This window comes from Mustela lutreola, chromosome 3 (genome assembly GCF_030435805.1).
Source record: "Mustela lutreola isolate mMusLut2 chromosome 3, mMusLut2.pri, whole genome shotgun sequence".
NCBI classification, from domain to species: Eukaryota; Metazoa; Chordata; class Mammalia; order Carnivora; family Mustelidae; genus Mustela; species Mustela lutreola.
In genome coordinates, this window is record NC_081292.1 from 153,505,426 (window position 1) to 153,577,514 (window position 72,089).

The window sequence follows — 72,089 nt, forward strand, 5'->3', positions numbered from 1 at the left end:
CAGGCGTCCCTGTAAGGTTGTTTTTGAATGATGCTCAGAGACTCCCCAGGTTCCACAGAGAAGCTTCCGGGTCAGGAGTACTGCTGGCCAGTAGTCAGAGCCAGGAGGACTGTCTCTCTCTGACACTTACTAGAGCAGCTTCAGCCGTCTCTGTTTGAACTTTTAGGACTGTGTGTAAGATTCAGTTCAAAATAAAGGATTTCCTAATGAAAAAATATTAGAGGAAAAGAGCTCCATTTTCTCTGTAGTCTTGGTTATTTTGATTACTGCATTCTCAATGTTCCTTTCCCTTTATTGATTCTTGGGATTTCACAAATCTTGGCTGAAAATATCTCAGCTGATCTACGGGAAAAGTTCCTGCTCACATGGATATCACTCCCAGAGGTGGCCATGGGAGTGATGGAGAAAACCAGAGGGAGAGACTTCCAAGGCAGAGGTAAAACCTGAGGGTGGGGGCAGAAATCAGGTCACCCAGCTCCTTTTCCCCGCCCTTTTGCTTGTCCCAATTTCTTATCCAAGTGCTAAAGAGAGTGTTTTATAAAGATACTTTTCTTTTTTTTCTTTTCTTTTAAGTGCATTCTCTTCTTCAGATACTTGGTAACAGTACTGGGTGCTCAGTGGGTGCTAAATTAATACTTCTCAAATTGAATTAAGGCCTTTGGTGCTGTTAACGAAAAGAGATGCTGGAAGGTGAGGGGAGAATACAAAAAAGGAAAGATCATAGAAGATGAACTTGTCTTTCTTTCCAGATGATTTCAAGGTACCAAGGTCAGAAATGAAAACCTACCCTCCCCCATCTCGCTCCACAAGGCATTGGACTTATTAAGAGTGATACTTTCAGGAATCGTAGCACAAAATCTGACAGTGTCTCAACAATCCAGTGCAGCCCACATATGATGCTAAACTGGGTCCCAGAATTCTGATTTTTGGCTTATTTTCAAGGAGTCAATGGGTATATGTGATTTCATTTCAGACTCTTTGTCTCCCAGACTGTTCTAGAAAACAGACTTCGGGCTATAATGTTATTTTATTTTTATGTTTTAGGAAAATGTCTTTTGCCTTTTCTCAGTAAATTAAAAATAAAAAAAAAAAAAAAAAAAGAAAGAAAGAAAGAAAAGAAAAGAAAAAGGAAAGGCATTTTGCAGCCAGATCAGGAACTGTGGTGGCGGCAGCCGCCGCCGCCACCATTGCCCCCGCTGCCGCCATGCTTCATAAAACTATCCCAAATGGGATGAGCACATTTAGCAGCATGATCAATCCACTGCTGCCGTATCGCTTCTATTTATAATCTTGGCAGAGCTACAAATTTCAAGGATTTTCGGAGACAGAGGAACTCAGTTACATGAAGTGATTTTAACTCTCATCTTTTCAGAGCTTGAATTCAAGGGAGTGGGATCTTCCAGCCTTTAAAGGAATTGATGTTCCTACAGAAGTCTACTAGCTTCCTGCTCACAGGAGAGGACTTTTAATACGCGCAAGGAAAAGGCCCAGAAGGGTCTTTTTTCTATGGCACCTTTTTTTTTCTTTTAAAGGAGTTTATAAGATAGAAATCTATTTCATGTATTTTTGTATGTTTATCCACAGATAATAGCCTTAAATCACCTAAGGGTTTACACACACATCTCTCTGCCTCGCCTCAAATTATTCATTTCCAATACTGGCCTCTCTGTTAATTAAATGGTATGTCTATGGGGGCATTTCCACTTGAATGATAATTAATGTGTTTTTTCCCAATCCAGCTGCCCATGAACTCTTGGTAGATAAATTGTTTTGCAGCACATATTTGCGGCTGGGCTTGGATAATGATTTCCTGCTCAACTAGACAAAAAAAAAAAAAAGTAAACATCACCCAAAGCACAACATCTCTTCTTTAGGTTTTTACAATTTGGTAGTGTGGGGAGAGGAAGAAAGATACTCCCTAATTTGCAAATAAGATGACCAAAGTAACAAAGTAACCAGGGTGGAAGCCACACTGACCTTTCGGTTAATTTTCATAATTATTTGATATCCTTGCCTGTGTCCCTGGTGGTTTTATGAGGCATATGGTTTCTGAGACATGTATAAATTAAGGCAAAGTTATTTAAATATTTTTGTTTCTGGATTTTTGAGATATGTTGATAAGAGATATGATATGTTGAGATATATTTTGAGATATATAGATATGTTAAAATGTGACAAATTTGCTTTTTAATTCACAAAATCTTCTTTTTCATTTGATACGCTATCATGATTTTCTGTGGGGGTCTGACTATATTGTTGTGGTTCCAGACATCGGCTCTAAAATGAGAGCTGCTTTTGAATCCTGATCTCACCATTTGGCAACTCTGAGACCGTAGGCAAGTTCTTAACCTCTTTACATCTGACTTTACTCATCCATGAAGTAGCAATAATACTAATTAATATCTCCCATATAGGGCTATTGTGTGGATTAATAGCATTTTTTTATGTAAAACAAAATAAAATGGTGCCTGGCATATACTAATCATGGTATTAACTATCAATCAATATTTAAAAAATATTTTAACATTAAAGTAGATTTACAGGAAAAATTGTAAAAATTTGTCTAGTTTTATACCACAGTCTTAATTAATTGACAAAAGTCTCTGAAAGTGCAATTTTAGCTCCAGGATATTAAAACCTCAGCAGATGGGTAGTGTGGGCATGAAATTTATAGTTTTAATGAATGTGAACCTCAAAGGAGCAGGTATAGATCAGAATCTGAAGACAGGGGAGAATTGTCCCCCCAGATAGGTGAATCTCTAAAGGTGAACAACACTCTCACAGGAAAGGGACAGGGAGGAAGTCCTTGGGCTGGGACTCCTAGCTAAGTATCTCGCTTACATAAACCCTGTTATTGCATTTGCTTAGTGCAGAGTTGGCCTCCCATACTCTGAGAGAAAGGATATAAAAGATCGTATAGTCGGGTGCCTGGGTGGTTCATTTGGTTATGTATCCGCCTCTTGGTTCCAGCCAAGGTCGTGATCTCAGGGCCCTGAGATCGAGCCCTGTGTTGTGCTCCACACTCAGTGGGGAGTCTGCTTGTCTTTCTGCTCCTCCCCCATTTGCTCTCTCCTTCTCTCTGCCCTTGAAATAAATAAGTAAAATCTTCAAAAAAATCATATAGTTAGGAAAAAAGGAAATAAAAAAAACTTTGGCTTTACAATGCCTCCTTCTAATTCAGAATGAAAAGATTAGGGAAAGTGGCATATCAGAACTGGGTCACTCCACCAGCTGATGCCAATTACATTTAAAGAGTTCTAATCTGACTTGGTTCTTGATAATAGGATCTGAGTGGGGAGTTTCCAAGCCAAAATGTTAACACAGTTGCATAGTAAATATCTAGAATGGGAGTCAATGTCGCCGCATTCAGGCAAATCTTTCTGATGAAGGTTTTAGAGAGAAGCAGGTCAACTGGCATTTCCTTTGGAAAAAATGGTCTTCAGAGCTTTGCAAACACTGTAAGACGGTCACCTTTTTCAATGCTCCCAAATTTGTCTGGAGGAATTAGGAACCTATTGGTGACCTAGCTAATGTTTATGAAATACTTCTGAGTTCTGGGCACTGAGTTAAGCACCTTGTATGTTACTTTGTGTAATCCTCTTTGCAATTTTGATCGTTTCCCATACTTTCACAGCCAAGGAAGCTGAGTTTCAGACATATAGCCAGTAGATAGTAAAATTGGGATTAAACCTAGGCAGTGTGGCTTTAGTATACATGCTGTTAGTCTTTTGTTTTGTTCTGATGCTGTTAGTTGTAAGCCCTAGATTCCCTTCTGTGATCCCACATAAAGTGTTTAAAACAAAAGAATTGGTAAGTATCAATATAGCTTCATTATATCAATTCTAATATCTAAAAAAAAAAGTTGTCCTATGGGATTTCCTTACATATTAACAAAGTACTGACAAATAGACCAAAATGTCAAATAGCAAATACTACAATGTTGGAAAATAATGGTGTCCTTACACAGTTACTGAGATCACTTTTTTTTTTTTTTCCTGTTGAAGATGTGAACAAATCCCATAGGTAAAGCTAGTCCCTAAATGGAGGCATTTCATTGCTATGAAGGCACAATAGTAGCACCTGGAGAACTATCACAGCGAAACCACTGCCGATGCTGGGCATTGCACTGACCTGCTATTTGAAACGGTGAGTTTCACACTCTGCCTAATAATTAAAGCAATTTATCTTCAGGTGGATCTAGGCCATTTTGTTATTTCAACATGAAACTCTTGGGGAATGAAGATGACCGTAGAGAATCTCTGTTGTGCAAATACTAATGTGAAAAGTAAGTAGATAATTCTTTGAGATGCCATCAGCTGTGTGGTCATCTGAACTTTGGTTGCTGAATTGGTGTCACTACCTATAGCTAAAAAAGACTTCCACAAAAACTAGCAGTAAAGTCACTGAAGCTTTACCACCATCTTGCAGGACCTAAAATGTAAATGACCTGACAATGTCTGTACAAGTCCTTTTCTGGTCCTAAAGGCCAAATTAAGAAACAAATATGACAAAATAGTGCCCACAAAGGCCAACGGATTCAGATATTATATGGCATGACATTTCAGTATGGGTTTGTTCTGTTCAGTTCAATACCCACTAGACAGTAGTGTGTCACTACTGAACAACTGAAGTGCGGCTACTCTGAATTGAGATGTGCTGTGGGTGTAAAATAAGAATTAGATTTAAAGATTTACTATGGAAAAAGAATGTAAACCATCTCGAAAATTCTAAATATTTCTTATGTTACAATATTTTTAATAAATTGGCTTAAGTAAAATATATTATTAATATTAATTTCAACTATTTTTTGGTTACTTTTTAAAACGTGGCTACCATAAGAATACATACATGCTTTACATTGTATGTCTCTCAGGCTGTTCTGGTAGGTACTGCCCCCTAAAGGCAGCTGAGAAATGAGACTGCTTTGTTCTTCATCATGGACAATGAGGGACTGTCTAGGAGCCAAATGGAGTATTTTGATCTCTAGTGATTTTTTGTTTGTTTGTTTCCAAGTTCACTAGTTTCTGTTCTTTATTTCAACCTTTCTTCTATTTTCTTTGGGTATTCTTCCCCACCCCCCTGACCCCGCCAGTCTTCAATGGAGTCTGTAGCTCATTTATTTTTAGTCTTTCTTGTTTCTCAGTAAATTAACTTAAGACTTAAGGATTACTTTAAAACATCCCCAAATTTTGGCATGTAACGCTTATATTGCTGTATAGTTAAAATATATTTTTTTATAATATCCTCATACAGTTCCCTCTTTGACTACTAGGTTATTTTTATGATACAGATATGTGATATAGATTCTTTGACATTTCTTGAAATTTCCTTTGTGACTTGCTATGTAGTCAGTTTTTCTGACAGTTCCATTTGTACTTGAAAAGAATGTGTATTTTATATTTTTTATTCATTATGTGCAGGCTTCTACATACAGTGAGTCTTCTAGGTTAGCTCTTTGTGTTGTTCAAATCTATATTATAATTATAATTATAATTATAAATCCTTAAATAGCAAGGATTATAAAATTATCATTATAAATCCTTAATACTTTTTCTGTCTGCCTTGTGTATTGGTTTCCGAGAGAGCTATATGAAATTTCCCACTATGATTATAGATTTGTCAATTCCCCCTTATAATTCTGTCATTACTTTATGTGTTTTGAGGCTATACTGTTAGGTACATAAAAGTTCATGGCTAGTTTCTTGTTGATTTGTTCTTTTTATCATATGTATCTCTGTTCTTATCAATACCTCTTGGCTTAAAATTCTATGTTGTTTGTTTGGAATATAGTAACACCTACCATCTCTTGATCAGTATTTGCTTGGCTCATATTTGTCCATCTCCGTCTGTATCATTATGTTTTCTGTGTATCTCTCCAAATAAAAAAATAGCTGAATGTTAATTTTTTTAATAAAATTCAACTTGAGGTGATTTTATTATTATTATTTTTTTTTACTTAAAATGATTACTAACACATTAATGCCTATTTGTGCTTTCTGTTTTTATGTTTGTTTGTTTGATTGGTTATTTTTCTTTTTTCTAGTTTTTTAAAAATTAAATTGACCAAGTTTTATTCTCTTTACAGCCTTTCAACTCATTTGGTAATTATACATTTGATTTTTATTCCTTTTACCGGTTTTCCTTCTGACTTAGCAAATTGTGAAGTTAACCAAATCCCCTATCTCCCTCCTGAACAATATAAGAACTGAGAATGATTATTCCTTCCTCTATCTAAATTATCATGTACTATTCTAGTTTCTTCTTTCATCTAAGCCACCAAATTATTTTATGTTATCATTATTTTTTATCCAAAGTTCATTTAGATCTACCAACATGCTTACCAGCTTCTTTATCTCATTATTTCTAGCATCCACTCTTTTCTTCCAGATTTACCATTATTCTTGTTGAATAATGTTATTTAGTAATTTTTTCAGTAAACTGCTATGAGAGCAAACCCTTTCAATCTCTGTATTTACCTTCCCTTGACATAGTTTAACTGGTGGATAGTAATTCCGCTTTACCACTTTGAAAATTCTGGCAACTTTTGTTACCAATGGATGAGACATTTTTCTGTCCGTCCACTTTGTCTCTCTTCATACATGGAATGACATTTTGAACTCCTCTGTTTGTCATGGCTCCAAAGTCACTATTAAGTTCTATAACCATTAAGGGTATAAACTAGGAGCTGTTTTGGTTAAGCTTCTATGCACTTCTCTGATTTTGATTCCATTTTTCACACTCAGGGATTTCACCCTCTGCATTTAAAATTTGCCTCTGTATTCAAATTTTGTTTCTATAGAGTTTAATTTTTTCATGAAGGAGAGTCATTCTCTGTCAATTCAGTCTGCCATATTGACTTGACATTCTCAGTGGTCTCATTACTGCTACACTCCACAGTCCCTGGAGGTGCCAATCTGACAGGATGGCCTTGACTCCAATGTCTGCAAGTTAGAGTCATGGAGAATTTATGATAAAGGTTGAAGACTCAGGGCATGTTTATTTGCTGAGAACACTCATGACACCCCCACGTTCCACTCTCACCTCTTCTCCTGGTCCCTGAACATTGGCAGTCTGCTCTCCTAGGCAGAATTCCTTGCATATGCCCTCTACCTGGCATCCCCATTATGGGCTCTACAGCTGGTCCCTAGGATATGCCTCTTCGACTATACATTGGAGAGAAGTGCACTTACATCCCACCTGCAGCCTTCTCTGTGCTGCCATGGGTTACTTGACATTTATCAGGTGAGCCTGATTCTAGTTGACCAAGTCACGTTCAGGGACATACCTCTCTGAGATGTCCGGCTGAAGCCTTCCCTCTCCCTGGCTCTTAGCCCTGGAGAGAAGTGTCTGCAACCTTCTGCTGGGGAAGGGAAGGAGGAAGGGGACACAGGGCTCAGCTTGTGCCAGAGAAAACTTCTTCACAAAATTCCCTCTCTCAACTCTTTGCCCTTTCATAATGCCTTTCCTATAGATCAGTAATTGAAACTTCCCTTAGTACCAACTTTAACATTTTTTCATGACTTCATTTATTTATTCTCACTTCTCTTTACTCATACTAACCCAATGTTTTGGTATTTTATATCTGAACTCAAGTATATATCAGATTCTGGTGCCTATTTACTCTAGTAACAGTAACTAATGAGTTATTAAGGATTTCTAAAATGTTTTATCATTTTTTTTCTCGAGATTTTCCTTTAGTCTTCATTATTATGGGATATTTTTTCTCTTCTAAATAGTGGTCTGTGATCTGTGGTCCCCTATGTTAAATGCAGTAAATAAAAAGTTTGAGTGAAGAGACTTCTGGGAATGGAAATTAATCCAATAGTCATTAAAAGTTTTAATCTTAATTTTGATAGGTTATCTTTCACGTATTAGGCATCACATAAATATTTTGAATAAATGAGTGACAGTGAAGCAATGAAAAATCTGTAACACCTGTTCTTGAATTAGAGAAATGCCAGAAAGAACTGAAGGAATTACTATTTCTCAAATTTCAAAGAAGAACCAAAACTTTTTGGTGTGCCTTTTCTGAGTTCCAGACACATTCCCTGTGGTGTACTTAAAACATTTTACCTAGAGTTGCCGTGTTCTGTGTCTGCCATTATTCTTCCTGAATTTGTGATATTATCTTACTTTAAAATCCGTTCAAGGATGCTTGCAGGTTCGTTGATAACCTGGGACTGGTAGTGGGACTGGATGAAGTTAAAGGTCTTTTCCAATCTAGAGATCCTGTGATTTCTTTCACAATTCTGGCATGGTCTCTTCTCTTCACACTAGTTGTCCAGCAGAAGTGAGTTATGCAGGGCAGAGCTTGGGAGCCTGTGGAACAATTACTTTTCCAAATGTCTTCATTGGCAATAGTATGCTGCCATATGGCTAAGTATAGCATGCAGGTGTCACAGATGAAAACTTCCAGAAGCTTTCATGGCCTCCCAAAGCCAAATAAGTTGCTTTGGGAACACGATGTACTTTATAAGGAAAGTTAGATTTTTGTCCACATGTGTCTTAAGGAGAATGAATTATTTAGAATGAAATGGGATACATCTACATAAAGGAACATTTTGTGTTTTCTTAGTGTTAAGCACAGGGGTATATTGAACAAAGTATCAAAGGTAGGCTTTTACTTTTTAAAAACTATTCTCCCTGAAAGTTCACGTTTTTTTTGTTTTGTTTTGTTTTGTTTTGTTTTTTAAAGATTTTATTTATTTATTTGACAGACAGAGATCACAAGTAGGCAGAGAGGCAGGCAGAGAGTGAGAGAGAGGAGGAAGCAGGCTCCCCGCGGAGCAGAGAGCCCGACGCAGGGCTCGATCCCAGGACCCTGGGACCATGACCTGAGCCAAAGGCAGAGGCTTTAACCCACTGAGCCACCCAGGCGCCCCAAAGTTCACGTTTTTGACCCAAGTTTGCCACAGCTTTCCATCCGTCTGCTATGGAGAAAACATATAACAGTAATAGGACTTTTGAGTTCTATTTGTTATATTATCAATGACTGTGTAACAACACACTTGAGTTCTACGTTATTCTTTTTTCTGTGTAAGGAGGAGGATCTTCCTGTTCCAAACAGCCCTAGATTCTAGAAGGACGACATGTATAAGAATACTAAGAGGTATTAATTTCTCTCTTAGCTTCTATACATATTTAAATTCCTATGATTGAATTCAGTAAACAGGAAATGGGAACATATACACCCACATTCTAAATGACTGAGAAAGAAGTTGATAAACAACCAGATTTAACAAGCATTTTAATTAGGGGAAGAGACTGGACCAAAAAAGGGAAAAGAACATCACTAATGCTGAACTTCAAGGAACTCTATTAGCACCCATATTGTTCTCCAGTTAATACAGGGATAACATCGTACGTTCTACAGAATAACTGTCATCTATGATTCCAGTTATTGAAACATTCTAAAAATACCATTCTGAATCCTTCAAAGCAGAAATCCTCAATGCCAGATAACTTGCTGTGCTAACTTCCGCAGATCCATACGTATGTGGGTACGTATGTGCATGTAAATGTCGACGGTGGTGTCACCTCTGGAGTTTTGTGACTGCCAGGAATCACCAGTGAGTTGTATACACGCACATTTGATGGTAACTAGTAGAAATAGGATGGCTTGAAGGAAAAACTATTAAAAAAAAGGAAGTCTCCTGGAATGAATTATGCTGCGTAGTCCTGCAGAGGCAATGGAATAGATTGTGGCTTCGGAGAACAATACAACAGGAAAATTACAAGGAAATCTGACCAAGAATGTTTTAGTGACCCACGGCATAGAACAGCTCACTATAGGCAGACAGGCCAAGTGGTCTCTTCAACTTATGGTTCACATTTTCATAAGAAAGAACCAGCTAGCTAGTTCAAAAAGGGTGGCAATAATTGCTTTCTCTGTCAGTGGGAAAATAGGGAAAATGAAAAACAGGATCACTTAAGCAAAGAGAACTTATTTTGTGCATTCTGAAGCAGTCTCTCAGTTTGAAGTCGAAACCAAACATCATGTTTCCTTCGGAAGCAACAAATTTTTTCTTCATAATGGAGCGTTATCTCCTGTAAAGAAAAATAAAGCAATGCTATTTATGTGTTTAGTGTTTTTAAAAAAATAAAGACTAGCAGTCGCCAGAATGATGGGACAATGGATAAAGAGCAGACCCAAAGATTTTCTTCCCTCCTCCAAACCTCCATCCTGTGAGGTTCCCTAGAGAGGAGAATGCAGAAGTGGATCAGAGCAGGGAGGCTCGAGCTCTGGAAAGTTATCTCCCACTCGTTTGGAGTTTGAATTCCGCGAGGTTAACTTGCAGACCCACTCTGGCCCTCTGGCTATTTCTGGAAAGAACCAGGGAGCCTCTTTAAGTCATGTGACTTGGCTGTTAAAGATCTTGACAAGAAATCTTTCCTTGACTTAGTGACAGGTTAAAGAAGCAAGGAATGAATGATCTAACGGAGCATGAACATTTCTGCCTGCCCCACGTCCCTTTCTTGAGAGGTGCTGTGCTTGGAATCTCAGGTGCATTTTTGGGTCAAGCCCCGGTGTTCACCTGCACCCCCCTCTGTGGAAGGACACAGCCTAGTCTCTTCCCAGCTCTGCCTGTTCTTTCCAAAAGGAGCCACCATGGAGTGCCTGATTCAGCCAACCTTTCCCTTGTACAAATGTACAAATCTGTTGGGAGTAAGGCATTCTAGGCAGGCAGTGGACAAGAAAAATCACTGTGGTGCTTGCTTCTCTGCACGAGACTAAACTCTTCAACTGGCAGAAGGAGAAGCACAGCTCTCTGCCCAAAGGGCTTCGCTCAGTTTGATGGTCCAATACATGGTTGAAAAATAAGATCATCTTGAAGGCTTAAAACTGCAGTCAAGTTTGTGATTTAAATATTAACGATGTTACCTCATCTCCATCTAAATAGAGTGACTGTCATTGGGGTATTGTTAGATGTCTTCATAAATACAGGGTTTAAGTAAGTATCTATCCTGGATGAGGAAGGAAATGGGGTGGGTTTCATTTCCCAGGGGGAAGACAGGGATGCAGTATGGGGTATTATGAACAGCAGTAGCTTTGAAGATTAAGTGGTTTGGTTTTGAGGAAGGACCCAGCCACATCTGGGCTCTTTGGCTTTGGCCAAGTTACTTTCTGTGTAAACTTTTTGAACTTCCATCCTTTCCTCTGTAAAATGGAGCTAATAATGTCAATGCCATTGAGTTGTTGTCAGATTTGAGTAAATAAATCAAGTAGAACAGGGCCTGGTACGTAGTTAACCGATCGGGGAAATGGTGACTCTATTTATAGCATTAAGATGGAAGACATAAAAGCATTAAAATAGAAGGATGTAAATATCAACAGGTGTTATCAGGGCTAGGAGATTAGGGAAGGTTTCTATTTTCTCCCTCATTCTTTATTAAAAAACAAGAAAGAGGAATGAAATTTATGACACTGACTTTCTTTCTTTTTAAAGATTTTATTTATTTATTTGTCAGAGAGAGAGCAAGAGAGCGAGCACAAGCAGGGGAAGCTGCAGGCAGAGGGAAAAGCAGGTTTCCTGCTGAGCAGAGAGCCTGATGTGGGACTCCATCCCACGACCCTGGGATCATGACCCAAGCCGAAAGCAGACGCTAAACCAACTGAGCCACCCTAGCGTCCCAGATTCAGATTTTCTGTATATACCATGTCTGTATTTATATCTGTCCCTCCATCTCTCTACCTATGTATACATATAGAGATTTGCATGCATGTAGTATTTTGGGCTGAAATGAAGGCTTGCTTTGGAGAACCAGCTAAGACGCCAACTACACTCCCGTGTAGGGTGAGGACTCTGGTACCGGCTTCCTTTATAAAATGCTGTGATAGGAGGGCACGATTATGAAAGTCTCTATGCCCTGAAGTGATGCGATTCCGTGCTGATCCCCAGGAGCAAACAACGCGTTTTGTAGTATAGTGTGTATAGTTTGACTTGGGTTCCTCATGGAGAACATTATTCTTTGCAGACTTCCTGTCCCAGGTCTAAGGGGAAAAAGAAGAGTAAGGTCGTAAGTGTTAATCTGAAGTTTGTGATTCTCACCGTCGTTCAGAATCACACAGCTGTATCCAGATGCTTTTGGCCAATGAGTCTCTACGTCGACATCTACCTGGTTAAGATTGGTTCTGCCTATTCTGTTAAGAGGGTGCCTGCTCTGTTTGCTCTGTTTCACTAAACTAATAAATCATGACTGCTTTTCTTAGCCATTTAAAAGTCATTTCCTCTCATGTTCCCTGGGCACCAGAGGCAGTCTTGTACATAAAGACTGGTGTGTGTGTGTGTGTGTGTGTGTATGTTTTGATTGCTGCCTTCAAAAATAGTATATGATAGCAAACAAATGCTTAGAGATTTTAAAGCCAAAATTTATCAACAACCCAAACTCTAGCAGTGTATTCATCAAAAAGCAAAGATGTATGACTTGTATTACTTAACCTTTCCAAGCCACCTGCTTCTTATTATATTTTATATTTCATATTCAACTTCTTATTTGAAATTCAAGCAACTTATTATAATCATGTGCATGCTTTCTGAGTTAAAGTGGAACATTCTAAAATCCAGTGTTTCATGTATAAAAATTGCTCTTACAATAATTCATCTGTTCTACAAATATTTACTGAGTACCAAGTGCGACACAGATTTCTAGATATTGGGGCTATATCAGTGAGCAGAGGAGAGGAGCGTGTCTGCCTTCATAGAGCTTAGACTTCTCGTGTGTCTGGGGTGAGGAGGAAGAGAGACAGACAGCAAACACTAATATTGTGGATTGGACTGTAATGAGTGGTATGGAGAAATAGCAAAGCAGGAAGATGGCAAGTTCCAAGAGTGTGTGTTTGTTGTAGGGAAGAGGGGAGGGGTTCAGATTTAAATAAGGGTATGGAGAAAGACTCTGCTGTCAGGGTAATTTTGGAACAAAGATCTGCAGGAGGTGAGGGAGAGGGCAGGGGTTGGGGGACTGGGGAGGTGGGTAACTCATGGGAAAGTCTCCTACTGAGAAGGGACGGTCAAGTACAAAGACCCCAAGGCGGGAGCTGTCTGACCTGTTTGAGGAACAGGTCCATGGGATGGGAATGGAGCAAGGGAAGTAAGAGATACAAGTAGGAGAGAAAACGTGGCCAGATCACAAATACAGAAATATTTCAAAGAAAGAGAAATAATCAATTAGTATACACATTAGGCACAGAGGCAACATCCATGACCAGAACAGATGACAGATTCCTGCTCCCAGAGTTGATATTCTAAAGAGGGGAGACTGTAAAAAGAAAAAAAAAAAAAAGAAAAGAAACTAAACCAAACCAAACCAAACCCCACAGAAAGTAATGAGCTAGTATGCCAGTAGGGATAAATGCAATAGGCAAAAAAAGAGCGGGAACGCTGGAGCAGGTTGTGTGGGCGCTGAGTGGTTCTCTGTTACCTATGATGAGCTTGACTGTAAACTTCTCAAGATTGGTGCCCAGCTTTTTCTTTCGTTTATGGATTATTCCGTTCTCAACACGAGATGAGTCAACTAATATGAAATAATTGAAAACGATCCTGCTAAATAGTCTTTCAACAAATATGTTTTGGTTATGTGTTGTGTATCAAGGACTGTAATGGTTGAAATCTGACAGTAATAGCTTCCTAGACGTAGTTTGAGCCCCATGGGAGAGAGGAGGTTCTAATCTGAAGCTGGGTAAACTGTCTTCATAGTCCACAAAAGGCCATGATACCTTGGGTGCTCCTTAGGGTGAGGCCTTTCATAGATTGTGGGATGGAGGTGAGACATTCTTCTGGGTTCTATTTTTCTTCTTTCTTTCTTTCTTTTTTTATTTATGAGGCCAGCAAGTCTGACTCCAACTCAATAACTCACTTTAGATAAACTTGTCCTCAGCTTTGTTTGGAAGATGTTACTCTTGGTCATTCTTTACTGTCCATTACTTCAGATGACTAGTGATATGGTTCAACAATTGAACCAAAGATATATTCAGTCACTAGCAGCAATGACGTATTTTTCTGCATTAATGTCTGTCCTTGGCAAAGGATGCTTCTGCTGCTCCCTTTGCCGCCTTGCTGTCAGTTTGATAAATGGACAGGCTTCCTTCCCAGCAGGGCTGGTGTGGCTCTGGGTTGCAACACTGCCCACTTCGGCGGTCTGCAGGCCATTGCTCCGTCCTCCTGTGAGCTCACAGAGCCCATTCTGAGCGCACCGGGGCATCCCCAAAGATGCTCAGCTCAGGCTGACAGCATCACACCAGTACCAGGAGAAAATAAAGTTTTGTTCTATCTGTTAAACATCTCTGCCAGGCTCTACAGAGACATACTGTGAGAAGGAGAAAAAGAAAGTTAATTCTGTCTGTTGCACAAAGTCAGTTTGAAAATTTACTGCCAGAGCCTTGCAACAGATCTATTTGTATGTTTTCGCTTTTCTTTCAAGCACTGTTTCTAACTCAATGAGGATTCATGCGTTGGATGTTGAAAAGGGGAAAAAAAAGTGAAATAAGGTATTAATGAGCACTGTTTGTAATGGTGAAGAGAGTGAAAGAAGATGAAAGGAAGGGTAGCCAGAGGAAACCAGGCCATCCAAGCCCTTTGTTCAGAATCGATAGCATCAGCTTTGGGGAGCAGACTAAGTGTGGATGGACGGTGCTGTACCATGTGCTTCTGTTATGTACCTGCTCCTTTGTCCTCTACTTATGTATGTGTATGGACCACGTCTTTCACAGTTCTGTTCACCCTCCTACTCCCATCCCAATGAGGCTCCTGAGAAAGAAAACGAGGACATTCATCACCTTTTACAGAAGGGGAAACTGAGGTGCACAGCGATCTAGTTCGAGTCTGGTTCACAGAGCTGTCTGTGGTAGCAGGCATTTGTTCTAGAGTCTTACTATTTAAACAAATAGGTCAAAGGTCGATAAAAAAAAACCAAGAAATTGAGGGCTTTTGCATTGTAAAAAAACTACAATTTCTCCATGAAAATCAGGCAAGTCGAAAAAAACTAGGCAGATACATCTTACGCTAGGTGAATGAAGCACAGATTTTTTTCTGACATTATTCATTTTTCAGCTATGTCATCCGTTATCATGTGTGTCAAAATGCCAACAAGAAATAGAAGGGAAGAGAACTAATTGTTTTTCAATGCCTACCACATCCCTGGCACTGTGGTTCGCACATTGAATATGTAATCTTGTGTTTTTCATATTAGACTTCTATTTTAAGAACTTTTCTTAACTAGTAAAAGTTAAAGAACATTGTCATTATAGCTAGCCTTACCTATACATTTTACTTGTTTCAATGTTTACTACCACTTTTTATATACCGTGTATTCCATTTCCTTGTTTTGTTCTTTTTTGCAGTTTCCTCTGGCTAGAGATTTTCTTGAGGGATGCTTCTGGATGGTGTGTGCTGTTGTGGGACTTTTGGAAATCCTTACCTATCTGAAAATGTCTATCTCTTGCTGCCACATCAGGGTAGATTGGCTAAAGGATAATGGAGTCACATTCTTTTCGGGTAAGTCCTTTGCAAATGTTACTGTTTTCTAGCTTTTGGTGTAACAGATGAGATATTTCTGATTTCTGGCCTGATTTCTTTTCCCCTTTCCAGGTGAACTGTTATTATTATTACAGTTATTTTCTGCTTGGAAGCTTGAAGGATTTTATCTTTATCCTTGGGACTCAGAAATTTTGCCGGGATATATTTAAGTACTTGTACTTTTTCCCAGTAGTCTGCCCTAGCTGTAGGCTCTTTCATTAGATATTCACAGTAATACTTTTAGAGATGTCTTAGCTTGGGTTCTTCTAAAAAGCAGAGCCTGGGACATAGACTCGGTGTAGTTTATTTTGGGAAAATTATCACAGAGAACTAGACGAGGCTACTTGGAAGATTAAAGTGGGGAAGGAAGGAAATCCAGTCTCCAGGTACCTTACTGAGTTGGTTACCAACATGGGCAACTAGGGCTTAAACCACCTCGGGGCCATTTGAAGAAGTACATAGGCTGTACCTCAGAATGATCCACTTAACAGTAGGAGGGGAAAAGCATTTATCCACCAGTTTCCATGCCTCTGTCGGTCAAAGGTTGCTCCAGGAGGTGTTAACTTCCTTAGATTTCTGAGTTTGCACATTTATCCCCAGGGATTGGATCTCTTAGTTGTTTCACCTTTGTTGGGCTGTGCTTGCTGAAATTGCGTGGAAGCATGGAGAGAAGCCCTGGTGAATTGTGTGGGTTTAGAGATTTATTCCTTCAAACCACCATTGCGTAGCAAATAGCTTAATTTCTGAGCGGTCATCAGGGTCAGTATGTCAACCTCCCTTCTTTGTTGATCCATTAGTTTGAAAAGCCCTAAATGACAAAATAGTATTCATAGCTATATTTTTTTATTCTTAGATATTTATTTATTTATTTATTTATTAGAGAGAAAGAGAGAGAGAGAATGAGTGAGGGGAGGGGCAAAGGGAAAGGAGAGAGTGAATCCAAAGGAGACTCTGTGCTGAAGACAGAGCTCAACATGGGGCTCAATGTGGGGCTTGATCTCCTGACCCTGAGATCATGCCTTGGGCCAGAATCAACAGTCATATGCTTTAACTGACTGAGTCTCAGTAATCATAGCTTTAAATTTAGTAGAAGTCCTTCTGTCTTTCTGTGTTCTCTGGTGGAAGCCTCCTCCCCTACCCTCCATCTTCACTCCCAGTACCAGGACTCAAAACTTTTAATTCTGCAGAGCTTAAGGTTACAGGGATGGGAAGCAAATATTCTGAGAGTGTGTCTCCAGGAGTGATGATGGGAAGAGCTAATTCTACTTCTACCCCTTGGTTTTTGGACTTAGGTATTCTAGATACACTTCACCATATACTGGCTAGAGGTTCTCTACATATACAGAGTCCTAGAGGACAGGACTCAACCTAATGTGGTCCCCAAGGAAGCTCCTTAGCTGAGCCTAAAATAGAAGATTCCATCATTCTGTGGGGCTGACTTCTTCACAGTGATGTGGTATGTGGTGGGATCTGAGGATTCTCTAGTCACGCACTCATTTCACTTACCTTCATTGTAAAATATGTCCCTTGATCTGAGTTGATTTTATTGGGATTCTAAGATGGTAAATCATATACTCCCCAAGCCTCAGATGATGCTAGCTGAGGCAGCTTGGATAGAAAAGGCAAAGTCATAATGAAAGTCAGTGTAAATTCTGGCAAGGATATATTGCTGCCTTTCTAGGGTGTCACTAACTTGTCAAGAAGAGATTGGCCTTCTTGAGGGATGTTTCTATATTGAGGCACCATATTGTGTCTCTGCTGCTGGCAGCTTAGAAATTCAGCAGGAGCAATAGCTAGATCAGCCTGAGTGAGAGAGAGCCTGTGCTGTCGGGTCTATGCATAGCCTCCATTCCTGTCACCAAGGCTGTTTCATTCATGAGACTACTGTGCAAGCACTTGGGTTACTGGTTAGAGGCTGACTGATAAGTCACTGGACAAGTTAACCTCTTCTTCTAATTGCCCAGTGCCTCTCTGAATGCTTTAGAAGGCTCTCCAGTAGGCATTAATTTAAGGCACCAATATCCCTACACGCTTTGGGCCCTCTGCCAAAGATTTATTCACAAACCTGTTCCTCAAACTTCCTTATCTGTTTTTAAGTCTTTAATTGTGCTCCTTTCAAAAATCCTGACCAATCAGCAAAGCTCTCTGTAAGCCCAAAAGTTTGTGTATATCTGTGCTTTAGGCAGTTTCCGCCCTGTGGACGAGTTGTATAGCCAATTGTGTGGCCCGGAGTTATGCAACTGGGCAAATTTCTCTTTTCTGGTGCCCTTCAGGGTCACCTTTGAGTGGGACTGAATTGTGGTGGCAGTCTATCTTCATTTATCATAAATATACTGGGCTAATCCTTCTGTGAACCAGGCTCAAATATTTTCTCCTCTATGAGTTAGTCATAGGGAAGTCTCCAAGACAGTATGGGTGCAACAGAGGAAAGTCACATGACTGTTGAGGCCACATGCTCATGTAAGTTACTTGTGCTCTCTGGACCTACTCAACACAATCCCAAATGTACTATTTACATCATACAGTGACTGTATCTTTTCCTGGATGACCAGATGACTGTGGATCTCATAATCTCATTCCCCATTCCAGCTCCAGCTGCATAGTCACACTTGATGTTCTAGCTTCTACTAGGGCCCCAAAGCATGCGAGGTGAAGTTTCTCTGCCTTTGAATTTTTGATCTGGCTCCAGAGGCCAGGAGTCTCATATTGAGGTTTAACAGAGATTCTGCATAGCATTCTAACCCACAAAGTATACCTCTAGCACCATCCATCAACTAGGTCATCCTGCCTGAACATCAAAGCAACTTGTACTTCAGTCTGGACCTGCAACAGGATTCTCTCTCGCTCTGGGAAGCATATATCGCACAGCTTTCCAAGGCACCACTAAATAGTCCACAGTGTATTTCCATGTGTGGTATGTGTTGACACCAGAAGCCTCTCTCCTAGTCGTAGGAGGGGCAAGTGCAACAATTTGTCATTTATGTTGAACTCGACTGCCTACACATGTTCTGCTTCTTGGGATCATCAAAAACGTCACTCACGTGGTAGGTCCTTGAAACTTTGAAGGTTTTATCATCTAAACTATGGCATGTATGTGTCTGACCATGGGACCCTAAATACTTACCTCTTCCAGCTCACCAGGTCCAATCACCATGACACCACCAGTGCTGTCGATCAGAAACCATGCTGATTCTGTGGAATATCAAGGCCATTAAGATCTTTGTAGACTATATTATGACAGAGAACTGGAGATTTAACCTAGTCCTAAGGTAAGACAGTTAATGCATACTACTGTCTTTTTGACATGACCAGAAAGTGCATTTGATCTTTATTATTTATGGGGATTGAGAAAAATACATTTGTCTGCTCAAAAGCTTTGTATTACATGCCAGAAATTGTGATAATCAGTTGTAGTCAGGTATCATATCTGCGATAGCAGTTGTGATTGAGGCTACCACTTGGTTTTATTTTGATCCACTGTCATTCACCATGATCCCTCTAGCTTTTTGCAGAGGCCAAACAGGTGAATCGAAGGGTGATACCCCTTCATCCTTCAAATCTTTGACGGTGATGCTAGTTTCTGCAGTTCCTCTTGTGATAAAGCACCACAGTTTTAAAGATTTGCCCTTACCCCTTTCCATTGGCCAAGGAACCAATCTTGATTGCACTAAGGTAATGGGTAAAAACTGCACATATGGTCTGTGGACCCATGGGGCCACTAGGAGATGGATGTGGGCCAGGATTCCATTCATTGTCTGGCTTATATAAGCCTTTCTCTAATGGAGGATCACAATGGCACTTCAGATGCCTTGCTGTCAGAGTCAGCTCAGCCCTGGTGCCCAGGAGCTCTTGAATGGTCTGGGCACTCTTTCCCCAGTACATACTGATTCTGATAACTGGTTTCAGATCCTTTGAGGAATGTTTAGGGGATATTTATTATATATATTTGCAATGGTGATGCAGGGCACTTCCTCAAAAGGACCCAGCCTCTTCATTGGTCAATGGGTTCTGGCTCTGAGACCGGGTTCTGAATCTGAGAATTGACTTAGATCTAGAAAATGAGTGAGTGCTCATGATTTTCCATTGTGGTGGCTGACACCAGTTTTTTGCTTGCTAGATCTCAACTTCTGGTTATACAACTTAGACAAAATTCAAATTGGTTGCTCTTCTATCTCATTCCCAGGATCAATTAATAATTGTCACACATCCCTGTGGATCAAGGCACTCTGTCACTCTGGCCATCCAACCCATTTCAATAATTATATCCACTCTCTCTGTAAAGACAAAATAATCTCAGCTATTTTAGAATCCTATCCATTCTGGTAATACAAGAGAGCCCATTTCTAATGTAGTACCTCCCAGTGTCAACAGCATGACAACCAAGCTTCTCTACAATTCTGGTGCTTTCCTTCACCATACATTCTTTGTTGGCCAGGTGGAGTAGTGTCCTCTGGACCTTCTCAGGGAGCATGGCCAGGTGGTGGTTTCTTTGATTTAACATTAATCCACCACAATGTTCCCTGAGCCTTTCAACCTCTTCCCCAGTTCTCTGTTAAGGCAGTTCTACACCTGCTTTACTTTTGTAAGATCCAAACTTCAAGAAACAATCCCAGTAGTGTATTAGGGCCCACTTTTTTCTTGCTAAGACATTGAACCCCATATCACAGAAGAGTGTCCCATTGTCAATAAACTTTCCCCTCTCCAGCCTTAGATTCTAACCTCATATGTGAGCACTCTCAAAATCTACTCCCACACTGGTTCCCCTAGTTTCTGCCTTGCAATTTTTTTTTATAGTTAAGATTTTACTTATTTATTTGAGAGAGAGAGAGAGAGAGAGAGAGAGATTGAGATTGAGAGTACAGTTTGGGGGAGGGGCACAGGAAGAAGCAGACTCCCTGCTGAGCAGGGAGCCTGATGTGGGGCATGATCCCAGGACCCTGAGATCATGACCTGAGCCAACAGCCAATGCTTAAATGACTGAGCCACCCAGGCACCCAATCTTGCAATTCTTTAGCTGTGCTGTTTTCTCTCGGAGAAGGGAGTATATAATATCCTGTGTTGGTGTTATGACCTAAATGTTCCTATCGGTATACATTTCTATCATTATAGCCCTTACTCCATAGGGTAGGAACCAATGCATGGTTCTGCTGGCTGTTTAGTACATAGCCCTTATACAGCAGAGAAATAACCTTCTGATGAGTCCAGTCTAGAGCACTGAAGGGGATGGTTCTGAATGTGAGAAGAGGAGCATATCTTATGAGGTGTTTTCCACAGATAAGGCTTTTGTAGTGTCTCCTCCTCAGGGTTTCTCAACAGCAACACTCTTACCCTGTGCCTTGTAAGATGTGAACAGCCTGGCCTCTTATCTGCTAGATGCCAACAGCACTTCCCGCCCTCAGTTATGACAACCAAATCTCCATAGTGAGAACTGCTGCTCGGGTGATGGGATCCAGACTCCCTTAGGTGATGGCAGGATTCTTCAGGACGCTGCTAAGGTGAAGTGTCATCGGGCTATTCCTGTGCCCATTTGGTAGCTGCAGCAGTGGCTGCAGGGGAAAAAAAAAGTAAGCTAAGGAGATGTGAGCCGGGGCACAACATGTGTGTGACACAGAGGTAGGCAATATGCACTCATTGCACAGAAGGGAACACTGAGCCTCAGGGAGGTCAAACGACTTAAGTTGATGCATTTAAGCAAGTACACTGGGCATAAAGATGAATAAGATGCCAATACCTTCCCTCAAGAAATCTTGATGTTATATAATGCTATATGATAAATTACTGCACATACATGTTGATGAAGTCACACAACCAGCGAGTGACAAAGCAAAAAATGGAATGAGGTTTATTGGACTTCCAAACGTATATTCATCTGAACACACAGATGTGTCTCAAGATTTTATTCTATTTAGTGCATGCTAGAGCTTTTGCTAAATTATTTGCATACCTGGTCTCATTTAACATTCCTAGAAATCTGATGAAGTGTAGGCAGTCTCATCCCAGTTTTTCAGGTGATGAAACAACCTTTTTTTATACACCTCCATACGACCTAGACATATTATGCTCCAAGAGACACTGCTTTGTGGAGGAGGGTGGCCTCACACTGAAAAATGGCCTGGATGGGCCTGGAGCTGCAGGGATGAGACAGTGCAGTACACGGCTGCCTACCACGTGGCTGCCAACCGCGGAGCCCAGGGACCCTTCCCTTTCGCTCCATTTTCATTCTCCACAGTGATTCTGATTAAGACATGGGCTGCTACCAACTAGCTCAACTCTTTTTAACAGGGGCTTGTGGAACTGTGGAAATGATCTAAAAATATATAATGAATGTGAGAGAAATAATGTTGTTACAAGGGAATTGATAACTGAGGATAATGGGAAGGGGAAGAAATAGCAAGTTAGAGCTAATTACCAGGGAAGCCCCCTGACACTGAGAATGGTGAGCCAGGATAATGGTCTCCTGAGGGGAGTGGCAGAATCACCATCAGCTAGTGCATTTAAAAATAGGCAACAGAGCACTGGAAACAGGGCTAGTGGGAATAATCTTGCATTAGGCAGGAAAGGAGGTAATTGACTAAGTGACCTAATATTAAGAGCTTTCTTGCTCCTGAATTTCTAGAATTCTAAAAAAAATAAAACCTTATAGGCTATATACAGAAATACGGGTACCTAATGACTGGAGTTGCCTAAATATAGCCCCAAATTATTCATAAACGGAAAATGAGAACAGCCCATGCCCCAGAAGGAGCATAATATGAGGGTCAGAGGAAATGCCGGAGATGGACAGTGGAAGGGGAAGCTCTGTCATGAGTCAGATTTCTCTGATGCAGGCAGGTGGGGCTGTGTCCAAGAGCACTTGAGCTGTACAAGGGCTGTTAATGAATCACCTAGTACTCTCTTTCTTTTCTCCTTCAGTCCTCCTCTTCCACGTATAAGGCAGAGTTTGCAAGGACCGCCTTTTGTGGACTCCTACATCATCCTTACCTTCCGAGTCAGTGCTCTCCCTTCTTTAAACAAGCAAGTGGCGTGATCTTACAGCACTGCTTCCCAGCTTGGTTCACAGCCACAGGAGACCTGTGGAAAACTGCTGATTGCAGGAACTGCCCCCGGCAGTCCCATATAGCACCTGGATATCTGGGATGGAGCCCATGAATCTGCATTTTTAAGAAATTCCTTGAGTAAGTCTGATGCACACCACTAAGTTGGAGCAATTGCCTAGGGAAGGGGATGCTGGCTAAACCAAAAGCAAGCGCAGGTGAGGGGAAGGCAGCCCCCACCCCCCTCCCCCCTTTCTCCTTTGCATCTCTGATTTTCCTTTACCCCCAACCAAATGGGATGTCCTTTCACTTCCATGCCACTCTCACCTTTGTAAGTATGTATACACACACCTACACTTAGATTTTTCCCACCTTCAAAAAGACTCTAATTTACTTGTATGTCTGATATGCTAGTGATCACGTCTCTGCTCTGCATTTGTGGTCCCGTTTTAACCCCCTACAGGGCAGGGGTCGTGTCTTTACCATGTTTCTATCCTTTAGAATTTCGTGGTAAAAAAGAATTTTTTTTTTTTTTTTGATTGTGAGTCAGCCAAATGTGCAAAAAGCAATAAAAAGAAGGCATGCAATAGAAACTTAGGGTTTGTCAGCTTTGCCAAAGTGAGAAAGCATACTTTGGAAGCTGAGCAGTGAGCGGGGTGTCAAGACCTGTCTTTTGTTTCCAGCTCTCCCAATAATCACATAGGAAACTTTCAGCAAGTCATGTGGTCTCCAGTTTATCTCCCTAGAAGCAGGGATAACAATCGCTTTCTTACTTCTCTCACAAAGCAGCTGAGAGTGTAAGCCTGATAACATCACTCTTTAATATCAGTTTTCACTTAGGAAAGCTAAAAATGACATCAACACTATCAACATCATCATTTCATAATCTACAAACCATTGAACAGGAGTTCAGTCTGGAGTCCCCAGAGATAATTATTTTCCCTCACACCAGGACATACAAGAAAAGATAACACAGTGAAAAACAAAGATGCCAGGAATTATATCTAGTTAAAATGGATGTCCGCAGTCAGTCTTCTAATTCCCCAGATAATGCTAGATCTCAAGACAAGGAAAATAATTGGCCTTGTTTAATTTCTGACATGCTACCTAATGAACAGCTCAACCATTTTCATAGAAGGCAAAATTACGCTGCTGCTGCTGGAATGCAGCTCCTGTATCTAAAGTTAATTGGATTTTCCATTATGATGAGGCTTGTCCTTCAGAATTGGATCTCTGAATCTCCCAGTTGTTCTGAGCTGCTGGTAAGACTGGAGATAAATAGAGCACGTGGTGTGAATCACGGGATGGGGAGGAGCCTCGTTAGGTCAAAGGATCTGCAGGTGTGTTGAGACATTACAACGTGCAAGCAGGAACTAGGATTTGTGGAGAGTCAGTGTCTTCTCAAAATGGAGTTTTTCAGAAGGGAAAACTGACTTCTTTTGATTCCAGTCTCTGTCTCTCCATCTCTCTCTCTCTTAGTAATGTGCTCCACTACCATAAGGATGTTGACTGTGATCTGTGCAGACTAGAACAGAAGAGCAATACCAACTTTTTCTTTTTTTTCTAGTGAGACAGATTGCTCTGTGGTTTACCTAATTTAGCAACAGTTTGTACTCGCTAGTGTTTTGAACATGAAAGAGCTTTCCAAATGAAAGAGCCAATTTGAAAAAAAGCTTCAGCCCTGCTGATGGGCCAGGAGGAAATGGAACTTTCCTGGTTGTGGAATGGCAATGCTCTCCGTCTCCTTGAGAGCTGCAGCAGAAAGAACCAGGGTAGGGCTGTGGCCAGCAATCTGGCAACCTCGATGGGCCGATGGGCCGATGCGCTGGGCAATGCTGCCCGGTGAGGGCGAGCAGCCAGACTGGTGAGCTCAGGAGTGGGAAAGGATGAGGACCGCCACTTGGTGGAGGTTTTCACACAGAGAAAGCACGTCAGAGTTTTGACATTCTCTATGAGAAAAGCATATTCATTAAAGACTTTCTGGTTGCATGACCCTATCAACACTTATATGCGATTATTTATGATATAATACTTCACAGTCTGCTGGACTGAGAATTCCTTGAGGAAGATATTGTGTCTTATTCATCTTTGTGTTCAGTGGATCAAACTTTAATGCATCAACTTAAGTTGTTGATGTATCGATTTATGTGTCTTAAGGGAATTCATTTAAGTGTAAACATAACAAAATATGCCATAATTTTGTTAAACCTATTAGCATATATCTTAATTTTTTAAGTCAGTAAGAGTCTAAAAATAAGGTGACCACGGGCCTCTCTGGACTTCTAAATGCCTTTGACTGTGCCTGGAGAGTGCTGGAGCAACTGATATCAGCGAGGAGTGTTTTTCTAAGGCTCCTTGGAGAAGTGGAAGGAAGCTGAGGGTGACAGACGAGGCAGACAGCTGGGGAGAGCGATGGACTTAGCCAGATATCAAAACCTGTTAAAAGCATTTCCCCAAATATCTGCTATTTTATGCCCTAAAAACAAAAATATTGCTTCTGTGTCAACATTTATATTAAACTTCTTCAAGTTTTTGTGCTGACGCCATATTGAAGAAAGAGTACAAGAATATTGCCTGGCACTTGGGTGGCTTAAAACAATTAAATAGCAAATTGATGAAACTGTAAACCTAATTGGAAGTGGGCTCCAGACACTGAGAATTGCAGTTCAGTCACAATTATTTTTTCATTGTGAGGCTTGATTTAACCGTGCACTTGCCACAGAACATGTATTTGGACAGTGCTTTACAGTTTATGGAACACACTCACATACATTATCTCAAGTACTTCCAATAGGAGAGTATTACATAATGCCTAGAATGACATATTTGGGCTTTAATGTAAGGGGCAAAGCTGTCTTAGCAATATCTTTGGAGATTATGTCATACCACAGATGGAAACCTGAAGGTAGAGACCAGAACTCCAAATCCCATAGAATCTAGGAAAAAAAAAAAACCAACAACGAAAAAAACAGGTTGACTTTACAGATGTCCAATTGCACTCTGTATTAGGTTTGCATGTACATTTTAATCCCATTGAGCTCAAACATCAATTGGCAAAGGGCTGTCTGCATTTTCTGTGACTGTAATCTAGAAGTCAAACTCAAAGCAAGGGAGGCAGGTTTTCCCTCTTCCCACTCATCTCCCGGTGGGTGGAACAGTGATGTACCACACCAGATGTCCTCTCCTCCCCACTTCAGGGCCCACCGCCCACCATACAATTACAAATCCCTCTTCTCAATTTTTAGGGAAATGAAGTAGTTTAACTTTCTCTGCATAGACAACACACTACTAGAAAAATGTTTCCTGCTTCCTTGCAGTCTAGCAAGTTAAAATATGTCCCTGTCCCTTTACCATTGCATTTTTGGAAAGTTTCTCAGTTCAGATTTGGAAACTGACAAGGAGATCTCAATGGTTTCCAAAAGCCTTAAAAACCAGTTCTTGTGGCATTAGGGCCTCTATTTTTCTGTATCAAAAAAGGGCGTAGTGATTGCATTTTAACACACTATTTCCTTTTGGTCTGTAACAGGAAATTAAATCAAGAATATTAATCCCCTCCATGTGCTCAAAATTCCGAGAAGTAAATTCAAGATGGCAGCATTAAAGACCCTGTTCTCATTCCTTAGGTATCCCAATGTTGAACCTGGGCTGCTCAGATCCCTCCTTACACACCTGTTCCTGGAATTTTTCTCATTCCTTTTTTCCTCTGTGACCCCACTCTGACACCTCTTATCCCTATGACGTCCCTTGTCTAGTCCTGGTTTGCCTTTCTCAGCCCTAGTTCTACTTCCAGGTCATCAGACTCTCTCTCAAATCTCATGAAATGGCCTTTGATAGTTTAAGCACTTTCACAAAACCTTTTGACTAATCAAAGAAGAGTTATTTTGTTTGAACCATACATCTTAAAAAATACAAACCTATCACTTTTCCTGTCTATTTTGTTTTGGTGTCATGGAAATATTTGTGCATAAAAGTTTCATTCAATAACCACTGCTTTTCCTATATTCCATTGATCTACACAAAGTAAATAACTTTTTGCTGTTTTCCCAAGGGAATCTATGTCTTCCAGTAAAATACTCAACTTCTTATTCAAACTTCTCGATAACCACCATATCATGACAGGCCATATATGGTGATTGTCAATACATATTGGATATAATGATCATATGTATTTATTAGCAACTTCCTACATTGCACAAGCCTCCTCTAGCAGTCTTGTTCATGCCTAAACTAAGCTTAGCTAAAAGTAATATGTAACACTAAAAGCAAGTTTCCAAACAAGTCTTCTCAAGTATTTCCCACCCAATACACTTTCCTTGGGAAGAATAATTATAGAGGACAATACAAAAGTCTCTATTGAGAGATCTCAAGTGAATAATTAGAAAATATGTTGGTAGAGAGAAATGCTTTAAAAACACTTGGGGTACAAGTACTAATTGATGAATATTTTGTTACTTCAACCGCCAAAATATTTTGAGCACCTAGTGATAAAATTGCAAATGGCATAATTTCTGCCCTCCAGAATATCACATTTTAGTGGGAAAAAAATACAAAGTTGGAAACAGAGATCTAGAAACTTCTAAGGCATTTTGGAAAACTATTGTTCTTCCTATTTTGCATGGAAAAAAATCAACTAAATCTTAGAAAGAGGAAAGGACTCTCCAGGGTTACAAGACTAATATATGGCAGCAAGTTGGCCAGGGGCCACAGGAAAAGAAGAGAAAGGAAGGGGAAGTGATTTTCAAAGTGCTTAAGAAGGAGAAATTAGGGGCACCTGGGTGGCTCAGTGGGTTAAGCCACTGCCTTCGGCTCGGGTCATGATCTTCGGGTCCTGGGATTGAGTCCCGCATCGGGCTCTTTGCTCAGCGGGGAGCCTGCTTCCTCCTCTCTCTCTCTCTGCCTGCATCTCTGCCTACTTGTGATCTCTCTCTGTCAAATAAATAAATAAAATCTTAAAAAAAAAAAAAAGAAGTAGAAATTAGTCATAGACTTCCTCTTATTCACGGGAGTTCCTTACAAGTTTCTGATAGTATTTTTTAGTAAATTTGAATTTTAGACCACTGAAAGAGAATAATTTCTTGTTGACCACCTTAGTATTTTTTCTGCAAAATTAATATGGAAGGAACATAACACAGTCCCTAATTATTAAGGTGGTGAGAAAACAGTAAAGGCAGCTAGGTGTGGGGGTGGTTTTGTGTGTGCGTGCATCTGTGTGCGTATGCGAGGGGTGTGAGATAAATTGGTGTTCCATTGATTCTGAACATATCTCCATCTTGTTCATATATCACATTTGATGCAAACTCAGACTCCTGGTCAAAACTCTTGGTTTAACAAAACAGTTAAACATAAAGAACTCTGAAAAAAGTGCAACAAAAAAAGCAAAAAAATTTTTTTGGAATACAATTTGGGACTCCCTGGAGAAATGCATAGTCCCCAGGCAAGGGTCTCTGCTTTCCTAGATTTCTGTAAAGTGTAATCTTATTTACTGAAAACAATATGTTGGTGTGTGTTCTAGAATTAAGGGTTTAAGTACAGCAACATGAAAGCTTTTGCATTTGGTACTAAATTAGATTGTAAACTTAGAATGGTGTTTTTCTTCCTTTCTTTTCCAGTTTATCCCCTTGAGCACAAGTCAGCATTCACTTTGTCTTTATGAGTGACAATGCCTAGCAGTGTGTGGCAGAGATGTGAATGTGATATCATGGAGACAAGAGGCATACGTCATGCATACAGTATATACACTGTTTACCTGATGAAGTCATGTGTTTCCTGGAATGTGTAGTTGGAGATAACCACCACTACTCATTATCCTCAGCGTGCATCTCTATTCACTCATTGGCTTATTCCCTCATTCAAATTTGTATTGAGCTCCTACTATGTTCTGATACTCTTTTTGCCTACCCAACAGTAACTTTCCCCTTCTCCCATGTGGCACAGCCCACACTGAGTGCAGGCATCTACTCTGACTCTCTAGGGTTCAGCTAAAACCCAACTGGTCTAAACCAGTTTTGATTTAATTCTCCCTGCAAGGGATCAATTTCATGAAGAGTGTAAATCCAAGCACTGGCCAAAGGAGATTGAGAAGAAGTAGGTTGAGATGCTTCAGGGAAAGGCTCCTTTGCTGGTAAGAGTTGCACAAGGAAGAAATGGTCTGTGACAGTTTTGTGTGTCGGTTGACTGGCTAGGCTAGAGTACCCAGATATTCAGTTAAACACTAATTTAGGTGTTGCTGTGAAGGTATTTTGTAGACATGGTTGCCATCTATAATCAGCTGACTTTAGGTAAAGGAGAGTGTATTTGATAATCTAGGTGGGCTTCCAATTAGTCAAAAGATCTTAAGAGAAAAACTCTTTTTCTGAGGAAGAAGAAATTTTGCCTCAAGCCTGCAACATTAGCTTCTGCCCAAGAGTTTCCTACCTGTTGTCATTTCCCACAGATTTCAGACTTGCCAGCTTCCTCTTACAATTGTATAAGCCAATTGCTTGAAATCTCTCTAGATATGTCAATAGATGGACTGATAGATTGATCAGTAGATAGATTGGTCAAAGAATAGATAGATGGACAGATAGATAGATACATTTTTTGTTCCCTTTCTCAGATAATCCTGACTGACACACTGTCTTCTTTTCAGTATGGAAATTTAGATGAATGAGTAAAAACGTGGACAGAAACCGGGTCTCAAGAATGTGATTGAACTTCGGAATTAATCAGACCTGGAGCCTTCTTTATTTGGAATTCCTTTTGGTGATAGATAACAAACAACTCTCTTTCACTGGCTAGGAGTTCAAACTAAATGGGAGCATTTAAAAGTTTAGAAACTAATTATTATCTCTCTTTAGGATTGATATCAAAGTGGGAAAAGTTCTCCTGTGGTGGTAGTCTGTTTCATCCTACAGAAGGAAATCTTGAAAACATTATTAATATTCAGAAAACAATAAAGTTTCACTCAATATTTTTGTAAATTATTAAATAAGTAACTTTTTCTTGATTTTGCACTTTTGAGGTCTTACCAAGAAAGGATCATCTGCATAATTCCTTATTTTAATGTCTTATAATTCTCTTAGTTCTGTTTCACACTTGGGATTACAGTTACAGTTAAATTACAAACAGCTGTGATTCCTACCCCCAAAATATGTGTAGGTGTGCACAAAATGCTAAATATCTTCTGTAAGGAACAGGTGTTGCATGGTCAGTATGTGCTGAAAAGAAATGAATTCACTTTTGGGCTGAAGCTGTGTAATCTAGTTGCTAAGATTTGTTTGTTTGTTTTTGAGTTACATGTGTATGAAAACAGATTCTTGACAAAAAAAATAGAAAGACTTAAAAAAGAGACACCCGCATTTCTACTGTGGCATTATCTTTACAACTTTATCATTCCTCCTCCCCCTCCTCCCCCTCCTCCTCCTCCTCCTCCCCCCCACCCTGCCGCCTTCTTCTTCTTCTCCGTCTTCTCTTCTTCTTTTATTTTTGAGTGTAGTTGACAATGTTACATTAGTTTTAAGTGTACAACATAGTGATTCAGTAAATGTTATGCTATGCTCACCACAAGTGTAGCTATCATTAGTCCCCATATAGTGCTACTCATGGAAAACAAAAAAATTTATAATAGATAAGATATGGAAGCAGCCCAGTGTCCACTGATAGATGAATGGATAAAGAAGGTATGAGATATAGATATATAAAATGGAATATTACTTAGCCATAAAAAGGATGAGATCTTGTTATTTGCAACGAGTTTATCATTTCTAAGAAAATTTCAGTTATGTTGAATAACAACTACACAGAAGTACAAAACAGTAGGTGGGAGCCTGAGAAGAGGCTCTCTTTCCCAGGGACCCATTAATTACCTTGAGGAACATAGCAACTGCATATAGTCTTAAAAATTTGTTTGGACTTTTGTTGGATTTGGTTTTATTTTTATTTTTTATTTTTTAAGAAAGATTTAATTTATTTGTCAGGGAAAGAGAGCATAGCAGGGAGAGCTGCAGACAGAGGGAGAATCAGGGTACCCACTGAGCAAGGAGTCCGAAGCTGGACTCTATGCCAGGACACTGGGATCACGATCTGAGCCAACGACAGATGTTTAACTGACTGAGCCATCCAGGTGTCCCGTGGATTTGGTTTTAAGTGAAAGTTCCAAAGAAAGTTTTTTAAGATAAGTTTTTTTTTTTTTTTTTTTTTTGCTTTTTAAAAGAAACACATAATAGACTTTACAATATAAATTTAAACTGCATTCCTTTTTCTTTTCTGTCCAGTCATGAAATGGTGGCCCTTGATGTTTACTGAGCACTTACCATCTACTCAGTGTGTTGGTAGTAGGGATACAAAGACAGAGAAAACACAGTGATTTTTAGTGCAACAGGATCCTGTCAAAAATGAAAAACTCTTCCCTGTGGGAGTGACATTCTCTATAATTGGTTGAAACAAATGCATGAAGACATAGCGTTGTGACCAGACTCTCTTCTGGGTTGATTTGGGTCCTATTAGAAGCAAAGGAAGGCGTTAGAGTTCTTTTGAATCGTGCCAGGTGGTAGGCCCTAGCAAAATTACAACCCCCCATGGTTCACACACCAGTCTCCAAGATATACAAGGCACTTGGGAAGAGGAGCAAATGCCTTCTTTCCTGGTGGGTTAATCTGATCTTACTCCTACGATTCCCACCCCCTTCCATGACCGAGGGAAGAGAACTTGATTGGCTCCTAGGAATCACTTATTAATCTATCTAGAAATTAACCTATCTACTTCAGTGTTCTCAAAAATGTGTCCGTTGACCACATATGTGCGAATCTGTGGGCTGCTTGGGAAAACATCTCCTTGCACTTTCTTTTCTAACAAGTTTCCACCAGTGATTCTCGCATTCACTGAAGATGATTGATAGAAGCTTACTGATGCTGGGTCAGATACTTCTCCACTCAACTCGCTAACCCCAGAGCCTGACCTAGACAGACTACCTCAGCTCTGATCTCTCTCTTGCTATCTTCTGGTTGGCTCTGACCAAGGGACCCTGGAAGCTGATTAGATGGAAGAAAGAGCATGACCGAGGTATTTATTATCTGGGTTTCCTCTCTGCTTTGCTGGCTGCAGACAGCCTTCTCCAACTGATAGCACTTGGTCTTTCCCAATCCCTGCCACGATCCTCAGGCCTCTTCTCTCTTTCATCCCACGCGTGGGAACGGCTCCTCTGATGTTACCTGCCCCGGAGTACTGTGTTCTCCCAGGACCCGGCCTGTACTTTGGAAGCAGTCTCTTTGTAAAAAACTCTGCTTTAATCTAACATGAGTGTGTCATTTGCTCTGTGGAGGAATCGGGACTAAAAGAAATATATTTAGTAATAGTTGATAACTAATAATATTTTATGTTTTGCAAATTGCTTTTATATTTCTTTTTCGATCTCTACAACACAAAGTGATATAAGTAAAGCGGATTTTTTTTTTTTTTTTTTCTTGAAGTCACCATTTTAAGAATAAGAAAACTGAGGCCAAGAGAAGTTTTTATACCTGGTAAAGTTGACCCCACTGGTCAGTGGGAGAGCCAAAAAACAAGTCTGGTTTACTGACTCTGAATTTAGAGCTCTTTGCCCTGCATTGGGCTGCCAGTCCTCTCCCTTCCCTACCCCAGGCGACATCACCTGATACTATTACCTAATTCAAGTGCAATGGAAATGACAGTTTTTGGGTAACAATGAACAATGAAAGAAAAGAATTCAGTGTAGTCTTTGTTTTCATTTCCATCGAAGCTGAGACGCAGGCACCCGAGGAACTGGAAAGGAATGTTCTCAGAGGAGGCGGGCTTCTCTGCGGTTACGCATATGGTCATGTGCAGCTGGCTTTTACACAACCTGGTCTCTGGACCGGAAACTTTCTGGCCACAAGTGACTTAACTAACCCCTCTGGATTCTGAGGGAGCTCCTTTCACAGCATCTCCGACGCTTCCCCCGTATCTAGCTCTTTTAAATTGACAGCTTCTCATGGCAGAAGACTATTTTCATTGACTACTGTATCTCTGATTTCTTGCCTAGCTCTGGTCACACAGTAAGAGCTTAATAAGCATTTGTGGATGGAATTAAAAAAAAGCAGCCGTCTGTCTAGTGGCTCTTTGTACCGACATTATTAGGAAAACCTGGAGTCACTTTCTTCCCCACTAATCCAGCCCATTGCCAACCTCTGTTGATTCTACGTTTGGACGCTTCCCTAGATGTTTCTTCCTTTTCCTTCCCACTGTTACTACTCTAGTCCAGGTTCTCGATTCTTTTTCCCTCTTGGAGTTGGTTATAATGATGTCCTAAATATTCCTTGCTTCTTGTTTTCACCTGTACCAATGCCAGCTTAACCTTCCAGAGGCCAGCCCAGATTGTCTCACTCCTCATCACAAGCTTTCAGTGGCTTCAAAACAAGTCTGACACCTTAGCATACCATTCCAATGTTGCACACTTGGCTCCATAGTTATTGCCATAAACATGCTTTTCTGCCCTCCATGTTCTAGCCAGACCAAACTGTCCTATTAATCCCGGTTTCCTCCGCATTCCATGCCTTTGCTGGTACAGTTTTTAACACCTGAAATACCTTTCTATAGCTGAAATATCTGTTTACGGCTACACGAAGAAGCTACTTCTTCCATGAAATCTTCCTGATTTTGCTCATGTTCCTCTTTTTTGGAAGGAACTGCCCCTGACTTTGAATGACCATATCACCTTATCAGTATCATTTTAGTATCATTTAGAATCCCCTTTGTATTTTTTTAAGAGATTTTATTTATTTGATAGAGACAGCAAGAGAGGGAACACAAGCAGGGGAGTGAGAGAAGGAGAAGCAGGCTTCCCACCGAGCAGGGAGCCTGATGCGGGGCTCAATCCCAGGACCCTGGGATCATGATGTGAGCTGAAGGCAGCTGCTTAACGACTGAGCCACCCACGTATCCTGAATCCCTTGTGTATTAGAAGGATTTATGCTCCGGTCCTCAAGTTCCGGATGCATATCTCAATTATCTTTGTATCTTTCTTGTTACATATGGTGCTCTATACATAGGACGATATCAGTAAATATTTACTGAATTAATGTGGGCAATTGCACAAGGAAAGCATGGACAAGAAACGGGGCATTGGGGTCAATGTAAATTTAGTAGATGAGGGGTGCCTGGGTGGCTCAGTGGGTTGAGCCTCTGCCTTCGGCTCAGGTCGTGATCTCAGGGTCCTGGGATCGAGGCCCATATGGAGTTCTCTGCTCGGTGGGGAGCCTGCTTGCCCCTCTCTCTCTGCCTGACTTTCTGCCTACTTGTGATCTCTGCAAATAAATAAGTAAAATCTTAAAAAATAAATTTAGTAGATGAAGTGATTCTGAAAGCATGAAAGGAAATTAGAGAATTAGAGGTCTGTGTGATTGTAGCAGACATAAAGGCAAAAGAAAGATGTCTGTGTCACTGGACCTCTGGAGAAGCTTTGCTTGCCTGAGTAAAAGAAAAGAAAATGGAAAGCAGACATCAGGGAGCAGACCTGAAATTTAAGGGAAAAGGCAACTTGGACCAGAGGGTGATAGGCAGGCAGTAAAGGTGTTCTTCTTGCCACAACAACAGAAATCTTTGCAATAGACAGGAGGACAGACAGGAAGGAAAGGAGTGTTGAAGAAGTAGATTACAAAGTACTGTCATTAGGTCCTAAATAAGACTGAAAAGGAGCATGTCAACAAAAATGGGTTAAATTTGGGGACGAACAATGAGCTGACATGTTTGAATGTTGCTGGGCTGCGGAAAGAGAGGAATCAGAGGCAGTCAGAGTTACCTCAAAGCTAGGCTGACCTTGGGGGAGAGGCCTTTGATATCCAAGGTGCTTTCAGGCCATTCACCTCAGAAATGTTTAATAGCAGCACTGACTTGGGGCGGGGAGTGTAGGGATAGGTGTTGAGTTTCCTGGGAACTGGAGAAGAGGTCAGGGCAGATGTTCAGTTCCGTGAAAGCACTCATGCACTTCCCAGAAGCCTCTTCTTCCAGATGTGACATGTACTGGACATCTGTTCCAGATGGGAAATAGTGATACTCTAAGTAGATGTCTAGGTTATACTTCTCGTTCTATCTGGGTCACAGAATTCCTTTCCCTGTATCTGATGCACGTCTGATTCCATATCTGTCTCTTTCAACATGGAGACTGAGGCACTGGGAATTCCTAGATTCATTCTCTAGACTTTTAAATGCCTTACTGAGCAAGTCTAATTGCCCAATTTCTCTGTTAGGTTTCTCAGCACAAGTTAAATGAATTCAGTAGTATTCACTTCAAAGTGATATTGTGAAACTTCATTAATGAATGTCTTATTTATAAATCCTTACAAAGAATTATTTTACTTCAAACCTTCAGGATGAAACCAACTTGAACTTGAATGTTTTTCTGCCAACAACTTTTCAAAGAAATAGTCTCTTTTTCTCCCTGTGGGGAAATCAGCGTAAACGCTGTTGAAATTTATCTAAACAAAAGAATGGGGTATTTTCATCATTCCACAATAAAATGGAATTTTTGTTTTGGAAAAGAGGTCCTTTTCTGTTCAATGTTCAATTTCTACTTGATTTTACCTTCTCCCACTGCTTGTCAATTATCTAGGACAAGGGAACACTTAGATTTAAGTGGTGAGCAGAGTTTATCCAGGGAGACAGAATCGGGGCAAAGTTGTATATTACATTTGTCTTTAAATTTCTGTACCCTTGGCTGTCTGTGGCCTGTAACTATAGCTACATGGCCAAATATTGTTTTTTCATATTTACCTCTCATGGGGTATGTGGGTAAATGCCAAAGAACAAAATAGCTGGAATAATAGTTCTGAGAAATCTCTCCACATTTTTAAAACTCACTCATTGTATGGGAGAGATGACAAATCTATGTAGAAATCTTGTTTGGTGCCCATACAAAAATAACTCCACAGTTCTCTGTGGTATTTGGCCATCTCCTGTTTTTTGCTGCAGGGTGAAACAAGGTTATACAAATCACAAGCACCATTCTCCTGGAGTCAAGATTATAGCACAGAAGAAAAAATTGGTGAAGGTTGAGGTCGGTGGTTGTCAAAAACAGAAATTGTGGTGAGCTCTAAAACCAGTGCCTTGGTTTGGGCAAAACTGTGAAGCAGGTAAAGATTAGCTTCAATGTTCTCTCCTTTTTCATCTCCCTGCACATCTGTACCCATTTCTCCACCTATAATCCATTCTCCATAGAGCTGTCTGGGCTTCTTTGTCCTTAGGTTTCAATGGAACCTAAAGTTCTATTGCTAAAATGTTGACTGAGAGAGGTATGGGAAGAACTATCGCTTAGGCCCATGCAGAGTCAACTTTGGGGCTCCTTATTTAAGTACAAAGAGGGGGAATAGCTTCAGCTCAGTGAGAAAGGGGCTGGGAAGGGGGAGAGACTCTTGCCGGAAGTGGGATAAAGAATGACTTTAAGATTCCTGTGGTAAAATTTATAGGCACTGTACAAACTAGTAAAAAAGTTGCCTTTGAACCCTTCAGATCATAGGATGTAAGTTGCCTCTCCTACATCTGAAGGCACAGGAAAGATGACTGTAGAGGGAAGTGTCACTTGGTTGACCCAACCAATGGCCCTTGTATCTAGCACCAAGACACTACATTTGATTTTCAGAATTACACCAAATCTTTCCTGGGATTCAGAATCAACTTCATGTTTTTCAGATTTCAGAGTGCCAGAATTCTCATAAGAAAACTACATTTTATACATATCCCACCCAATTCTGTAGATGCCAAAGGTTTGGATGACCATTATTAATAGTCTTGATAAACTTTGTAAAAGCGTCCATAATTTTGGCTTCTTGTCTTGGTAGAATTATAACTCCTTTTTATTTCAGATCTCTAGAACTTTTTGAAAGAATCATAGAGTAGAATTTTTTTTTTGGGGGGAAATGTTTTTAAATTACACTATTTACGTTTCATGGACTTATTCTGTGTGTAACTTATTAGCCTATTTTGTAAGGAAAAAAGTTTTCTTTCTCAGAGGACATATATGGCTATATCATTATCACACTGTGAAGAATCATGGACTGAGGAAAGCTTGAAAGAAAATAAGAAAATACAAATTTCTGTTTTTATCTTAGAGGGTAATAAATATTGGATTTCTCACAGGAGGCCTGTAAAGTATTTTATAAGCAATAAATCCTTAATCTCTTGAGGAGGCAGTATGCTATGTTGGAATAAGAATCAGAGATCACTTTTTCCTCTAACTAGCTCTGTAATGTTAGGTAAGTATGGCAAACACTGTAAGTTGTCTATCCACATGCAATTCTTTCTTCCAGGCTTATAGTTTCCTCTCCCACAGGGTGATAGACCTCCACTTCCAGGGAGGCTGGGCTGCTCCTCATCTCCAGGGATGGATTCCTGATTGGTTTAAGCCAGTATCAGGATACCCTTCTCCTTCATCAATGAATGGATTAGTGATGACCATGTGACCTGTTCTGGTCAATGAGATGAGAGCTGAAGTCAGCTGGGGCCTCTCTCCCTCTCTTTCTTTTAAATATACTCCACGCCCATGGAAGAGCCCAATGTGGGGCTTGAACTCAGGACCACGAGGTCAAGACTTGAACTGAGATTAAGAGTCAGGTGCTTAACCCTGTGACTTACTGAGCCACCCAGGCAGGTGGGACCTCTCTTGAAAAAATTTCTTTGCACTTAAAAAAGGAATGCAAGAGACAACACCATAACTAAGAGATCTAACCTTGTATCACCAGAGAAAGGGGTAAATTGATATGAGTCTCCTGAGGTGTTCCAATGTGTTCCAATATGAAGTACATAATTGGTACATTAAAATGAATAACTTGAATCTATTCATGAAGAAACAATCAAATCCAGATTATGGGACATTTTATTAGGCAAGGCCTGCATGAATATCAATCTCATAAAAGACATTTCAAGAAAAGATAAAGCAACTATTTTAGAGTATAGAGTAGCAAAAATGCATAATCCTTGACTGAATGTTAGATCAAAATGGAAAAAGAAAACTGCTTTGAAAGATATTTTTTGAGACAAATGAGGATATTTAAATATGGACTGTATTTTAGATGAGGTCTTTTTTAAATATCAATTAAGTTTTTGGTGTATATAGTAGTATCCTGATTACATGGAAGAATGCTCTTTTTCTTAGCAGAGTTAACTTTGAAGGACCTAGTGGTAAACTATCACAATGTCTACAATTTGTTTTTAAGTTATTGAAGATAATGAGAGATGAGAGAGAGCACAAAAAAAGAGAATGAGCAAATGGTAAAGTTAATCTAGTGGTCCACAGCCACAGCAACATCCATCACCTGGGACCTTTTTAGAAACACGAGCTCTTAGGGCGTCTGGTTGTCTTAGTAGAGCATGTGACCCTTGATCTCAGAGTCATGAGTTCAAGTCCCACATTGGGTATGGAGCCTATTAAAAAATAAAGTAAATAAAAAAAGAAATACAAAATCTCAGCTACCACCATAGAACTACTGAATTCGAATCTATCTTATAACAAAATTTCCAGGTGATTCCTATGCACATTAAAACTTAAGAAGTACTTCTGTAGGGCTTGTAGTCTAGCTGAATAACCATATTGTTCTATGTGCATGAACAAATGCATGAGCCTGGTCTGTAGACAGAAAGAAGATGTGCAGAGAGAAATAGAAGGGCAAAATCACAATGCTTTAGATAAACAGAGAGATTAGTTCAGCTACTATTGCTGGATAGGGGTATAAAACAACGACAATTATTAATATTGCTCATGGTTCTGGATTTAACTGGGTGATTCTCTTCAGAGTCCCTTACATCGTTACAGTCAGATAGTATCCTGGGAAACAATTTGAGGGCTTCCTTACTCACATATTTGATTCTTGGACTAAGAGGATTCAAATAGCTGGACAGGAACTAGAACACATGGGTCTTTTGGGGGTATTTCTTTCTATCTCCATGTGGTCTTTCCAAGTGGTCTTTCACACATGGAAGCTTTTGGACAGCTGGACTTCTGGCATTGAGGCTTAAGATTATAGGGGCACATTCTGGAGAGCCATGTAGTACCCTTCCATCATGGTCCTTTATCAGAAGAGGTGGTTGCAAAGGCCTGAACAGTTTCAAGAGAAGGGAGAATAAATTCCAACTCTTTTTTTTTTTTTTAAAGATTTTATTTATTTATTTGACAGAGAAATCACAAGTAGATGGAGAGGCAGGCAGAGAGAGAGAGAGAGAGAGAGAGGCAAGCAGGCTCCCTGCCGAGCAGAGAGCCCGATGCGGGACTCGATCCCAGGACCCTGAGATCATGACCTGAGCCGAAGGCAGCGGCTTAACCCACTGAGCCACCCAGGCGCCCCTAAATTCCAACTCTTGGTGTAGGAGTGACAAAGTTCAGAAAGAGTATATAGGCTATAAAATATTGCTGTGGCCATTTGGGGAATATACAATCTGCCACAGATTAATGATCTCAATTCTGGACCATCAAAGATGAAACCCAACTGTACTTCCTTCTGTTGTATTTTGTAAAGATTTTATTTATTTATTCGTGAGGGGAGGAGCAGAGGCGGAGGGAGAGGGAGAGAATCTCCAGCAGACTTCCTGCTGAGTGTGGAGCCCAACCCAGGACTTAATTTCATGACCTGAGCTGAAACCGAGTAGAACATTTAACCAATGGAGCTATCCAGATTTTGTTAGATACCTTTTATCGTCCTAGAAAATTTATCTTTTCATTGTGTGTGTGGGGTGGGTGAGTGTGTGTGCATGCATGCTAGATAGAGAGGGTTTCTGTTACTTAAAATCACAACAGTATTGACTAATGGGTATAGGCAATGGTTTCAGACATTCTTCTTCAAACTTGACATCTGTCTCAAAATGAGACAAATGCTGGGAAGCATACACAATCTTCTTGGCTGATAGGAAAAAGTAAGTAGGATGTGGTTACCTGGTTGGTAGGATTCTCGCTACAGCAAGACACCTAGCAAGGTGTCTAGGTTCAATGTTATATACTCAGTAGGGAGTACAATTACTGACTTTGCAGCTAATCAGCTGCTGCAACAAAACTCTTGGGCAGTGTTTTCTAGCTGTGTTTCAAGAATTGCATGAATCCAGGTGACATGGAGGAGTTTATTAAAATGTAAATTCTGGGCACCTGGGTGGCTCAGTTGGCTAAGCAACTGCCTTCTTCTCAGGTCATGATCCTGGAGTCCAGGGATTGAGTCCTGCATTGGGCTCCCAGCTCTATGGGGAGTCTGCTTCTCCCTTTGGCCTTCTCCCCTTTCATGCTCTCTCTCACTCAAATAAATAAATAAAATCTTTTAAAAAATAAATAAAATGTAGATTCTGGGGCTATATCATAATGTATGGATCCCAGGAACCAGCATTTTTAAAAGGTCCCTTTATAAAGCTTGTCTGTAAATTTGTGCTTCTCAGACTTTAAGGTAAAGGTGAGGTGAGGTGTGAGAGTCTGAATTTTTAAGGTGCTCCCCAGTGATGCTGACATGGCTGCCAGGAGATCATACTTTGGCTAGCAAGACCTTTAAAAAAGACCTCAGAATGTGGTCCCTGAATCAATAGCACCAGTATTCCCTGGGGACTTGTTAGAAATGGAAATTCTTTGGCTCCACTCTAAATCTCCTGAATTAGAAACTTTGGAGGTGAGACCCAGCAGTCGACGTGGGGATTCTGGTGCACATTCCAGTTTGAGAGCCACAGCTCTAAGGAATGTTGCATTGATGGAGAACAATGACTCCCAAACAGCTGATCAGAATCAGCTGGAATGAGAGGATGAGCATGAGCTCCCCGTGGGATTTTAAGACATGCTCAAGAGATTCTAATCACTGGTCCCAGTGATTCTGAAGTCAGCCATGTTTGGGAACCTCTGGTCTAGAGTGATTGGGAAGACAGTGGTCCTGAGGACAGGCTAATACAGTCTGGGAGAGAAAACTAGAGGAGAAGAAAAAGAGGGATCTGTCTGGGAGATTTATAGTTACTTAAGTAGTTACTGTTTGACAAACCCTGGGTTTTATACACTGTCACTTATTTTTCTAGACTGACCTATATACAAGTACCATTATCTCCATTTGATAAATCAAAGATCAAACATAAAATTGGCAAATAATTTGTCTGAAGTCACACAGCTAGTAGTGGAACAGAAAATTAAAACCAAACCTCTTTTACTTTAAATGTTTTCCCATTTCACTCTCTAATTAAAAAAAGATTTTGTACGGTGGCTGAAAGGAAGTTCGGAGATCGTGAAAAGTGGATGGGAAGAAACTACCATGAACAGTACAGTATTAAATTAGTGATCCACATGTCCATTTCCCCACCTAGACAGTGACAACTTGGAACTTTGTCATTTCTTGAATTCACCTATCAACTTAAAAACATTTATTGAGACTCAACAACATGCTAGATACTGTCCTAGTTGCTGAGGATAGATACAGTAGTGAAAAAAAAATGTCTTCAGGGAGGTTATATTCTTACTTGTTTTTGTTTTTCAGTACCTACTAAAGCAGATGTCACACAATAAATGGTCTATAAATTTTTACCTTATGAATTATCTGTGGATGGGTAATTTAGAATTAGCTAAAATTAGTCATTGCCAAGCTGGTTAGCCAATGTATTAGCTAGAGTCTAATTACAGAAGACTCTTCTTTCTCTTCCTACCCTGTTTCATTGTTTTTTTGGGTGGGGAGATATTGTCGGTAATTAATATGATACCCAGAAGACTAAGAAAAGAAATTTGTTACTTAGCCGCTGTGAGAAAAATTTTCTAGGAAGAAAAGTTGAAGTAAAGTCAACAGACTTGCTGTAAATGTGTCATGGGAATCAACTCAAATGTCATTGATTTGAGTTTTCTTATTGCCTCTAGATATTCAGATTGCTGAATATCTTTCAAGTGTTTCCTTCAAATATAATTTCCTGAAACTCTTCAGAAAATTTTTAATTGCTCCTAGAGTGAAATTACACATAGTAGTCAAGAACTTTTTTAATGAAGATATAATTAGGAGTTGTGAAAAAAATAAATGTATTAAATACATTTAATTTTTAAAATAACCCATGAAAGATTTCATTTGCCTTACTAATGTTATCAGTGAAGTGCCTAAAGAATATTGCTGGTTCCAAAAATAATCATTATCAGTTAATACTTATTGATGTGGTTATGGATAGTATTAAGATTCTCCTCATTTGAAGAATGGTAAACATTGATGTTCCGGGTTGATATTTTTTAGTCTCACTCCGTGCTTCCCTCAAGAAGCTCTTGAAAAAGAAATAGCGCTGCTCTTATTTACATTTGAGAGGAGTAAGAGGCAAACTATGAGCTATCTAAGAATCTTCACTGCATTTGCTCACACATGAAGGTTATCAACCATTCTAATGGTTAAATAGATTATTTACAAAAACCTGAACATGCCAAGTGTACCTTAAAGTTTGGGACAGCAAGAGAGGGGATGACATTTATGGACCACTTGACATATGCTATCCCCATTTTATGGTTAAGGGACCATCACATACAATAAATAACATTCTTAAGGTCACTTGACTAATAAGCATCAGCCTAGGATTACCTGACTCTTCAGCATATGACTACCCCACAATATCTGAAGGAAGATTTCTTAAAAAAAAAAACAAAAAAAAACCAAAAAGAACCTGTTACATTTGAATGAGGTGTATAGGGAGATTATGTCATTTCTAGTATTCACAACTAGAACAGATTCCAGTATATCCAGAATAATCCATCCTCTCTGATGTGTCAAGTTTTCCTTCTTCCTGAGAAGGAAGGAAATGGCAGAGATTAGATGTTGGCATTATTTTCTTTGATATTTGGGGCTAGAGAATGCAGTCTTCTTGGCCAAGATCCTCTCTATGTGAAATTTTTTCTGATTTCTCGCCATGAGATCCGTCTGCTCTGTTCACTTGACTCTTGTGCATGTGTTTTTCTCATTAAACCGTAGCTTCCTGGAGCAGGACGGTACTTCCTTTATCCCTGTGTCCCTAGCCGCTGAAGGAATGAATCAATAGTCTGTTTTTTTTTGAGGTCCTTTGATTATCAAGCAGCTCAATCTTCTGGTGGCAGACTAACAATTTTTTTTCAACAAAACTTATTGAGTGTCTAATATATGCTAGGCATGGTGTGTGGCATAGAAGACAGATCATCGGTGAAAAAGCAGACAGTACGTCTTGGGGCTTTCTTTGGGGTAGAGCTCGAGGGACACCAATTCCACCGGAAGTCCGAATGCCCCTGCAGCCTGTACTTGTGCCACATAGCCCGGGAAGGGGAGGGGGTCCTAAGTGCTCCTTAGCTTAAACTGCCGCTCTGTGCCACAATAAATAAATGCGCTGTGTCTGTGTGTGCCAGCTTGAAGGGTGGGCAGGTGTTTGACACTACCCCATCCATCTGTGGGTCCCAAGCATCTGACTTGACCAACCACAGTGGAAGGTTTAGTGAAGACATAGGGAAAGGACAGGAGGACGCATCCTTCCAAAGACTCATACTCATCCCTTCCCCCAACCAAAACACTGTCAACTCAGACAGGATCACTTTGTAACTTCGTCATATTTAAACTTGAAGCTCTTTGTGCATATAGTTTTTCTTCTTTCTCCACACTGTTCTGGAGAAAAGAGGACACACGGGGCAGACCCTGTGTCCACAGTGACGTGGGCTAAATGCCTGGGACCACCTCTGTACTCCCTTCTCACTCTTCTTTGCTCTTTCTTTCAGTAATCTTTCGTGAAATGTTTTAAGCAACATTGTAGGAGGTTTCTAGTGGATCCGTATACTCGTGCTTTCAAAACAACATTTTATCTCTCTGACTCACAGGCAGAGTGGAAAAAAAACACACCAAAACAAACCCCTACACATTTGAAATAATCCACAAGGAAAGCCTGCATTAGAAATCATATTGCCATATAATTATCCTGTTTACAATCTCTTGTGCATCTTTTCTCATAGAAAAATGTAGATTTGGAAACAAAGAAGGAAAAAGATGCCAGAAAACCCTGGCAAGGCTGTGACCATTGCTTGCTTCGGAATGGCCACGGAAGGGGAGAAATGTGTTTGCAATTAGGACTGCCCAGAACAGGTCCGATTACATCTGCACGTAGCCAAGCTGAAGAGATTTCCAGAGTGAACTTGTGGTGTGGGCCTAAGTGGATAAAAGGCAACTTAGGCTGCAGCCATTACAAGGAAAGAAATGAGGCCTCCCACTTCCCACTCTCCTGTTACCCTTTCCTGGGCTCACTCCTACCTCTTGAATGAAGAGGAACAAAATCACCATCATTTTAGGCCCTCTCATGTTATCGTTCCTAAGGTTTTCATGCATTTCTCAGCAACAGACAAAAAGGAGAAATAAAATGCGGTATTTTGAAGTGGTTTCCATGCTAGTTTTGATTTACAGAATGACCAGAGGATGTTAAAGAGATCCCAGTGAGACTCTGAAACAGGCAGAGGCTCTCCATGTCACATCTCTGCTTCAAGGATCAGCATCCCCGTTTTGCTGGGGGCTCCGAAAGCCCCACTAGGGGCTCTTCAATCCCATGTTGATCTGGCAGCACAGTCCTCTTAGCCCACTCTCCAGGGCAAAGTGCGACATTCTTTGTGAGGAATTTAATGCCATTAAAGTTTCTCTCCCTTGCCACAATTTTCTGATATTCCACCACGCCTACTGCCACTCCCTCAATTAAAGGACGAAAACACAAATGTTTACTTTCTCATTGTGCCGGGATATATGTGTGGGTGGATCTATCTGTGAGTATGTTCTGTCCCACACAGAGAAGTTCTATCTGCTTCATGGGACAGGAGCTAGGTCTGACAGCCATTCAGAAACTTACCCCGTCCCCCCATTTTCCTGACAACCTCTTTGCTTGGGAACTTTTCAAACGAGTAAGTTGCAGTAATGCTGCTTTGTATGAAATCTTTACTAATAGGGCACTAAGATCTTTTAAGAAGCATTAATCACACACACACACACACACACACACACACACACACACATCTCCTCCCACCACCACTGCCCACACAAAGAGGAAGAAATTAAGATAGAACTTTTCAAAGGGTCAACATTTCTCTCATACTCTACCTTTCATTACCGATTTATGAGAGCTGATTCTTTACTGAACAGAACCTATTTTAGCTAGCTACATTTAGTTTCTACACACAAATGATTTTTTTTTTTTTTTTTTGTCAGAAGGTGATTTTTCTTAATGGGGTCTCTAATAATGTTCCCAGATAATACAGAACCCAAACTGGGATGTTTAGGAGTAATGAGGCAGTATTTACAATTATTCTGAGATAGTAGCTATAAACTGGCAGTGGGCAGACCAGTTTTTATGTTCTCCTTATTCCTAAGTGACATGTCTGAATTTATAGGTTCATGGTCAGTGGAGCTCCCCAGATTACAAAATCCTATTTTTTACGTTATGTAAAACATAACATTTTCCCCATGTTCCAAGGTTGCCCAAAGTTTTTCTAAACCTGTAAGACAGCCATGATAAGGAGGGGTCTTGGGATTTGGGACCTGAAACCCTAGATTTATTTGAAGTACCCTCATGGTTTTCATGGTGATTTGGAGAAGGTATCCTGAAAAGTCCAGGAAAAATATTGACCTGGTGATGATAGGGAGCTTTGTTATATTCTCATGACAAAGGGGATGTTTACAGCCAAGGGGCAGCAGAAGTTACCTTTCTAAGTTACCTTTGGCCCTTCCTAGAGTCTATTTTAAATGGAAAGACCAAGGACTATTCTCCTTAGCTGGGGACTAATCGAGGCTGGTTGACTTCCCAATTAGTCACTTGAGGCCCTTAATTTCTGGTGACTTTTAGGCAGTCAGTCCTGGACCACTCCTAACCTACTGACCAGCTGGCTTGGATGCCATGGCTATGTTTCTCCCTGAACATTTGGTCCCTAGTCTCCCTTTTATTTGACTTGCTGACACAAATCCTCTCCCTATACAACCAAACACGTGATAATTTATCTCTCAGCATTTGCTCTTTAAACATAATTGATTATCTTTGAGACTTGTTTCATTCTCTTGCAAATTCTGAATTCCATCAGTGTTGATTTTGCTGGAATTCAGATTAAAATTTTTTCCTAAAATTATCTGTCAGATAAATAAATAAATAAAATCTTTAAAAATTAAATAACAAATGTCTTCCCTGGAAATGGGACCATTTTAGATCAATCTCCACCCTCCTTGCCCCAAATTAAAAAAAAAAAAAAAATCAAGGGTTTTTTTTTTTTCACCCATTATTTAGTCCTTTTTTAATGTTTTCTCAAATGAAATGATCTGCAAGACCTTACATCTTGATTTTGGCAGACACATTCCGTTGATGGAATGAGAATTCCCAGTAGAGTGGCTGAAGGACAGGAGACTGGTGTGCCCCTCTATATTTCTTGAGTACTGTTATAGCAATGCCGGTAATAAATGAAGAAGGCTGCCTTGAACTGCCTCTTGCTAACAATTTTCAGGGACTGACTAAATATTTGCATGATGTGGCTGTCGTTTTGAAAAACGCCTGAGAGGTCAATGAAAAGCAACCCAGTAGGGGCGCCTGGGTGGCTCAGTGGGTTAAGCCTCTGCCTTCAGCTCAGGTCATGATCTCAGGGTCCTGGGATCAGAGTCCCACATCGGGCTCTCTGCTCAGCAGGGAGCCTGCTTCCTCCTCTCTCTCTGCCTGCCTCTCTGACTACCTGTGATCTCCCTCTGTTAAATAAATAAATAAAATCTTAAAAAGAAAAAGGCAACCCAGTGTTCTCTTTTTCTTTCTCTGGTGGATGAGAAGATACACAGTATTAAGCTCAGTAACACTATCATACAAAGATACAGTATCTTTCTTAAGATGACTCATTGCTATCTATTTTAAAATGTAAGTGCCTTTATATAAAATGAAAATGTCATGGTGTGCCTAGGCTTTTCACATTATTGCTTCCTTTTCTGTTGTCATGTACCTATGCATTAATTTCCAATGGAGATTTAAAAATCAAAATGTTAGCAATTTGACTGCCTGGGGTAGCGCTGGATATTTGATTCAGTAAAGTAAAGGCAGAACAAGAAGGTCTTCTGGAATGCTAGCAGAAGGGTGATGAAATGTGGTGGGTCCAACTCTCTTTCATGTTATGCATCGTTGCTTCTTGTAATGACACATCATTTGGTTGACATTGCCGGGGAATGAAGTGTTCCATGTAAACATGTTTTCCAGATAACTGGAGTCAACTCCTTTTCATGCCAACGCTTTTACATTTTAAGGTAAGAGTGTGGATGAAAATCTTTCTAAAATATACAACAGTTTCTTGCCTTCTTAAACAGAGCAAAGAAAGTACAAGGAATACTTTTTTTTTGATCCAGGGATATCTAATCGTGCTGTCAACCCTAGAGCAGGAGGGTTTGGTGTTATTATTGTTGTTGTTTTTAAGTTTGTGTTATTTATAATTTATATCCTAGTTCCTGCTGACAAGAACTCGAAGTACAGTAAAATTACACAAAGTAGGCCAGGTAAAGCTCTCTGACAAGTGTCTAGAGTGTAGATGTATTTTATATTGAAGTCATATACTTGTACTTTCAATATCAGGCAGCAAAAGGGACATCTTGTTTTGAAAACCAAAGAAGTTGGCTTATTTATTCTCTCTCAGTTGGAGTTCTAGCTCACACCAGTACAGAGGTGGCGTAGGAGAATGTTGGCTATAGCTATGAGCAATCTGTAGCTCCTTCTACCTGGAGCTCCGGTGTCAGCCAACCCCAACCCTTCCTGCTAACAGGTCACCCTCCCAGAATTCCCTGTGCCCTGTCACTGACTCTGCTTCCCATCTTCCTCTCAGTCCGTAGCCTCTCTCATTCACCTACCTCAGTCTCCAAAACCTATTCTCTTACCTCTTCCATGATGGCAGCCTTTCCCCCCTTTTCCTAAAGCATTCTTTAGGTAAAAAACATCTCTACTGCCTCAGTCTTTTCTTCTGCCCGGAAGCTGTATAACTAAATCCATTCTCACTTCTAATAAATAAGAGGAATAGAGACAAGTTATTGAAAAGATTTGATTTAGTTAAGTAGATTAGTGGATTAGTTGAGTGAATTTAGTCAAATTAATGGGTCAGAATACACAAGAGAAAGAAAGTATTGGTGCAGCTAATGGGTTTTAAGGTTTATTTAGTAGTATCTTTGGCAAGAAAAAAATTAATTGCTGATTTATTATATGAACATCACAGGTATGCATAATGATGAAGGGACTTGATTGTGCCCACCTGTTGTCAGAAACTCTGTGCCCCCACCACCCCGAACAACACAAAAACAATAAAATGGAAGATGGAGATTCATCCATAAATAGTGAAAGCAAAAAAGAGCAGTTGTTCATTCACAGTTGCTTAACCCTCTCTCTGGATATTATAATCCTTGTTGGTTTGGTTCCTTTCAAGTGGGCCACTCTCCTGTTTGTCTTAGAGTGACTCTAAAGTGAAGTTTTCTAGTTCAGTTATGACTATTTAATGCTTATTACTAAGAACAACAACTTGCTTGAATTAACCCATACATAAAGCCACATATGTTTATGGGAAAGGTGTTTAGCATGACTCAAATTTTGTGTCAAGAATATTTTCAAGCTTGTATGTATAACTCCAGGAAATACCATGAGGATTGTGAAGGCTTTCAGGGGTCCATGCCACCTTGCTCCTGGGACCTCCCTTCTTTTTGTGAAGTCAGAAGCAGGAAAGTAAGCTCCCGGCTCAGTGCTTGTGTCCTTGAAATACTTCAGGGAACTAACAACGAGTTATTCTTCAGGGAAAGATTGGAGATTCCTGGAGATATTTACATATTCAATACTGTATTATTTACTCAATCTCCATGAGGGCTATTTGAAAAGTGAGGGATTCTATAAATAGTGTTATGTGGTAGGAAAGAATTGGGGAGTGGGGGGTGGGGTATTGGGAAAGGGGGTTAACCCTTACACTTCAGGACTTCTAATATTCATTAGATTAAATCATTCAAACAACATAGCACTTTCCCTTAGATGATGATTAATACAGCTGATGTAATTGCTTGAATGAAGTCTTTTAAAACTAGGTTATCATTTCATTACTATTTTATTAGGTGCTAGTGCCATTGATTGATGGATGCAAGCAACATTAATTGAATCTTGTGCTCTGTGTTAGTCCAGGGCTTACAAAGATGAAAAAACTATATAGGTGTTGCTGTCAGGTTGCTTATAGTCTAGCAAGAAGGTATATAGCCAAGCAAACATTAGAACAGTAAGATACTCGCTGTAAAGGGCACTTGGTATTTGCAAGTTCCCTGGATCACTTACCTCTTCTCCCTGAATTTGAGGGAGAGGAGTAAATACAAGAGGTCAGATAGGAAGCAAAAATTGGCTTTCTTTGTCACTAATGGATTGGAGAACGTGACTCAAACCTGAGGCCAATAGGCTTTACCTCCCCCTGAACTGACCTTGTCTGGTGGCAGCGGCAGAGAGGCTGCTCTGGTTAGTGCAGATAAGGACACAGGAAGCAAAAATGCCAAAGTGGGTTGCTTGTGGGCAGTCAGGTCCAGAAAGCTTCAAAGGGACTGGATCTCTAGTAAGGAATACGGCCTCGTATCCAGTTATACCAATCAGGTAAGTTGTTCTCTTCCCACCTGAGTAGAGAGAAGGGATGGAAGCCATCCCCTTGGACTATTTGGTTCAGGGTTTTAAAATTTCCCTTTGATTTGAAAAGCTAGCCTTTTGGGTGGTATGTGCATAGTGGTCTGCTTGCCAGGTGGGAGGGAGGGGCAGAGGAGATGGTGTGCAGGGGATATAGATGTAGAGGAAGAGTTTTTGCAAGTATCTTTCTGCTGATGCTCACTGGGCCTGGGGAGGGAAGTTGTGGGATGAAGTGGGTATGTGATGCATTTTCCAAATAGAAACCTATAGAAATCCTAGGCCTCCAGTTTTATGGCAAACAGGATGCACTTGTCTGTCTGTACCCACAGTGGATGTAACTCTGCATGCGTGCCCTCTAATAAAGAATGCATGCATACTATTATTAGAGCAGTGACTCCAGTAACTGATCACACTTTGCTGCACACACAGTGTGATGCCTATTTCTTTTGTGGGGAACCCTTATGATCCTTTTGTGAAAACTGTGTAAAGAACTTTCTTCTAAAGAATGAAATCCTTTTTATGTAATTTCAGATTGAAATGCAGTAATTTATCTGCAAAAGACTTTTGCATATGTGATAGAGGCTGCACCAAAATAAGTAACAGATGTGTAGGGCTCCATTGAAATACAAATATGTGCCAGGAATTCTTTAAATATGAAAATCTGCCATTAGAAGAGATGTGTCAGGAATTTAGCCTTTTATGTCAGTCTAGTTTTACTTAGTCATGAACAAAATATGATAGAGAAAGCCCCAGTGAACATCTCAGCTCAAGCTGAGAAGGCAGTGGTCCAGACTGTCTTTTGGAAAATGCCAAATGTGAACTCCAAAGCAAATGTAAGCTAGAAATCAATGATGGTGGCCAAGTATTAAGTAAAGTACTGCCCCCGATGCCCATGACCCACTCTTATTCTCTGCTCTGTGGTCGCTGAAATTGTTTAGTGAAGTTAGGAAACTGGGATGTTTTATGTGCCGAAATCTTGAATGGATAGTCCCAACCTTAACTAACTAGTTTGTTGGCAAGAAGAAACATAACTGGTATTAGACCTCAAAACACAGGCTAAGCTTAGAAATAGGATTATTAGAAACATTTACTACAGACCCTTCCCATAGTATGGAAATAAATCTTCAGAATCCTCCATCTTTATAAAACTAAGTTTCTTTAATTTGCTTCTTCTAAAATCGTATAATGTATTGGTAGATCTACTTTTGAACACAAGCATATTTAGAGAATATGAAAATCTGACTATATTTTATTGAAACAACTGCTCAGTTTGCACAGATGTGCACTCGAATTAGTGCTTTTCAAAACGAATTGAGAAAGCACAATTTTTGGAAGGAGTCAGCAAAACTTTATTTGCTCAAAATACCTGTGATAGGCATTTTATTTACTCATTAAAATGTCTCTCCTCAGTCCTGTCTAGTGAAATAATCTGTCCTATTACCTGCCTGAGAAGACTGAGTGATAAATAAGCAAATTAGATTTTTTTTCCTTGTTTATGTGAGAAAGGAACATCAGTAGCACCTCTACTAAAAGTCACACAAAAAAGCAAAAGAAGTTTGAGAGATGGAGCAGGTGCAGAATTAATTGTGTCGTCTTTTCACTAAATTTCCAGACTGTTCCTGCTTCCACTGTGGGTCAACTTAGCAGCAACGCTGCTCAGATGATAAGGATTAATTTTCTGTGACATTTTCCCCTGAACCTTTATATGACCTTAAGAGCTACGCCCCTTTTCCTCTTTTTTTTTCCTTTTTCTTTTTCTTTTTCTTTTCTTTTCTTTTCTTCCTCCCTCCCTCCTTCTTCCTTCCTTCCGTCCTTCCTTCTTTTCTTTCTCTTTCTCTCTCTCTCTCTTTCTTTCTCTAGCCTCTTTCCCCCTTATTCTGCCTGCCTTCTATCTTTTCTATCTTGCACAGCCATGGGTGACTTCAAAGCAGTTCTGTCTGATGCTAGGTTTTATTGCATTGACAATTCATTCCACTACATAAAAACACCATTTTCTTATAAATTTTCTCCCCCAAAACAGGGGCACAAAGAGTCATTAGAATTTTTCTCATGTTTTTCTTAGCAGAGAAATGTTTGGAAGAGGGAACATGTGGATTCTTTACATTCAGTGGCATATTTTTTGGTGGCTATTTATAATTCACATTTCTCCCCATATACTTGAGATAAAAGTCACTTTTAAAAATAGAAGCTCTAACTTTTACAACCGAAATCAATAGTCAGAAATACCTGCAAATAAATTAGTGCAGACATTTTACTGCTCCTTATTCGAACTCTCTCTCTATGACCCTTTTTATTTTTAATAAGTGCTCCAGGATACTTTTCACAAGTCTGTCATTCTTTCAAAGATTGTTATTTTTAACACTATCAACATATCTGCTGTAAATGTAATGATGACACACACATGATCTACACATAGGTTATGTGAATAAGCCCTAAGAACATGTTCAAAGGCAATTTTAAGTTAAATAGCTACCTACATCCATACTTGCTTGCTTGTAGGTTAGTATGTTGAAAAAAAAAAAAATGGAGCACTTATAAACACTGAAAATAACACAAAGCCGTAGCCAGACTGAATTTTGGACATGGATAATCAGAACAATCTGTAGCCCGTCTGTGGCTAATGGGATGTTTCTCCCAGCTTTGTCACCATGGCAAATACTTCATAATACACAAACATTTGTAGCGCTAAAAATCCACCCACTCTTGTTGAAAGATGGCCAGGTTTTGTAAAATTACATTCCAGCTAGTGCTACCCTGCTGATTTTTCAGATAAGTTCTTTCTGTTTGCCATTCATGTGCTTAACCAAGGACCAAAGAGGAAAAATATATCCAGTTTGTAAACTTTCATTGCACTTTCATAAGTTCAAGCACCTTATAAACACATGAAATTTTGTGTGGGCCAAATTTAGGATAGGGAGACTCTCGATTTCACAGTGGTGGGGTGGAGAGGGGCGATCTCTGAGTCTTTAATTCCCCTTCCCAACAAACTCCATCATTCTTCCAAATAAACTTATAATCAAAGTAGAAAAAAAGCACATGTGTGGAACAAATACAACTCAAAGGCAAGTCTCTTTGTAACCTCAACAATCAAATTGCCGCTCTTAAGCAATTATGGAGAGTTTGGGGTACAGGTCTTTCTAACAAATGCCGTCAGGGCCGGTATCCCATTGAAGTCGTAGCCTATTCCAACTTCCTCCTTAGCTTCTGGAAGTGGGGCCAGGAGCACTGGGTAAAGAACATCCTGGTTCCTTTCTGACCCTCCTCCGCTCTTGCCAAGACAGCAAAGTATAGCACACACTCCAACTCATTCCTTTGCTTAGAGGGAGGGGGGAAGAAAGCCTTGGTAACACTCCATTGCAGAGCCAAATTAGAGCAAACTGTCGTGCGGCAATGCCAAAAAAATTCAGAATACGTGTGACTGGGGAAAAAAATGTAGGCAAAACAGTCTTTCCCACAAGTGGGTGGAAGAGGACGAGTCACAGTTTTAAAAGCATAACATAGGTGTATAGTGCCAGGAAGGGCCAGTCCAAATATTTACATGCAATAGTGATATATGAGGAAAAGCTTAACAGAATGCTTGGGGGAGAAAAGAGAACGCGAGTGTTACTGGAAGCTCTAGGCACAACACCGGTTTGTTGGCGACCTGTTTGAGTTTTACAAGCCTGTTTATACTGTCTGTTACCCCAGCATCATCTTGCTGCATCATATGGTCTTTTTCCCAGAATCCCACAGCATCAAGCAGGAAGGCAGGAGAAGACGAGAAGACGAGGGCACCAAGACAGCCCAATTATGAATGCCTCCTTAAGGAAAACAACCCTTCTGACAATTGTTAATTTTAATGATTATTAGCCTTCAATAGAACCATGAACACTTATTTTTTAAAACTCAGGCTTTGTAGAATCAAAAGATGCCCTTAGATGTGGCAATTCAAAGTAGCAATTATTTGCTTTAGTTTTACTTTGGAAAGCATTTGGATGCTAATTCAGAATTTGCATTATTCTGTCATTGCTAGCACTTAAGAGAGTAGAGGCAAAAGACTATCAACCAAACTTGCAATCCTGTTTTCCCTTTGTAAAATGCAGCATGTCAAATATCAACCCCAAAGGGTTTTGACTAGCAGTAACTTTCTAACAAAAGAGGAAATTTACCTTATTTGATTTCACACTATGGGCAGACTTTTAGACTCTAATAGTCATTAGCATAATGAAGACTTCTTAGGAGAGATGATTCAAAAATTGTTTTTTTTTTTCTTTTTTCTTTTTCTTCCAAGAAAACATATTACAGTAAAATAGGAAGTAAGACTTGGTAAATAGCAAGAATTTTGCTGTGCATTTAAATATTTATTTTCTTGACCAGAGCAAAATATCTATGTTCTTGATATTTCTAATAAGTTAAATAGATACCCAAAGTAGGTTCTACGCAAGCAACACCTGGCGATTGAAGTTGCCTCTTTAAGTAGCAATTTTAACAACTCTCAAACAGAGATAGAAATACTACCTTCTATTTTGTTTAAAGTTCATTTCCTGTCTCTAGGATATTCACTGACCTTTCAATGTTGGCCATTTTGCTTTTTTGCTTTTTCCTGTGAGTCTTATTCCTGTTCTCATTGACTTCATTCCATTCCTGACCTCTCTTCCCCTCAGGAAAATTAAATGCAGCCCAAAACATATTGGACCCCAATTAGTTTTACAGCTCTTCTCAGCTTCCTACTACTTCATTCTTTAGTTTGTTACAAGTCATTTGGCAATACACATTCAGCCTTCACAAACTTGCATGTTCACATATACAACAAGCTCTGTCTTTAATACACTGATTTTTCTACATTTCTTATTTACAAAATTTGAAATCCCCTTAAGCTTATATCAGAAATTTCTCGGTAACCTTTAATTATATCAGTTTTATTCAATATCATTCAGTTCCTGGAAGCAATATCTGTTCTTATGGATATTTTTTTATCTATCATATTTTTTATTAAAACCCATAATAGATACTATTTTATCTTCTCGATAGATAAGTGCATTAAAAGAAGAATAATGTGAGTAAAAGGGATATTTTTATGGGACATGTCCTGGGATCACACGTTGAATGACTATAAATAAACCACATATGATTCTGTTTCACCTAAAGTGTTGAAGAGGACAGAGCATTCTTATCTGTGTGATGAGATAATTTGTAATCTTCTCTTCTTCCTTAGGGCAACTAAGTGCATGTGTAAGCTTGTTTGTGCTTCTAGAAATGTCTTTAATATTTCCCCGAACTCCACCACAACATTTTCAGTGAAAAATGGCTCTGCAGTTTGTTTCATCATGCTAATTGAAATGAATTATTATACCGTACAGAGAAAACCTTCTTCTCTTCGAAATTAGACTTTGCAGATCTCTCTGATTTACCCGCAATTGGATTACAAGAGCAAAATAATGCTTCAGAGTTATCTAGTTAGAAAACGAACTTGCATCTAAGCAAAAAAGAAGTGAATGAAGAAAGAAAGCCTTGCAAAAATGGTCTAAGTTCATTCTTCCATTTAGCTATATCAGTTAGGTATTACATTGAAAACCGTTGTATGATTCATATTTTCAGCATCTGGTGACATTAAAATAGTAGTTAATTAAATTAAGATCACTCCTCGCCCATTCCACATTCATAAGCTTCTGGCCAAGGAATGTGCTTTTTCTTCTTCTCTATTTTTCTTGTGATTTATGTTATCTTGAGAAAAATGAGACAACACAGTTCTGTGGTTTGCAGGGTAGCATTGCTCTACTATAACGCCTAACGAGTTCAATACGTAAAATTGCCTCTCTATTCCCTAGGTCTGAATCCGGGGCTAATAATCATGGCTGCTCCCCACATGCTGACGACCCCTCCCCCAGGCTTGCCTTTTAAGTATTTCCCACTCCTGACTCTCTGAAGACCCCTTAGAGTTTCTCTTCCAAATATCTTCAAATCCTCTTGGGCTCTGTGTTTACACTGCATTACCACAGATTTTAAAAAAACACATTCAAATGAAAACAAAACCAAAACTCTGTTAGATGGGCTCCACTCTGAAAAGCGGAAATATCAGGAGACAAATTTGGACCGCCAGTAGATGCTGGTGTTTCTTATTTTCCCTGCACATGTGGGCTACCACCCTAACTCTGGGATGCATCATCTATGACCCCCTCCACCCAGCAGCCCTTAGAAAACCTCCTCCCAGGCTCCTCCCTTCCTTCTCCCATTCCGCTCCCGCCACTGCCACCATCACGTCCCACCCCAAGACTCCTCTTTGCCTCACCCACTTAACAGCAACTGTGTGGTGAAACAACCCATCACTGTTTATGATATTCCGGAGGAGAGTTTTCCAAACTGACTCTCAGTGCATAAGTGGTCTTGAAACCTGTTTTGCCGGTTCCTCGCCACTTACTATCTGTTACTTTTTATTTTGAAATTAGTATAGATTCACAGGAAGTTGCAAAGAAATGCACAGAGAGGCCCCATGGACCCTTTGCTTTCCATCTTGTGGGACTATAGTAGGATGTCTAAACCAGGGACTCGACCTTGGCACAATTCTCAGAGTTACTCAGATTGCATTACATTACAGATTTTGCAGTACGTGAACTTCCTTGAGTGTATATGTGTATAGATCTCTGCAATTTTATCATATTGTGTAAACTTGGGTAACTACCAACTAAATCAAAATAATTACAGAAGAAAAATTTGTCTTGAAAATGTCACAGCTCAGGATGCCTGGGTGGCTCAGTAGTTAAGCATCTGCCTTCGGCTCAGGTCATGATCCCAGGGTGCTGAGATCGGGTACCGCATCTGGCTCCCTACTCGCCGGGGAGTCTGCTTCTCCTTCTGCCCCTCTTCCTGCTTGTGCTTTCTCTCCGTCTCTCTGACAAACAAATAAATAAAATCTTTAAAAAGAGAAAACAAGAAAATGTCACAGCTGGTGAAGGTAGGAATTGTTCTATGAAGCTGTTGTTTCCATTTTACATTCATTTAGATCCATTTTCACACAAATGTTACATGCATGGATATAAAGTTATGGCATAAAATGTGTAAATATAATGTATAACATAAAATAGATTTCCTCCTGTTGGTGATGATCAACACATCTTAAGAGCCACTGTCCTAGACCCTTGCTGCTGACGGTATGGTCCAGGCACTAACAGCATCAGCTCTTTGGGACCTTGGTAGAGATACAGAATTTCAGGTCCACCCCCCAAAACCTACCGAATCAGAATTTTTAAGCAGGATCCTCAAATGATTTAGTGTGTACGTTGAAGGCTGAGAAGCACCTTCCTGGCAGACAGTTTCTTGCAGAATCTGCAAGAGGGTAAAATACAATCTCTGCATTTCATTGAGAGCTGGAATGAGGGCAATGACCTTTGCAAAGTTTGAATAGAGACCGGGCATCACGATTGTTTTTCCTTGCCTGCTCTAATAGGAGGTGACCCTTGTCAGAGTCCACAGGGCATGGCTGCGGCGGAAACAGTGACAGAGTTTACATCGGCAAGTTCTTTATTCTTTCAGGATTTTGTAATGTTTTCCATCAGCAGCCAGGGTACAAGAAAAAAAATATGTGGTCCTTTTTAGATTCCGCAGAATAGTGACATCTGGGGAGGGAGTTTAGCCTATGGTATTTTCTGCTTCAATAAAGGTGGTTGAAAGCTCACTGTCCCCCGCCTGCTTGGTGCGCCCACCACAGAGTGTTCTTTTTCCTTCTCTTTTCCAGGTAGGTGACCCAGAGAATACACATGAGGAAAAACAAGAGAACAATGTGGCCTTGCTCGTTAAGGTTAGAATCCTGTGTTATGTGTCCTTGATTCCCGAGGAGCTCCCATTCTGTGAGCTTCATCATTCTTTATGAGATCAATAAAATTGTTGAATATTATTCTTGTAGTGTCTGTGCTTTCATCTCAAAAATAACACGCATGATAGCAATTCCAAGTGAGTAGCACTTTCCAATATCCTGGTGTTTTTATAGTGGGAAAGCAGGGTAGGTTGGGAGGAAGGGAAAAGGAAGGGAAGTTTTGGAATGACAGTGCTCTAACTCAGATTCATTCCACCAACTCCTAGTTACTGTTCTTGAAGTAAGGCTAATTAATGTAATTAACACACTTCAGGCAAAATAACCCACCCAAATATTAATAGAATGTCTTTCATAAGAAAAAACACAGAATGTGTTTCTGTCGTTTTATTTCTGCTTGAGGAGGCAATATTGTGAAGGAATGTGAAATCCTTTAATTAGACACAATTTAAAAGCCAGACAGAAAATTGAGATGCGGAGAATTCTACCTTGAGAAGTGATATTCGTACTCAAGAGCATCAGACAATGCACCACGCACAGATGTTTTACAGTGAATTAAGGTGATCTCATCACACCAGAATATTCCTCTGTTATAATAACTACATTAAAATAAACTTCCGTCACAACTAGTCATAGCTTCATAATGAGATTAAAAGTCTACCTAGGTAGATGCCTCATTAGATTTAAAGAAGAAATTCTGATTTTTTTTCCCTCCGTCATCCTAGGTACTTCTTGTATGTGCATACATTTTCCAGTTAGGGGAGAAAGCAGGAGGATGATGTGAACACTGGACTCAGGCAGGATTCTGAACACAGAGCTGAGACTACATGAGATTTCAGACCTCTTGTGCATTACTGATAAGCACACAGGCCTGGGAATCCCCAGCTCATCTCTCGACTTCACTCTGTAGGATTATCAGAGCTGCCCGGAGTTGGTTTTTCCCATTCTTGGTCTTGGTCTCCTTATTTTCTAAATGAAAATGTTGGACCCTATGGTCCCCAAATTACTTTCTACACTCTGTTATGTTGTTGCTTTAGGATTCTGCATTGCTCCAAATAATGCAAATGATACAGAATTTTAGGATTTCAAGATCTTCTAGGGCTCAAAGACCCTCAGACCATGTGACTCTTCAATCCGCTTGAAGACATCCAGCACTCACACCCTGATTACCAGACCATCACTGAACTCAGTCTCCCATGCTGCAAATCCATACCCTGCTGCGGCTCACACTTAATGCCTGGACCCCCAGTTAGTGATTCGAAAGACTTCCTATAGTCTTGTTAATTATCAATTATCAAATGAACATCTTGAGTGTCTACTCGCCTCTCCGCCCCCAGCACACAAGCCACCTGGGAAGTATTTAAGCCCTGGGTCTTGTTCCCATCCCCCATGTTACATAGATTTCTTAAATAAAATGGCTCTAGGCTTTAGATCTTTAACTGAGGGCAGAATTAACCAATTTCTAACTAGTCTTAAATGAGAGTTTAATAACCCTTTAAAAGTCAACATGGAACTTAATTTAGTCTCAACTGCTGATTGAGTTTTTCTTTTTCCCGCAGATTTTTTCCTGCCTTCCTCACTATGCACATACTACACCTACAAATGAAAGTAGACTTTATGAGCTCTTACTTGACTTAAAAGTGGCATTCTCATAAATTAATGATGTAATTATGATACTTGGGACAGTCGCTGTGGACTTATTTGGAAAGTTATTTTAGGATTTTGCCCTTCTGTGAGAGATTGAAGCTTGTAAGTCACTCTTTAAAAGCTGTTGGATTTATTGTCTTTTGCTTAAGACCCCGTTCTAGGCTCCAGTGTACGATATTATGAACTCCTGGTGTTCAAGAAATAGCTGACAATGATGAATGACAACGAGTCCATGAAATACTTGGTGGCATCTTTAAGTGACAAATATTACACTTTCCTAATGCTGGAACCTTAACTCACATTCAAAGACAACCTGTTACACCAGATTTTTACAGCCCATTTAAAAACTACAGGTCATTGCCCAAGATAATTTTGTGGTTTCCGAAGAAACTCACAAGCCCGAAATAACGGGACTCAGTGTACCTACTGTGTAATTTATGAACTGGCAAAGAAAGATAACGAAAAATATCTGGTGACTAATATAAAAGAATGAGCTGAAAAAGCAAAAGTCAGTGTATCTGGTGGTTCTGGAGGTTGGGGAAAACATAATATTAAAATGTTTCTTGCCTCTCAACCCTAAATATATGTACCTACCTGGCAAGTTTGTGCAGGATAAGAAAAACGGCTCTAAGAAGGGCAGGAGAAAGAGAGACAAGCAAAAGAGAACACTGTACCTCAATGCCCCTGTCTTAGTCTGTTTGGGGTGCTATACCAAAATACTAGAGACTGGGAGGCTTAAATAACAGATTCTGATTTCTCACAGTTCCAGAGACTGGAAAGCTCCAGATCAAGGTGCCAGCAGATCCGTTCTTGTTGAGGGCCTGCTTACTGGCTGGCAGGTGACTGCCTCCTCCCTGTGTGTGGATGACCTCTTCTTTGTGCTTACATGGAAAGAGAGAGAGAGAAAGAGAGACAGAGAAAGAAAGAGCGAGCTATCTTTCTCTTCTTATGAGGGCAATAACCCTATCATAGTGTCCCCACCATCATAACCTCGTTAAGCCTACTTACCTCTCAATGGTCTCTCATGGGGGTTAGAGCTTCAACCTATGACTCTTGGGGAAGCACCAATATTCATCCTGTAACAGCCCTTTCTCTCCCCAGGTGAACAGTTCCATCCAGGGGAACACAGCACATCTGTGGGGAAAGAGATGCCAGTTATATGGAACTCAAAGTTAGAAGTAGCTATTGTGATTTTCTGATCTATTCATTAAAGAAAAAGTTAAAATTTTAAATAGCTGTGATTTGTTATAAGGGTGAATCGTTTGGCCTACTCACTAATATTTCTACTTAGGTATAGGATCAAAATGTGTTTAACTGAACACTGAAATATTTACAAGTACAAAATACTCCAAGCATACAAACATATTGAAAAGTAGAGAAAATAATATAATAGATCCCAATGAACCAATCAGCACATCTAAAAGATGTTAGCATTAGCCATATTTGCTATGACTTTCTAAGACTAGGATTCTTTCTTTAAAAGAAAAAAAAAATCCAACTAATGTTTCACATGTCTCCATCCCTTTTTCCCACAGCCCAAGCTAAACACTATCCAGAAGTTGATGTGTGCAGTGGACAGTGAGATACCCAATCCAGATGCAATGCCCCATTCTTACCAACCCTCCGGAAAAGATTCTCTCCCATCTAGTGAGAGTTCTCTGAAAGAAGGCTTCCAGTTGACAGCCTTCCTTGGTGAGAGATGGGATTGGGACAGTAGGCAGATCATGTAGGATCTTGTGGGCTATGCTAAGATGTTTGGATTTTTTTTTTTCCTAATTGCATTAACTATATCCTGTTGTTTTTGCTAAAGGAATTGGTTTAGTTATGGAAGTCACTTGAAATTTCATATGCTAGCTCACAGAATAAAGTCTCGCCTTCTAGCTTGAAATTTGGGCCCCTTTTTAAGCTGTACACTCTTAAAATTTCCTACCCTATACCCCCATCCCTCCCTTTCTAGTCCCACATCTACATCTGTCAGACCAGACTGATCTGCTGATTGTCCTCAGAAGACAACATTCTTCATCCTGCCTTTGTCCCAACCCTCCCCCTCCCATTTCCCATGGTCTGGAATGCCCTTCCCCTGCCTATCAACACCACACCCCCCTAATAAGACCCAGCTAATACCTCTGTTCTATGAAGCCTTTCCTGACCACCCAAACTCTCAGCAATTCTCCCTCCTCGTAATCAACACTCTTATCTTCTATCTGTCCTATTAGTTCTTAGTAATTTCTAGTCCCAGTGGAATAAGGAAGGGACTTGTTTCTCCAAAAGGGTCCATGTGGAGGCAAACCCAGGCAGACATGCAGCTTGTAGTAGGTGACTCCTACCACTGTTGGAGAAACCAAGGGCTTAAATGCTGTAAAAATAAGGTGGGTTGAGCCAGGCCAAGGTAAGGACAGATACAGATGGGATTTTAGATCCCTAGAGAGTAGGAGCAATATTCTGTATTACCTCTTTGAGAAGATTATCTGTTAAGAGAGTGTTAAAGGTGGGAAAACAGAACACAAACCTCCAGTTGGAGCCATGAGAGCCCAGCCATAACTTCTTGTTGTGCTGAAGCTGGGGCTGCCCCTTCTGATGGAGGATGCCTCATCTCCAATGCCTGGCTGGAGGCTGAAACCAGTAGTACTGCTGAGATCAGGTGCCAGTGTTGGGGCCATGTTGTCAGGAACATCAAGCAAATAGAAAGAAGGAAGTCCCTTCTCCCCCTTCAGTTTTCTGATCTCCCTCTGGTACCATGGCTCTGACACATGTTGGTGTGTTAGAATGACCTGTAGAAGATGTTAAATGGTGATATCTAGGCTATCCAGACTACTTGGAAACTCTTCTCTAGGTATGTGCCCAGTCCTCTTTAGGTTGCAAATGTTCTCAGGGTATTCTGATGTACAGTGATGGCTGCTTAGTACCTCCAGTTGGCAGAACGAGGTGCAAAGTTGTCGGGAAAGTGTTTTTCAGAATCAGAGTCCTAGCATCCCAGAGTAGAATGCAGAAGGATGAATTTGAACCTGAGAGACAGTGGTCATGGCACAACATCCTTCTAGATAGGAGTAAGGTTATGTTTTAGTGAAAAACCCAACCTCCAAGACATGATTTGGAAGATCTGGAACTAGGGGAAATGGATATCACACTGAAAGATAGCCTGGGTTCCCATGGAGAAGTGGAGTACTGAAGGAACCCTTTCCTAGGCTTCACTCATGAGAGAATTGTGTAGCAGTTAAGAGAACAAACTGGAATCAGGTTTCATGGCTTTCCATGTTAATCCCATCCACTTACTATTCTGAGATCTTGACATTATTTAATCTTTTGGTCCCCTACTTTCCTTATTTGTAAAAGGAATCAACAATAGGAACAATTTCATTGGGTTGTAAGACTCCAATGAGATACAGAACGGACAGCATTTAGCCTAGTTTACAGCATCCAGGACGTCATGAAAAGTGTCAGGCTCTCACTCTATGTTTACAGAAGGATCAGGCTCAGCAGAAATCAACTGTCCACTGGGAACACTTCTGTGCTCCTATGGAGGGGGCAATCCTTCTACTTCCAGGTTGGAAAACTTAGTCTGTGGGTGGGATTCTGTGATGGGGGAATGGGTGTCACAGAAAATAGTCCTAGAAACAAGGGGAGCAATCAACGAGCTTTGGCCTGAGACAGTGCTGGATGCATGTTGAGGAAAGATAGTACAGTCAGCAGACTTCTGTCTGCTTCTGTCTGTATTTTATTTTATTATTTTTTAAAGATTTTATATATTTATTTGATAGAGAGAAACAGTTAATACAAGCAGGGGGAGTGGGAGAAGGAGAAGCAGGCTTTCCGCTGAACAGGGGTCCCTTCCTGGAAGAGTAGGTAAATAACAAAGTTGACCCCATCGCTAGGAATGAAGCTACCAAACATGTAGCCTGAGAGAGGTAAGGAATTTGGAATAATCTCTCTTGAGGAGTCAATATACCTGGCTATCGTTGGGCCATATGTTGAGGTTAATCATTCATTTATTTACTTATTCAGCTGGCATTTGTTAAGTACCTATCATGTCCTAGCCACTGTACTAGGTGCTAGGGACCAAGAGGAATTTTATTCCACGTACTTCCTGAAGCTGAACCTTATTGGGAAAAGGGCTATTCTTTCCTCAGTTATATTGCAAACGTGTCTGTACATATGTTCCTGGGACCTGGGTCTAGCCTCTCTTTTGGTTTGAGAGATTCTGTCTTTGGCAACATCTATTCTGCTGTGCTGAGTTTTCTGTGGTCCTGGGTGAATTGCCTTGGAAGGGACTGAAGTTATTCCCTTTTCTCTGGCAGCCACCATGGAAAAATTCCTTTTCACAGAAAAAAAAATAGCTTCCAGTTTGGGATATAAGATGAAAAATGGACCTTCCTCTTTTCGACTGGGAAGACATGATTATTATAACACCTCTTTATAATGCTATCAAACACCACCTGCTTGATGAGCACATTAGCATTTTAAGTATATTTTCTGTTAGGAGAATATGAATTCTGAGATATGATACAGGGAAGTGTGTTTCAGTTATCTCTAACACATTTAGATAGCCATTAATTTTAATCATAAAGAAGAAAAATTTTATACTTAAAAAAATCATACCCCACAAAACTAGACAATCAAAAGGATGAAATCTCACTCACAGAACCTTCTAGAAACTGATGAAAGCTAAATGACAAGGTATTTCAATAAGAATATCAGAGGGAACAGTATTTCATTACTTCCATTTAGGATAAGCTGAATGAGGCAGTTTGAGCCTGAAGAGAAAGAATATGGTCTGTCTGATCATAAGGAAACTGCCTCCCAGAAAAAGGTACTGGGAAAAACAAAGAAAAAAGAGTTAACTTTGACTTTCAAAATATACAGATCTACAATATTTACTGTCATGCAAAGTGGTCTTAGTTATATACAATTAGCAACACACAGAGCAGATATAAAAGTGCGTTCATGGGGAGAAAAAACTTAAAAACAGAGAAGTAGCAAAACGCACCATAAACCTGACCTCTTAATTATTCCACAGAATATTCCTGGCATAAATATACTGTATCCACCATGGACAAGATCCCATCAGAGAGGGGCCTGCCTTGACTGGCAGAGAGCACTCCAAGAACACAAATGAGTCCTATGCCCATACGATAGTACCTATTAGTAGGTTTAGCCTAGGAAGGGCTGGGAACATCTAATTTTTCTAAGTTGCAATAAATATATCTATTAAGGGACCTGTAGGCACAAGAAAATCCCTAGGGAGTATGCATACTGGACACTGGGAACAGTCTTATCTACCAAGAATGTTGACATCAACCAAAAATTTTGCTATCCCTCTGCAGACTGGCTCAGTCTAGCTAAGCCAGCTCTTAGCTAAGTTATTAAAAGAAAGCAGATGAACCTCTAAGGCCATCTACACTCACTGCTCATCAGTGGGGAAAAGGATTAAGAAAATCAACTGAAGAAAAAAGAATATTTATGCTTTTCATAAAGATTTCTAGCACTGTGCACATAATTATTTTGCCCAACCGAACTGAAATCTTAGTAATGAAGAATCACTCTGAGGAAATTGGGAAAATCATAGCATTTAAACTCTGAAAAGCAAACATGCCTTGGAAGTTATAGACAGTGTATGGCTCTGGAAAAATTATAGACTTATCTCTACTGGCACCATTTTTTTTCTATACTCTGGGATGGTGAAGAAAAGGTAGAGATATTTCCTTCTCCTCCCCAGAGAGGATTTGTTTACTTTCCAGAGTAAAGGTCTCTTTCCCTTGTGGAAGGGAAGATGAACAAATGTGCAAGCAACCCATAAAAGCCCCAAGTTTCATAATTTGAAGTTTCCTCTCCTCTGATGAAATTCCATTGTATGTCCAGGGTGACCTCAGCCTTCATTGAATTGCTCAATGGGGATTGAAAGTCATGTTTAAGATGCTCAGTTAATAAATGGTTTGTCCTCTGATCCAGGGATCTTGTGTTTTCTGTAAAGAAAGTAGCTATGTATGCACGCATATATGTTATGTATCGTACACATACATGCACATACCCCTGTATGCACACATACACATATTACCCAAAAAGGACATCACCATCAGCTCTTAGATTGAAAGAATAGCAATTCTCAAAGATAAAATGCCTCATGAATTGACATGTGCAGCTGGCCTTTTCCTTGTCAAGATGGTTAATTCTGTTTCAACCGGAGTGGTCTATAAGGTGCCCAGAGAGTTGGTCAAACATTTTTCTGGGTGTTTCTGTAAGGATGTTTTTGGATGAGATTAACATTTAAATCAATAGACTGAATAAAGCAGATTACTCTTCCTGGTATGAGTGGGTACCATCCAATCAGTGGAGGGCTTGACTGGAATAAAGAAGCTGACCCCCAAGAGAGAATTCTTCCTGTCTATCTGCCATCCAGCTGGGACACTGGCTTTCTTCTGGTCTCTGGACTCAAACTGAAACATTCGTTTTTTCTGGGTCTCCTGTTTGCCAGCCTTTGGACAGGAACTACACTATTGGTTCTCCAAGTTCTCAGGCCTTTGGACTCAGACTGGCACAGAATCATAAGGTGACTCTGACCTGCAGACTCACCCTGCAGATCTTGGGGTTTATCAGCTTCCATTACTGTGTCAGTTGATACCTTATAATCAATCTCTCCAAATATATACACATCCTCTTTGTTCTGTTTCTCTAGAGAACCCTGACTAATAAAACTGCCTTGAAATAAAAGAAATCCAGTCAAGAGCACGTTCACTTCCTTTATGTTTATGATGTCCTGTTTCCACATATATCTGGGATTAAGGAACACATACAAATACTAGAATTCTAGGGTGCCAGGCTGGCTCAGCTGAGATAGGGTGTGCAACTCTTGATCTAGGGGTTGTGAGTTCAAACCCCACACTGGGTGTAAAGATTACTTCAAATCTTAAAAAGAAAAAAAAAACCAACCAGATACTAGAATCCTAGAGAAGGATGCCTATTCTTGGGGCTCCTGGTTAAGTTGGTTAAGCATCTGCCTTCAGCTCAAGTCATGATCTCAGTGTCCTGGGATTGAAACCCAAGTTGGGGTCCCTGCTCAGTCTGCTTCGCCTTCTGCCCCTCCCCCACTCATGCTCTGTCTTCAAACAACAACAACAAGAAAGTTACTTGTACTCCTAAACCTGTCCACACTTCTGTGAATAGTCCTCCATTAAAATAACTTTATTTAAACCATTTGGGACAAATTCATTTGAGCCATGATACATCTCATTCTAGAAATCAATGCCACCATTAAAAAGAATAATAGATATATGAACATTCTACCAAATTCACAAAGACAAGAATGTTGTTTCCATTGAAAATGTAAAAGTCACAAGAAAATTGCACTTCCATCCTAACAACAAATAAAAGCCTAAAAAGATCAAGTAGTCTATTCAATCATAACTTTTCTTGAAGCTATCAGAGGGCTGAGATCTCAGAGGCAGGATACATGAATACACACGAATTATTTCACCTTGGGCAGAGCATGGGCGGAGGAGGTAGCCCTCATAGATGTGAATAAGAAAAAATTGGCTACGAATTTTATAAATTCCTAAAGGCACATGTGGGCTAACTTGTCAATTTACAATACCTGGAAGCCCCAGATATAAGGGGATCTCACAGAACAAAACTATATTTCTGTAGGCCTATCTCTACGTGTATAATATGCATGCAAACTGAACTGGCAATTATAGTTAACTTACGGAAGAATGCGGGGTTGGTAGTGAAAGGGGACTCAAGTTGTACTGGTGAAATCCAAATACAGACTATAGTTTAGTAAATAGTATTTGGCCCATGTTAATTTCTTGTTTTTGACCAGTGGACCATGGTTATATAAGATGTTCACATTAAGAGAAACTGGGAGAAGGGCTTATGAGATTTGTGCTATCCTTGCAACTCTCCTGCAAGTCAAAAATTATCCTAACTAAAAACTTCATTTAAAAGGAAAAACTGAGCAAGGACAGACACGAGATGTTTAACGGAATTTTTAAAAAGTGAGTTTGAGATGAGCAGATTATGATTACCTGGAATTATGTTCCTAGTTACTGCAAAACCTTTAACCTACCAAATGAGACAACTTTTTGGAAAGCTTGTAATTCAAGGCATTAAGATGACAACATTAATCGATGAGACATTAACTGCTTCTTTTAGCAGCATTTAAAAAACATACTCAAAATGTGAAAATTTGAGGCTATGAGACTCAGCTCCATGGACAATAATTTTCTTAATGTTAAGAAAAATTCTTTTTCCTGAGACTTAATGGCAATCTCCTTACCAGAGAAGCCATTAGAGGAGTCTGTTGGAATTTTTTAAGTTGATGTGTGGCTCAGATGAAGTTGCTATAGTCACTAGCTATAGTGACAACCCAGCAAAAACACAAAAACTAACGGAGAAAAAAGATAACATTAATTTTTGAAAACCGCCAAATGATTTGGAAATTCTCAGAATGACTTGGTAAATAATTTGTGGTACATCTCATGTTACATCATTAGAAATAGTTTTGCCATAAGGATATCATCATCATATGGTTACATGTGAAAAAAAAAGGGGGATTGTATTTTAATTGTATTATTTTTACTATAATTTATATTCTAGAACTGGTTTCTAAGTATTTTGGATATCAACTCTTTACAACCTTTACGTCTATTCATCTTGAAGACAGTTGGAAATAGGATTTCTAATCCTAATGATGTGACATTTTTATTTATCACCAGAACCTCAAGGGCTATGGTGAGAATTGCAAAAATATTCTGATGACAAAAAATTGATTAAAAATTTAAAACAAACCTGTATTAGACAGCGGTTTTTAGCAAGGGACTCTACCATAAAACAAAATAGTAAGTATTAGAATCAATTTCTAATCCAGCGTCCAAATTTTGGAAACTGGAGATTAAGAGAGAAAGTGAAAGCTCTTTGGTAAACGCAGCACAGCACAGCAGGAGAAATTCTTCTGCTGTAAGACCAAAGGCAGGAAACATAAGGAAATAATAAAGATTGTTTTAATTTAAATTTCTTTTAATAAAATTTTGTACCAAAATCTTCAGCCCTTCATGTCCAGCCTTCAGAAATGGCTCTGGAAAGGGCCAAGATAACAAAGCAACGCGAAAGACATATATAATACAACTAAGAAAGTCTTTTACATCAAGAGCCAGATTCTAAGCATGCAATAATAAAAAGTCAAGAAAGACAAATGCTGAAAAACTTTGGAATTATTATGGCAGTCTTTTTGAATGGAAAGAAAGGAATATTCTGGTTGGCTAGAGATGGCTAAAGGAGCCCACCTTCTTTACACAAACTCTGGAATAGTAACTTCTATTTTTGTAGGAACTCCATCGATCCTTAGGAGACCCTATGCCTTGAGAAATTAATCAATTGCATAAGGCAACATAAATAAAGCCCTGAGTTTCAGTTCAACTGAAACTCAGTTTTGGGAAAAACTCAGTTTTGGGGGGAAGACTCAAAAGCTTGTGTTCTTTCCTCTACCCAGTATTTTCAGATTGACTTCTTGTTAAAAGCAGAAAACTAAAACCTACTGAAGTTCACACCTTACCTCAGGTTTCTAATTAAATTGGTCTGCGAGGGGTACCCTCTCTCATTTGTTTTTGTTTTTGCTTTTTTAAAAAGCCCTGCATGGGGATCATGGGATAGCTGTTGGTTAAGTGGCTGACGATTTCCGCTCAGTTCATGGTCTCAGGGCTGTGAGATCCGTGCTCAGCGGAGAAGCTGCTTAAGATTCTCTCTCCCTATGCCCCTACCTTCTGGTTCTCTCTCTCTAAAATACAATAAATAAATCTTTAGAAAAAATAACAAAGATAAAAAGTCCTTCAGGTGATGCTTCTATACAGTCAGGGTAAGAACGACTGCTCTGTTCTGTGCTGACTCTTCAAACCGACAAGCTGTCAAAAAATTTATAATATTATGGGCATGCAGGGCTCACATTTGGATGCATGTTATTGAAGAATCAATGAAATAGCTCACTTTGATCAATACAAATACCTATATTGAGTTGAAGGACTTTCTTTGTCTAGAGCCCATTCATTCGGTGAATCTGAGAAGGTTTTTCTTGTTAGTAATTATGGGGTTGTAGCTTAAGTAACAGAAAGTGTCATCATTGGACTTGAATGGCTTATTTTGCCCTAATAGGATGACCTTAATGTGGGTCATTAAGTCCACAACTAGAGCAGCACTTCTTGTTTAATTATCAGTTCAGATTAAGAATTTGACCCTTGGGACGCCTGGGTGGCTCAGTGGGTTAAGCCTCTGCCTTCGGCTCAGGTCACGATCTCGGTCCTGCGATCGAGTCCCTCATTGGACTCCCTGCTCAGCGGGAAGCCTGCTTCCCCCTCTTTCTCTGCCTGCCTCTCTGCCTACTTGTGATCTCTGTCTATAAAATAAATAAATAGAAGAATTTGACCCTTATAAAAGTTTATACTACCACATAGGTAGTATTTACTGAGATCTTACTCTATGGCAGACACGGGATTAAAAAATTTAGAGATTACTTGTTTACTACTCCCCACATCCCTGTGAAAGAGTTATTACCTTTACTTTACACATGGAGTTCACACAGCTTGCTCAAAGTCTCGTAGCTGGAAGGTGGAGCAGAATTCAAACCTGGATCAGTTTGACTTGAAAGCTAGGGTTTTTTAATCTTGGATTATTTTTTACTGGTGAACCACCAGACATGATATGATCATAATAAATAATCCCTCAAAGGAGTTTAAAACGGGAGAACATTTGTGCATCATTCCCTCCCTCCTGTAGCTGCATGTAGCTACAAAAGCTAAAAACTTTCCATCTCTAGGAAATCAGCACAGAATATAAGGTCTGGAATTGCTCTGCTGTTCAGACCAAAATTCCCAAGTGAGTCCCTGGACCACTGCTCCACAGACTGCAGCATCAACCCCACACAGGTCCCTGGGATGCTGTGTGAGGTCACCTACCTGAGCATGATCATGAGATGAGCAAAGCTCCATCTTCTCTGCTCTTCCTCCTTGCCTCCCCCACCCCACCCCACCAACCCTCTTGTCTGGTTGTACCCATGCCAAGTCAGGCTTTGCCAAATGTAACTATAGCCTTTAGGTGCACGGACTCATATTACTCAGGGGGGACCTCCAGCTAGCGGACAAACCCTGCTAGCCCCTCTCTCCCACAGGTCTGTTAGAAAAAAGTCCTAGCATGTTTAGGTTTGGCAGATAAAATAGAAGTTGCTTAGTTAAATTTGAATATCATATAAGCCAGAATGATTTTTTTAGTTTGAATATCATATAAGCCAGGATGATTTTTTTAGTTTGCGTATGTCACAAATATTGCGTAGGACACATTTCTATGAAAAATTACTTATTCGCCTGACTGACTCTCTCTCTCTCTTTCTTTCTTTCCTTCCTTCCTTCCTTCCTTAAAGATTTTACTTATTTATTTGACAAACTTTTATAAGCATCAGTGAAAATTGGCTTAATTATCTTGAAGTGATAAAACATGCCACAATTTGTCTCTCTCCTTTATACCTTGATGACACTCATAGTAAAATTGTTTTACTACATCAAAAGTGCTTTTCTTGTGCTTTTCTCCCTGACTGCAACTTCAGATGAGTTTTTTTTTTTTTCTCTTTTCTTTTTTAAATCCTATGAGACCTAGGACCAGAAAGAAAAGAAGAAAAGTCCTTGACAGAGCCATTATCAAAATAAAACACAATATTTATGATGTGTAAGTAATAGTGGTGGAATTTGTTATCTAGAAGTGCTAAGAGATTTTAGAGCAGTTTTCTAATTCTTGCAACATTCCTTTGAAGGGACTAACATTGTCTGGACGTTCCAGATAGAAAAGTGTGAGTGCAAATAATTACCTTCTTTGTCCAAACAAGAAATTTGGGACACCATATGTTAGCCACAAGCTCACTACAATCTCCTCTACCCCAGCGGCTTAACTCCTGGCTTCGCAGCCCCATGAATCCTTGTCCAATTGTTTAGAGTTACTAAACAGTTAACGCAACCAAAAATTAAACACCAAAAAAAAAAAAAAATCCGGTGATTTTAGAAAAGTGTCAAGGACTATCACAACTATTTTATAACTTGCCAGTTTCCCACGGGAAGGAGGGAGAGAGTGAGAATAGCAAATTCAGCCCTTCCTCAAAGCTCAAATACAAAATGCGTCTTGCCCTCAAGTGACTCATGAAAAATAAAATTAAATCTGATATACGTAAACTAGCACTGGTTTTTCAGGCTGGATAATTTGCGACTTGTTTTTCCTGACACTATCACTCCATCTCTGACAGTGCTCAGCCTCCCTTTGGCTTGGCTAGGTGACAAGTGGTTTGAGCATCCACACTGTGTTCGATAATGCGGTCACATGACTGCACTGTTCTAAAGTGCAAATGTCCCCAAGTCCGTAAGTGGCACATAATGTTTCACAGTGAATTGGGGCTTTCATCAGGGAGCAAATGACCCAAATTGGCATGTTTGTGAACATATTCCATCTACACGAGCCCTTTAATAAAGGAGGCCTTTGGAGGTGCTGGGGGCGGGGGGTAGATGGTGCAGAAAAGAAGTACACCGCAGACAATTTACTGTGTAAGCATGAGTCTTTTCAGCAGGATCCCGCACGAGAATTACCCGGAGACGGAGTAAATCTAGAGATTAGTCTGTGGTGTCTTTTGTGTACTAAAATGCAGCACATTTTTTCCAGGCCTAAGCCCTTTCCTGAAAATGGGTTTCTAATATTATGTCTAAATTCCTTGTTCACTGAACCTACAAGGAACTTATGGAGCAATGGAATTAAAAGATTAAACCTCGAGTCACTTGTGCTAAGTCTTTAAATGCCTTATGGAGCCCAGTTTACATAGCAACCCAATCTACAAGGGGAGTTGCACGACTCAATTGCTTTTGGAGAGTCTTAGAGCCTCAGGTGTTAGGAGAATTTTTTCTGCACTGCGTTCCTACTGCAGCAACAGGCCCAGTGGCATTAGAGTTCTTCCTTGTGCACAGCAATAAGGTTTCCCATTTGGCCGTATCTAGTTAAGCTGTTTCATTTTAACTATTACCCAGGGACTGCGCGTGATCTTGGCGTGGAGGTGAGGTCCTCTTCGGACATCATGGGCAACTTCCTGAGTGATCAGCCCATCAAAACTGGATAGCACTTCAGAGATACATGCCAGCTTCCGTTTATAGATGAGAAATATGTGGCCTAGGAAAGTTAACAACAACAACAACAACAATAAATGGTAGTAGTAACGGCTAACACTTGCTGAGGACTCTCTCTGTGCTGGAAACAACTACTCCTCATGCATGATTTCTTTTCTGCAGGTCTGGGAGTCCTGTGCTAATATTTTCTTTAATACGTGTTTTTGTACCACAACTTTCCCCCTCTCCTGGGGGAAGACGTCAGTGCAGAATGTCTTCCGTCTCTTTCCTATGTCGTCAATTATTAGCTGTCCATTAGATCATGCTCATTAGAAGGCAAGCACGGTGTTCGTTCTTTCCCTTTAAGAGATAAAACAACAGGACCGCCTGGGTGGCTCAGTCAGTGAAGCCTCTGTCTTTGGCTCAGGTC

The 72,089-nt window shown here is 40.0% G+C and overlaps 1 long non-coding RNA gene across 1 annotated transcript; it reads left to right on the forward strand.

Annotated features, from left to right (window-relative positions):
• Positions 1 to 242: 242 nt before the first annotated feature.
• On the forward strand, positions 243 to 56,918 carry LOC131828136 (uncharacterized). The gene is made up of 3 exons (XR_009352251.1): positions 243 to 436; positions 4,005 to 4,146; positions 56,826 to 56,918. It is a non-coding gene; the product is annotated as an uncharacterized LOC131828136 (long non-coding RNA).
• The last annotated feature ends 15,171 nt before the right edge of the window (positions 56,919 to 72,089 follow it).